Source organism: Elaeis guineensis, chromosome 7 (assembly GCF_000442705.2).
Source record: "Elaeis guineensis isolate ETL-2024a chromosome 7, EG11, whole genome shotgun sequence".
NCBI classification, from domain to species: Eukaryota; Viridiplantae; Streptophyta; class Magnoliopsida; order Arecales; family Arecaceae; genus Elaeis; species Elaeis guineensis.
The window spans coordinates 4447270-4519358 of NC_025999.2; the positions used below are offsets into that span (position 1 = coordinate 4447270).

At 39.6% G+C, this 72089-nt stretch overlaps 3 protein-coding genes across 4 annotated transcripts in view; all 3 read right to left on the minus strand.

Moving 5' to 3' along the window:
• LOC105049205 (ubiquitin carboxyl-terminal hydrolase 2) overlaps positions 1 to 9322 on the minus strand; it is a 14434-nt gene extending 5112 nt beyond the window's left edge. The window contains exons 1-3 of the mRNA XM_010928774.4: positions 9168 to 9322; positions 7948 to 7998; positions 705 to 751 (exon numbers count right to left, since the gene is read on the minus strand). Of these exons, the coding sequence (XP_010927076.1) occupies positions 705 to 751; positions 7948 to 7978 (78 nt within the window). The 5' untranslated portion in view covers positions 7979 to 7998; positions 9168 to 9322. The remainder of the gene's footprint in view (positions 1 to 704; positions 752 to 7947; positions 7999 to 9167) is intronic.
• Positions 9323 to 34326: 25004 nt separating this feature from the next.
• LOC105049206 (ruBisCO large subunit-binding protein subunit alpha) lies at positions 34327 to 41882 on the minus strand. 2 transcript variants are annotated; one of them, XM_010928775.4, is made up of 9 exons: positions 41728 to 41882; positions 41468 to 41642; positions 40103 to 40224; positions 39797 to 40004; positions 39561 to 39706; positions 39184 to 39490; positions 38490 to 38740; positions 38002 to 38202; positions 34327 to 34845 (listed from the first exon to the last, which is right to left on the minus strand). In XM_010928775.4, exons 1-9 carry the CDS (start codon positions 41782 to 41784, stop codon positions 34558 to 34560), a joined length of 1755 nt encoding a protein of 584 aa, XP_010927077.1. In that variant the 5' UTR covers positions 41785 to 41882; the 3' UTR covers positions 34327 to 34557. The 2 variants fall into 2 exon arrangements, with proteins under 2 accessions (XP_010927077.1, XP_010927079.1); XM_010928777.4 differs by having other exon boundaries at positions 34681 to 34886.
• Positions 41883 to 43639: 1757 nt separating this feature from the next.
• Positions 43640 to 58984, minus strand: LOC105049207 (glycine cleavage system H protein 2, mitochondrial). The gene is made up of 4 exons (XM_073260657.1): positions 58735 to 58984; positions 45201 to 45289; positions 44712 to 44882; positions 43640 to 44017 (listed from the first exon to the last, which is right to left on the minus strand). Exons 1-4 carry the CDS (start codon positions 58811 to 58813, stop codon positions 43889 to 43891), a joined length of 468 nt encoding a protein of 155 aa, XP_073116758.1. The 5' UTR covers positions 58814 to 58984; the 3' UTR covers positions 43640 to 43888.
• Between the last annotated feature and the right edge of the window lie 13105 nt (positions 58985 to 72089).

Below are 72089 nucleotides of genomic sequence, written 5' to 3' on the forward strand. Positions count from 1 at the left end.
TAGATCTGCCTAAATTTACATACATATGTATGTGTACATACATACATACACCTTTTTCCTTGAAGCACATGAGTATTAAATATATTTAGGTAAGCAGCTCCTTGAATGGAAGAAATTTTTCAATTTTTATTTGTTTAAGCATAATCATTCACACACCAGAATTGTTCACTGGCACGGCAACAAGCAAATCAAAGCAGTTAGTTTACAGCTGGTGCAAATTGATCACCCTGTTATAGCACCAGACATGTTTTAAAAAATTATAATGATGAATTGATGATGACTCTATTTGTTATCCAAATGAAGAAGGGCACAGAATACTCCATTTTATATCATGCAATAAAACCCATTTGTTTAGAGAATCCACCGGTCATTTTTAAAAACTTGCTGAAAATCCCAAAAATGTAGACCTGTATAAGACCAATAACAATTGCTAGGTTCCATGCATTGGGATTAATTACAAAGTTACCTGATAACCAAAATTATAACTGAAATGAACAACTTAGAGGGCAACATTACCATGATGCATGTAATAGAAAGCAGGATACTGTAAGATCACTAACAAAGATCAGTTTTCATGTTAATAGCTAAGTATAGACGTATAATATGACATTATCCAATTTAGCACTATCAGATGATAAAGCAGCAATTTTTTGAAATAATTTATAACAAAAGAATCTAACACAGAGGGCAGTAAATAAACTAACCTGAACACCTTTTACTTGCATCTGTTGGATCAGTTCAGTAAAAACACCTGGAAATGTAATGGACTTCTTAGTTAAAACAAAACGATAACTGAGATAGTATGCCACATGCTAACAAAGAGAGATTTCAAATTTGCAGCAATCTAATGGAGCATATCAAAATACATCCCACCATCATTTACTCTGTTACTTGAGTGACTGCAATTTTTTTTCCCCAAAAAACTCTCTCAGGAGAAGAACATAGTGATATTCCTATAGTGCCACATGCTCATCATAATACTCTCACAAAGATATATGATCTTTTCCATTAACTTGTGATGATGACGAGTGCAGATTTGGAAAAACAAACTAACAACTCCAATAGTTTTGCCAGTAAAAATAACTATGCAACAGTATGCTACGCAATAAACTTATCAATGCTCATTGGAAATGATGGTCAAGCTAAAGTCGAATTTGGAAAACAAGCAATTGCAGCTATGGATGCACATATGACATAACAGATTTACATCATAATACTTGAATTGTTTCTATAAGCAAACCATTCAAGTGAACAAACAACCTACAGCTAAAGAACTATAAAACCTCTATGATGTTAAATCGTTAATCCTATTAAAAGTTTCAGTATAATTTGAACCAAACATCTTAAGAAATTAAAGCATGAACAGAAGCAGGATCTATTCCATACTCTAAACCTCTTCCGTTTACAATCGGGTGCAAAGTTGATGACACTAATTATCCACCACCAGATAATGCAACCAGTGAAATCCAAAAAAACAGAGGCAAACAAAGAGAGATCCAGAAAAAGTATAACATCGTATGGCTTCAGTAGTTGTCTTCGCATGGTAGTTTGATCACCATAAGCCCCTGGACTATGCAGATGTTAATGAGACAACAATAAGGCCTCCAACATTGTGTGGTCCATATCTTGGGCTATAAAGAAGATCAAGATCCAGTCACATAAAAAGATATTTTCAGAGAAAGCATTGAGATTGATATAAGGTGCAATTGAGAAGACAAGAGATGAGTATATCAGAGGAAACACATGGTTTACTCTAACCAAGAACAAGGAGTGGAGAACTGAGATCACTTGGGCAAATGTAAAAATAGAAGCTTGAGATATGGATATGCTCAGCTTGGCATCAAAGGGCTAGGAAAGAAGCAGGGGTAACCAAAGATGATTAAAATATAATTCTGATAAAATACCAATAAAAGTTTTGTTGGTAGTGATTGCACCAAAAATGCATTCCATATGGGGCATTAGTTCATTTTCATTTCCACTAAAAATGCATTCCATATAGTTTATTTTGTTTCTATTATTTTTTGGATCCACGACCTGATAAACCTTTCCTCCAAAATTCTAGTTTGACAACTGATCCCAACTGACCTTGTCTAATTAATTAACACCATAACAATTTCAAATAACATAAACCATGAAAGCTCCTAGATATCAATAGTTGAGTTGTCTGTCACAAGAACAAAAGAGTACAAGCTTAAAAAAAGATCTTTGCTGTAGATCCATTTTGATAGAAATTTTGCTGGCCTGGCCACAGCTAGTATTTAAGCTTCAGATAATTACTTCTTCCTTCGCATTAGCAAGTTACTTATACCTTCTTATAACCTCCCAGCCCACTTCTTTTCATGCCCACCAAATTGCCTCTTGCAGAACTCTATCGTATAATTTTCCAAGTTAATAACATGTGGATCTCTCCAATCTTTCTGCATCTTACCTATCATATACATAAGTTGAGTATTTAACCTTACTAGGTCTTTTGCATCATTATTTACTAATTTAAATCTTCCAAACTCCCCAGAATACTTTACTTTCATCATATATATGACAAAGACTACTTGATCAAGTTCTGGATCTCACCATTCCAGCACCAATTTCTTAACATGTATACCTTTGTCTTTAGATCTCCATGAACTCTTCCAATCATCTAAAAGATATGTCATTTAATACCATGTCAAAACTGGCTCAATTCTGAAGTTCCTCCTGGAAGATTTTTTTCCCTCAAAGGATGCTGCATTGTTGCCAATGTCATTATAAGGCATGTTAACCTTTCATTTCTTTCCTTCAAGATTTGGCAAGCATATCCACTTACACTAAGTAACACTGTGCAGAATGACTGTTTATCGGCATCATCAATTATTCTTACATGTTGACCTTTTTTCTTTAATCTGTTTTCAAACATATTATATTTCAGGCAGGCTCTATCCATTCTTCAAAATATAACTACTTTCTCATTTATCTTCTCATAAAATACATTTTAATCTCCCCCTGTAAGCCAATTGCTGGAGCTTTATCCACAATGCTATCAAAACCTCTACTGTCTTTGTCTACTCCCTAAATGACCATAGAGTTGCAGCCTACAAATATCCTTTCTCCTTTTGGACTACCTTAAATTGCACCGTGCATCTCCTCCTTGAATTACTTCTTTATTCTTTCCTCCAATTGTACTCATGGTGCATGAGCATCGCATCAATAATTTCCACACCAAACAGCAATCAGCTATTAGTCAAATATCCTTGTCGCAACTATAGATTTTGTCCTTTTTGCATCTTTAACTAATTTCTCATATCATGCTTCTGGCCATATAAAGTTGTAACTATTACCAATATGGTTAAGATTTCCTCCTACCATTCGCTTTCTTATAAACATGCAAGTAATCTCCTTTTCACCATTTCATATCCAATCTTCAATCTAACTCCATATATTCCATCTTCTTCCACACACATAGTTATTCTACCCTCCCATGCTTCATTCCAATTGTAGTCTCTCTCCTCTTTGTCACTTCAAACAAGCATCATGACATAACATTGTTCCTCACGCATCCTAAACCCTTGCAGCACGTAATTTACTGGGTGCAGCTTATATGATCCTTCGCATCACATGTGTCCCAAGATAAGTAGTTGAACCACAACTTATGGGGGTACCCCCAAGCCAATCATACTGGTTTCACAACTCAATCAAATTAAATTGTTCCGCAATGCTTATAAGGAACTTCCAAACACCAACAAAAAAAATCATAATAGGATATGTTACGTAGTTTGAGGTTTTCTAGGATTCGTTGTCAACCTAACTTCCAGATTCACCTTTTACCTACACCAGGGATTGACAGTAATTATGATTGTGAACTTTCTAATATGTAACAAAAACACCAGCTACCATCTAATTAAGGCTGTATTGATACCCACTATTTTCTTGTAGGCATGTTTTTCAATATCACAACTCTTCTGATTGTAGATCTAATCAAGGCTATATTGATGTTTTCTTGTAGGCTATATTGATGTCTAGTTCGCTTCAGTATCTTTTATATTCCTACCTAATGCAATCCTACAGACATAGATTGCATGAGAAATCACAACTCTTATGATTGTACATCTATTTAGGTTGTTTGGGGTTAAAAAGAATGATTAAGATCGCAATGCTCTAAGTGTGTTATACAAGATTGTGTTGGATCAATCAACATGCATTGAGCAAATGGAATGCATGCACAATTGGGCTTCCCAACCCAACTCCCAATACAGCTTTAAGATAAGAAGCAAATGTACTTGATGAGAATTCAAAGAACAGATTACCTGGCTAATATGATCACAATAATTAACCTATATGATAGAATAATGAAGACCACAAATTTCAAGCTTAATCCAAACTGCTTAGGAGCAACTTTCAGAATCCTTCGCCAGACATTCAAGGTTTCACATCCATTCTAACTACAAGCTTTTCCAATTCACTTCTCACAATATGATAGAATAACAAAAGCCATGAATTTCAAACTTAAATCCAAACTTCTTGGGAATATCTTTCAGAATCCTTCACCAATAACTCATAGTTGCATCCAATCTAACTGCAAGCATTCCCAATCCACTTTTCATAACTCCCATCCATGCAATTTGAAATCCTTTCTATCCTGACAATGAAGCAAACTTGCACTTCCTTGCCAAAACATCTTTAGATCCACAAGTCATACCACCTTAGTGGGATTACAACTAAGTTCTCTAACCGGTGAATTCCCTGTACTTCCTTTAAAGAACTCATTCATTGCTCCACTTGTCCTAATTGCACAACAATCCATTCAACCTTATTTTCTCTCTACAATAAACTTAAAAGCCTGGATCTATTTTCTTTTGCAAATATATGAAAAATATAATATTATGGGCCAAGGTTGGCAAACACAGTATCGGAGTCTATGCCGGCCGGCCGGAGGTACGGATCAGTATAGGTCCGTACCGAACCGAACTGGCACAACCAACATAGAGGAGAAGAGAACCAGGACAAGGAAAAAAGAGAGAGGGAAGGGGGAGGGGAGGGAGGGGGAGGAAAAGAAAAAGAGAGAGGGGAAGCTGCAGGAGAGGCTGCTGGAGGGCCTCTGACTGACTGTCGTGGCCGTCGAGCAGTGCAATCGCGGCCTCTGACACCGCGAACGTGAAACAGGAGCGATCACTCCTGTTTCATGAAGTTTTTTTATAAAAACCCTGATTACAGTGAAGCCGGCAATGGGTGTGCTGGCTTCACTATTCATCTTTATTTAAAAAAAAGCCGACGAGTGAACTAGGACGGTTGCCCCTATTCCACAGTCGCAGCTCCACCAATGCATTTTTCACGATCCAATGGCCACGACGGCCATCCGGCAACCTCTCCGCCGGCTACGCCTCCCTCCGATACCATCACTCCCTCCTCTCTCTCTCTTTCTTGCTTGATTAAATGTCCTATCAGATGACGCCGAGTTGCGGCGGCTCTCCGACGGCCTCAACGGACCACTGCCGACCTCCAACGGCTACATCCCTTATCTGTCTCCCCTCTCTCTCTCTTCCTCTCTTTCCCTCTCCTTCCTCTGATGTGCCATTTTGCTCAGCCAAACCGTCCCAATTTGCCGTCGGGACGGCTCAGAACGCCTTGAACCATCAGATTCGAGATGATTCGGCGATCCTTGTTATGAGCTATTTTTCCATCTCACAAAGAGTTACCTTGGAGCTTAATGCAAGACATCATTTACACAACCCCCTCGAGGCAGAATCTTTACACTTCATCTACTTGATACTAATTCTGTAATATGTTTTTTCATCTATATAACTCTATAAATAGGATAATAAAAAATGATAACATTATAGGATCTATTAGCACAAATTAGATTTGACCATGGCAGCAATACATACATATCTGAACCTCATGACAAGACCAAGATTCGGCCTGTCTAGCTCAGAATCTTAACACTATTTGCTGACAGCAGAAAATTGAACCTCATGACTCAGTTTGACTTAACCTGATCACTCAGCATGACTATCAAAAAATTTGATCTTGACCTAACAAAGCATGAACCACGAGTATGTCAAAAGCCTGCACTCTCATGAGTACAAGTGGATCATACCCAAAACAGGGATCCTCCGAAATATAATATTTTGGTCAACTACACATAATGACTCTATTAATGTCATTAGTCCAAATGATGTGTCATGTATCCAATACAAACATAATGACATAAAGTGTAGTTGAGATAAGAGGAAATCAAAAAAGAAAAAAGAAAAAGTTCACCAAGAGATTAGTCCACTAGACTTAATCATTCAAGTGATCTAATGTAAGTCTAGCTTTTCTAGTTTAACAAGGTGATCTACAATTATATGCATCAAGCACAATTGCCTCTCGCTATATGTTTAATGTCTTGTTGATATTTACACTTTATACACTTTATAGTGGTGTTTACACTGTTAACAAAAAATATTAACAATTTTTGTTTTATGCAGCTGCCTTTGGAATTTAGGGCTACCATGAATAATTATACCCCTATAGTTTAAGTTGGTGAAATATATAATGAATAATCTAATGATTTTCTGATGGAGAAAAAAATAATGCATGTTTCACATTTGCCAATCTTTTTGTTGCTTCCAGTTATCCATGCCCTTACTGGATGGAGCCTGCAACATGCCTCACCTCCATCATTATACACGACAGACACCAAAGCAGGGGCTTCAACCAATCAAAGATAATACAATCACGCACTGAAAGTGCCATTTAGCAACCCCCCATTAAGTGAAACTCATTATGTTCAGAAGGTTGCCTCTATATAGATCAAAGATCAAGAACTGATAAGACAGTCAAAACTCTCTTCTTTTAAATCTGCCTGCCTTTTTTCAACTATGAAGAATGGCCATGCTTGACCTTTGTACAAGACCATTTTTGTTTCATAAACTTCTAACTTTTTGCTTGGATTTTGTTCCAGTACCGTCTTCCACAATAATAACATGTCAATAACAAGGATAAGATAATATTTGCATGTTTCCAGAAGAACTATACTAGAATTTGCTTGCTTATCAATGATCAAGCATCTCCCTAGTTTTCCAAATGTTACTGAAAAAACTCATAGATCAAACAAGAAATGGTCTCCCATCACCTAAGAACACTTTACCCTGACACATTATCTTTTATCATTCCCACAAGGAAGGAACACGTGTGATATCCATTGAAGTGCCACTACAAAAAATATAAGCTTAACAAGGATGCATTGGCCCCTACAGAAAAGAATGGATGATATTAATGGAAAGCCCATTGTGGAAATCAATAATCTGAATTCTGTTCAGATTCTAGCATGCCGAACTACAACAACAGTCTCACAATATCATGCCATTGTTAGAGTTCTTATAGATGCAAGGCATTAGGTGCTCATTTACATCTCTTGGAGTCAATGTTATCCGCTTTTCTGTCTCATCAGTTATTTAGATCCAGTCTTATATGGTGTTTAAGTGAACCTTGTTCATTAAATAGTTCTATCAGGTTCCATATGCAGGCCAATAAGATCAAAGAGCAAATCAGCAATGTAGAAGAAGGCATTCACAATGCACATCTTCTTTGAGGAGAATAACATGATTTCAACTAAAAAAAGCCTCATAGACGAACTGCATAAAGTTTTACGAAATCTGCATGTAGCAACAATTTCAATCCCAAAAAAAAAAAAAACACTTGTGCCGTTTCTTGTTTACATCAGATCAAACAAAATTGCCACACAACAAACAGGTCTCACTTTGGATTTCACATTTAGCATTTCAAATTTGCAATTTTCACATTTAGCATTGCAAACTTGCAATTGCTCACCATTAGGAAAAGATATGAAAAACAGGAACATTGCCGGAACAAAAAAAATATCTCCAAATCTTAGAAAGCATTGCTGCTTAAAATTCAAAGCTACAAAATAACAATAAGTTCAAAAATAAGCCATCCCTATCAAAAATAAAGTTGATCTATACAACTTACCAGGATCAGACTCAATAGTGCACCACGACATGCTGAGGAATCTCTTAAGTGCTGCAATCATGAATTGTGCTAAATTATAGATCATAAAATAAAATAACAACTAATGAATAGCAGACAAATTAAACTATGCTGCAGTTGAAAAGATAAATATAAAAGAAAAGTGACAAATTGCCAAAAGCACAGAAATTAATAACTGCAATGAAAAACCATGGTCACCCCACAATGAAATTAAAATGGATAAGCTAGCAAAATGATGAAACCAAATGATTTCAATAAGATGACTCACGCAACATTTTCCTTATCTACTACTCTTTTGGTAGCAAGGAGAGACTACGCCCTTCCAACTTCTAAGTATAACAGGAATATAAACACCCACTATAGTTGAATGCTTCGCCAAATTCTCAATAACAGAGGAAGACTCAAATCCCGTTCTCATTAGCTCTTAATGAAATTACATGACCAGTCAGCCAACCTGCTGATCAATCGATGGGGAAAATCAAGCGAAGACGAGGTTGGACAGGTAGAGAACCGCCAGCAAAACTTGCCACCAGCCCACCAGTTTGTTTTGTGCTTTAGCGTAAAAATCTACCTTTTCTATCAAATTCATTGATGCATTAGTAGATCCTTTTGAATTCCTTCAGCGACATATATTACTCGAGTTTAATCATGAGTTCCTACATTGCTTAACATTGGCATAGTAGAACAAGGACTAGGTTCGATCTTGTAAGTTTATTTTTAAAGAGTCATAGTAGAACTGCATGCTTTGAGAAAGCACATCAAGATACATTTTTTTGGAGAACTATTAAGCCTTCAACATCTTTCATGAGATCAGGAAACATGTTCAGTCTGTTTTGTAATCAATCCGGATCATTTTCCTCAGAAAATTCTTCTCTTTTTTCTCCAACCTTGGACTTGTAATATTTTTTTCGAAGAATTTATGCGCTAGCTGAATTAACACAATTGTTCGCGAAGTCTTTTTGGAAGAAAAAGTTTACTGCTTTCAATAAAGAGTGAGAACAAAACAAGGAACAACAAAACAAGGAACCGCAAGAAGTCGCGCGCAAACGCTAACTCGCCGGCCAACCGCGGCCGGCCAACCGTGGAAGCCGGCCACAGAGAGGCGAGGGAGAGAAAGGAAAGAAGAAAAAGAAAAAGAATCGAAGAAAGGGGAAGAAAAGAATTGGGCGGAAAAGGAGAATAGGAGGAGGGAGATCGCTTACCCGGAAGCCCTCGCCGTCCACCGGGTTGCGAGCGAAAAGGGAAGCAACGAAGACGCCTCTATCCGTGCCCTAGAGGAGACGAGTCCTCGGCTCCCTAACTTCCCTCTCTTTCTTCTGGTCTGACCCCAGCCCACGACATGAATGACGAGTGGATAACAACTACAGGGTCCATGCTTTCAGATTAACTACAGTAAACATTAACTAAAATAACAGGTTTGTTCACCCGAAATTTCCTGATTAGCCTCATCTAATGTATGATCAGGACCATTTTACTATTCCTACAAAAAAAAAAGAGAATTTTATTATGGTACTCCAAAAAAGTTTTTTAATTTTTTTAATTATTTTTTTTAACTATCAGATTTAGGATAGATAACGCTAATTTATCCCTCCACAATCAGTTTTAACCAGCCAAACACAATGCGGTAAATAAATCAAATTATGAAAATAACTTAAAAATAAAAAATTGATTGATGCGGTAAATAGTTAAAAATTTAAAAATATTTTTGAGAATTATTATTTTTGAAAACTGCTACTCCTACCTTCTTTTCTTTTCCTTTCTAATTTATTTTTCTCTTTAAACTCAGACTGCCACGGCCTCCTCTCCCCTCACAGTTTTGATAGCCACAGATCAAGCCCCAGCCCTCCTCTACCGCCTCAACTACCTCCCCAATCTTCGGCCAATGATCAAGTCCCGTACATCTTCGCTCCTTCATTTTCTCTTCAGAACACTATAGTCGCTTCTTTCTATTGCCTCCTTCTTGATCTCTTGCCAGCGATCAACCCCTATATCACACTCCACTTCCCCTTCATCGACCGGTGCAATCAAGCCTTGCCCGAACCTCTTCCTTTCTCCTTCGCCTCCAACTACCGTAGCCACTTCTCCCCTCGCCACCTTAACCACCTCCTATCAAAACTCATCCCTCCCCCACCGCCTTGATCGCACTGCTACGGCTGCAGCTGCCTCTCTTCTCCTATCTTGACTACCTCCTTCTCTAGATCTGACTGTCCTATCTTCTAGTTCCGATTCTGCTGGCCTGAAGCTCGATGAGTAGCTCAAGCAGAGGAGATGTGGGTGGAGGAAGAGGAGGGGATGACAACCGGCAATGAACGTGGGTAGAGAAGGAAGAGGTAGCATATGTTGGTAGGCCTGAGCGACAGAGAGGTGGGTGGAGGAGGGAGGAGGAAGAGGACGGCATGCAATGGCAAGGAGATGAGTGGCAAAGAGGTGGATGGAAGAGGGAGAGGGGGTGGTGTGCGGTGATGAGAACGTGAGCAGTGAACAGGTGGGTGGAGGAAGAAAAAGGAGTGGCATGTGGTGGCGAAGAGCTGAGCGGCGAAGAGGTAGGCAGAGGGGGGACGTTGTGCAGCGGCAGAAAGGTGAGCAACGGAGAGATGGGTAGAGAAGGAGGAAGAAAAGTATGGCATGTGACGGCGGGGAAGCAGACAGTGATGAGGAGAAATTACAAAGAAGAAGGATGATTAAAAATAATAAAATATTTTTTTAAAAAATAAAATATAATAAATGATGATGTATAAAATCTTAAATATTTTGTATAAAAAAATATTATAAAAGAGTATTATAACAAATGTCAGAAAAAATATTTAAAAAGCACCATAGCACTTCCAAGAATATTATTGTCAGTATACAATAATAAAAATTACAGACTTCTCTTCTTTAGAAAGAAACTTCAGTCCTCATGTCTTAAGAGCTCTGCAGCAGCAACTCTCTGTATTCTCTAAATCACTCATCATCTCCTTAGATTTCACCCAACAAAAGTGGTATCCGAGCAATATTTTGGCATCATCTGAGATATTTTTAATTACAAATAGAAGGCCAACAAATCCAACGAGAAGAAGATTGGTTTGTTGGTCGAAGAAAGTGCCGGCATTTCACACTCCATTCTTCCAAATTTTGGAGGAGGAAATTATTGTTAGGTTTTGAGGCCTCGAGATTCAGCCCACGTTGAGCTCACAACGAGGTTCGCGATGAAAAATGGAGTCCAACGAAATCGAGATCATCCAAAATGAAGCTCGGACGGAGAAGATACGGACTTTTGAAGATTGCACGTAAGTCGAGATGGCGGAGGATGGCTGGCGGAGCGGCGGCAGAGTGCGGCCCAGACAGGGCCAACACACGGGACATGCGGCCTAGGCATGCGGCCCAGGCAGACGCGCTGCCCAAGCAGGCACGCGGCCTAGCCCATGCACAGGCCCGTGCGCCGGGCCAGCCCAGGCCCAGGCGCCTTGCCTGGGCCCTGTACCCCGGTCTACCGTGGATCAGGCGGTCCATGGCAGACCACATGGATCGCGTGGGCCTTTCCCACACATTTTTCTCGGTCACGGCACTATTCCATAGACTGGAGCACGATCGGAGGGTGTGGGTTGATTTGGTTTTTGATCCAACGGTCCAGGTCCTTATATAAGTTGATTAAGGAGTCTTAAACCTAATCTAATTGGGTTTCTAGCCTTTAAAAAGGCCTGTGAGGCACAGAGAAAACTGTGGTCTGGTTTTGCCGCGGACACGCCGTACGAAACCGTACAGAACTCGAGAAGAGGGAGAGAACTGCACCGTTGAGAGAGAAAGAGCAAGAGGCTCTTGGACAGCGGATGTCGGTCACTTCAGGGGTTCAGGAGGATCTTCCAAGAGAGAGAGCTTTTATGAGGAAAACTTCCAATGAGAGAGAAATTGGATGTACGATGATTAAGAGTGAGATCTCCTCTTGTAAAATTTCTTTTTCATAGTAAAGTTTGCATGCCCCGTAGAGACGAGCCCTTTTGTGACTGATCCACGTATTTTGATTATTTTTATTTTATTTCTTTTTTCTTCCTGCTGCATCGTGCGGTACTGAAAAGATTCTGGGAGGTAGTGTCCTAGCCAGACATCCACCCAACAAGTGGTATCAGAGCAATATGGTACAAGGATATAGATTGCAGTGGTGGTGAGTAAGATTGAAGATGGAGAAGATAGGATCAATCAAGATGGAGATCAACAAATTTGATGGTAAAAGTAATTTCTCCTTATGGCAGGCAAGGGTGAAGGACGTGCTCATCCAACAGGGGTTGATCGATGCTCTCTTGTGCGATAAGAAGCTGACCACCATGGAGGTGTGGGATTAGAAACGACTACAGATGTAGGCAATGAGTACCATCTGCATGTACTTGACGGATGAGGTGGTGATTCATGTGCTGAGCAAGACTTCCCCGATGGTACTGTAGTCGAAGCTCAAGGAGTTGTACAGTCTCTCACCAACACTCTTTTCCTCTAGAGGCAGTTTTACCAGCTACGGATAGCTGAGGAACAGAGCGTGCAGGAGCATCTAAGTCACTTCCAGAAGATCCTCACTGACCTCCTCAGTATTGGTGAGAATGTTGAGAAGAAGTCCAGGTGCTGGTTTTGCTGGCATCGCTTTTTCCTTCGTACGAGTCCTTGGTGACTGCTCTTCTAGTGGAAAAGAACAGTATCAAGATGGACGAGGTCACCACGACGATACTCCAGAACGAGGTTCTCAGGAGGGAGAACCTGGCTTGGAGCTCAAGTGGCGGTAACTCAGCTTTGGTGGCTTCTAAAGGAGCAGGAGACGGTAGATGGAGCAACAGAAGATCGCGACGAGGGCGGTCTAAGTTCAGGAGGGACTTGAGCAAAATCAGATATTACTGATGTGAGGAGTTGGGGCATCTAGCTAGAGATTGTCTTCAACTCAAAAATCAGACGGTGACTGCTGTAGCGACGGCCAACAGCGATTCAAATGGAGATGTCCTAGAGATATCTGATAAGGTATTTACTTCTTTTCAGTAGTGGATATTAGATTCTACATGCCCCTATCATGTATGTTGCAGAGAGGAGCAGTTTAACTCTGAAGAATAATAAGGGTACTGTATATCTGTCGGATGGATCGAGCTGTGCGATCAGAGACATCGGGACGGTCAGCTAGAGGACACATGACGGTGCAGTGAGGAGATTGGGAGAGATTCGATACATATCCGATTTCAGACGGAATCTTATCTCACTTAGTAGACTGGATTCGAGAGGCTATAGGATGGTAGATGGTGGAGAAATCCTGAGGATGCTACACTGCGATAGGATTGTACTGGAGGGAAAGAAGGGGAGCAGAGGACAATATTACAGAAGCCAGATGGAGCTTAGAGCGAGATGGAGCTCCAGGAGGTGGATCGGGCATGAGACAAGAGACTCGGAAGGACGAGAGGCGACATCGCAAGGTGAGATTCCTATTACCGCAGGACGATGCCCCGAGCAGATCTCAGGTAAGAAGGAGCATAGCATATGATGGAGATGAGATCAAGCAGCTTGGCTCGACTCCCATGTTTGCCCATCCATGATCAGCAGACGATTACTCCAGAGCATGAGAGCGAGGAGATCCAAAAGCTCTCGAAGTTTGAAGGAGGCCGAATATCGAGTCGAGGTGAAGATTGTTAGGATTTGATGTCTCAAGATTCAACCTACATTAAGCCCACAACGAGGTTCATGATGAAAAATGAAGTCCAACGAGATCAAGATCACCCAAAATGGAGCTCAGACAGAGAAGATACGGATTTTTGAAGATTGCACGTAAGTGGAGGTGGCGGAGGACGATCGGCGGAGCGACAGCGGCACGACTGCAGGCGGTGGAGCACGGCCCAGGCGAGGCCAACGCGCGGGATGTGCAGCCGAGGTGCACAGCCCAGGCGGGCGTGCGGCCCAGCCCATGCGCGGGCTGGCTCAGGCCCAGGCGCCTTGCCTGGGCCCTATACTCCGATCCACCGTGGATCGAACGGTCCATGACGAACCGCGTGGGGGTTTCCCACGCGTTTCTTACGGTTCACGGTACTATTTCATGGACCATAGCGTGATCGAAGGGCGTTGATTGATCTGGTTCTTGATCCAATGGTCCAAGTCCTTTTATGGGTTGATTAAGGAGTCTTAAATCTAATCTAATTGGGTTTTTAGTCTTTAAAAGGGCTTGTGAGGCACAGAGGAAACTGTGGTCTGGTTTTGCCATGGACGTGCCATACGAAACCGTACTGAACCCGAAAAGAGAGAGAGAATCGCACCACTGAGAGAGAAGGAGCAGGAGGCTCTTGGACAGCGGACGCTGGTCACTTTAGAGGTTCATGGGGGTCTTCCAAGAGAGAGAGCTTTTGTGAGAAAAACTTCTAGTGAGAGAAAAATTGAGTGTACGAGGGTTGAAGATGAGATCTCCTCTTGTAAAATTTCTTTTTCATGGTGAAGTTTGCATGTCTCGTGGAGGCGAGCTATTTTGTGGTTAATTCATATATTTTAATTATTTTTATTTTATTATTTTTTTTTGCTGCATCGTGTGGTACTGAAAAGATCTTAGGAGGTGGTGTCCTGATCAGATATCCACCCAACAATTATGATTTCTAGAAAGTGAAGATGAGGACTCTGCTACTTCCAAAGGGACTTTGGAGCATTGTTGAGAAAGGTTATAATGATCTAACTGAAGAAAGAAAACTAAAAAATGCAAAGAAAGAAGAGCTTGAAGCAATTAGAATGAATGATGCCAAGACTCTCAAGAATTCAAAATGGAGTTTCATAAACCATTCTTCCAAGAATCATTGGTGTAGTCGCGGCAAAGGAGGCACGAGATATTTTGCAGCAAGAATTTCAAGATGATGGTAAGGCAATAACCTACAAACTTCAATCCCTTCGAAGAGAATTCAAAAATTTGAGTACGAAGGACTCAGAATCTATGAAGGATTATTTTCAAGAGTCACGGAGATAGTTAATCAAATGAAATCTTTTGGCGAAAGAATTTCTGATCAGAAGATAGTTGAGAAATTTTTGAGCAGCCTATTTGAAAAATATGATAATATTATTATATATTTGCTTTCAAAAAAGAAACCATTATATATTTGCTTATCCTGTGTTGATATCCCAAGCAGGATGAGCCAGGGTGATCACGATTGGTTTCTTTTGTTCCTTTGTTTGTGGTTGCCTTGCACATTATTTATGCGTGCCAGCTGACATCAGCATATACGCGACCTGGTAAACAAGTACACTAAAACCAGCCAATTATGTAGATTGCTTTCAGAGAGAATATGAAATATCTGGCAATCGCACACGTGCCGCCGGATGCGGTAAAGATCTTGAAGGGGATGAATGATAATAGCTACCGTCTAAAGCCAACCAGATCAAATAGGCTTTAGATATTCTCTGCTTTGTAGGTGTCATGGCGCCACGCTATCTCGGCTACGGTGTTCAGATCTCATCTTCAGAAATACTCTTCAAATCGGCTGCATCTCCGAAACGGGCTCCAAACGACAAACATTCTCGTACAACTTCGTCGGACTTTGTCTTTAAACTTTATCCTCGACCACACACTTGTCAATATCAAGAGCAAGAAGAGAATTCTGAAATTGTCTATCTCAATTGAGCTTCCAGACCATGTATTTATAGAGATAAAATACAAATATGAAAAATACAATCAGACTTATTTACAGAAATATTTATATCAAAAAATTAAGGCTGATAAAGAATATACAATCAAATTGATTTACCAGACTGATTTATAGGGATATTTACATCAAGCAATTAAGGGATATTCACATCAGAAAATCAAGGTGATAAAAAATATACAATCAGGCTAAGTTAGGAATATTATTCTACAGTCTAAAATCAGGCTAAGTTAAGATATTGACATTCTTGACACTCCCTCTCAAATTGATGGTGGTGAATTAACCAGCAACAATATGCTTGTACAAAATTGATGTCTGGAAGAAGAAAGAGCTTTGGTAAATATATCAGCAATTTGATCTTTCGATGATACATAGGGGAAATAAATTAAGTTTTCGATCATAAGCATCATAAATATAATGACAATTAATTTCAATATGCTTAGTCCGCTCATGAATAATTGGATTTTCAACAATTTTAATAGCATTTGTGTTGTCAGCATATAGAGGTGTAGATGCAGACTGTGAGAACTCAAGTTTAGTAAGTAACCCACGCAATCATTCAATTTCAAAATATATGGAAGACATTGCGTTGTACTCAGCTTCAATAGAAGATTTCGAAACCCTGTCTTCTTTCTTACACTTTTAAGAGATGAGACTTTGTCCCAAATAAATATACCAACCAGTTGTGGATTTATGAGTATTGAGGCAACCACCCCAATCAGCATAGCATAAGTAGTTAAAGTTAGTGATGACCCATAAAAGAAAAAATATCCACGTTCGAAGATACCTTTAAGATACCGAATAATGCTATAGTTGGCAACAAGATGAAGATGATGTGAAGAGGTCATAAATTGACTCACAATATTTACTGCATAAGAAATATCAGGCTGAGTAAAGGTGAGATAGATAAGACAGCCAACAAGTTGCCGATAGAGAGTAGGATTAGGGAGCAAATTGCCCTCATCACTATGAAGCTTTATATTAGCTTCCATAGGAGTATCCACTATAGATATATTTGTTGAGTTAGCAAGTTCAATGAGATCCTGCAAGTATTTATGCTGATTAATAAAGATAGTTCGAGTAGTCTGATGAAATTCTAAACCAAGAAAATAACTAAAATGTCCAAGATCTTTTATCTGAAATGAGTCTCATAAAATCTACCGTATATATTGAATACCACGAGAGTCATCTCTTGTGATTAATATATTATTGACATAAATAAGTAAAATAGTAATTCCATTTGCTGTTATTTGTAAAAATATGGAGGAATCAAACTTGCTTTATTAAAATCTAGCCTGCAGAATCATTCTTTGAAATTTAGTAAACTAAGCCTTAGGAGCTTGTTTGAGACCATAGAGAGATCGCTTCAACTTACAAACAGAATCAGATGCAGGAGCGGACAATCTTTTGGAAGATTTTATATACACTTCTTCTATTAAATCACCATTCAGAAATATATTCTTGACATCCATCTGGTAGATAGACCAACTATGGGAAGTTGCTAAGGCAATGGCAGTGCGAACTGATGTTATTTTTAAACTAAAGTGAATGTTTCATAATAATCAATACCATATTCTTGCCAATTTTTCAAAGCTACCAAGCAAGCTTTAAATCGATCTAAAGACCCATCAGGCTTGAGTTTCATGGTATACACCCATTTGCAATCAATTGGTGTAATGTTAGGTGGACAAGGAACAACATCTCATATATTGGTGGTAAGGCATTCAACTCTTCATCCATAGCCTGCTAGCAACAATCTTCTTTAACAGCTTGATTATAAGTAGTGAAAAATGAAATTGAGGACAAGATGGATAGAAAAGTTATTGATGAAAATAGGAAAGTATAATGAGCTGGAGGATGATGAATTTGGAATGATCGATGAAGAATAGGTTCCTAAGATTCCAAATGAGAAGTGAAAAGATAAGATGCTAGAATTAGATCCTGTGAAGTATTGGAGGGAGCAGAGGGCGGATTGATTGTAGGTGTTTTTTTCTTATAAACAAAACCTAGTTTAAAATGATTCAAGGATGATGAATCATCAAATAAATGCAATGCTGAAGCGAAGACATAGGGAGAAACAATTGAATAATTTTCATAAAAAAAATTGATTTTCATAAAAAATAACATTGTGAGAAATGCGAATGTGTTTGACCTGTGGATCATGATAACAAAAACCTTTTTGATTTATTGCATGGCCAAGAAAAATACAACATGCTAATTGAGATAAAAATTTATTACGTTCCAGAGGTAGAAGATAGATAAAACAAACACATCCAAAAGTATGCAGGATACTAAAATTTGGTTGTTTTTGAAATAACCGAATGTATGGACTTTTATTTGTAAGAATAAGAGAGATTTATCGATTAATTAAAAAAAATCATAGTTCTAATAGCTTCATCCCAAAAGATAGGAGGAACGAAAGCATCGAGCAAAAGGATACGAGTAACATAAAAAATATGGCAATGCTTTCATTCAGTCATGCCATTTTGTTGTGGGGTGTGAGAATATGATTTTTGAGATAAAATATATTTTTTTTAAAAAAAAATTGAAACTCATTAGACGTATATTCTCCTCCTAAATCAGAACACAAAACTTTGATTGGAGTTTCAAATTGATTTTCAATCATCGATATAAAAGTTTTGAAAATTACAAAAATTTTTGACTTTTGGTGTAGTAAATAAACCCAAGTGACTATAGTCGTCAACAAATATAACAAAATATTTATATCTTGAACTTGAAATCATGGGAGCACTCCAAACATCAGAATGTACTAGTGCAAATGCATAAGTGGAGTCTAAGTACTATTTTAAAAAGAAAGACTTTTATTTTTATCAAGACAACAACTAGAATAAAAACACTCTTTTGGAGGAGTAACTTTATTGCCAAGAAATCCAGAATTAAATATCATGGATAGTTTATTAAAAATTAGATGTCCTAATTTTGTATGCCATAATGTCCATAATTTATTAGGATCATCTTTAGAAGAAGAAGAAAATATAGTATTATTATGAGATGCTTGAGTCAAAGTAAAGAGTCATCCATCTTTACGCCCTCTCCTGATCACCTTTCTAGTTCTCAGGTCCTGTATCAAACAACTAGTGGGTGAAAATGAGATTTTACAATTATTCTCTATAAGTTGATCAATAGAGATTAAATTAGTGGACAATTTTTGGGGACAAGAAATACATCATTGAGATTCAAAAATGTTGAATGAATATTACTAATTTTAGTAATATCTAGACTGGAACCATCTGCAATATCAACTTTAGAGAGATCATCATAAGAAGATAGAGTATAAAAATTAGTGGATGAGGGAGCCATATGGTTAGATGCAGTAGAATCAATATACCAAGATTTATTAGAATAGGTTATACCTGAATTTCATATAGTAGACAAGACTGACTGAATTATCTGTTGGATTGATTCAGCAGTAATTGAGAAGGCAGCTATTACAGAAGATTGATTGTCAGCAGACACTAGATTAGATGAAGAACCTCCAGAATCACTAATGTTGGTATGGAATACTCTGACATCTTTGTTTTGGGATCTTCGACAATATTCAGTGATAATATGCCCATCTTTTTTAAATAGCTACAGACCTTCTTCTTACAGTCATTGATAATATGTCCAAATTTCTTGCATGAGAAACACTGAATATTTTAAAAGTTACATGATTTAGATATACTACGAGCGATAAAGACAACAACAATCTCTTTTTGATGCTTATGATTAGCATGAGAAAGAATTCATTGTTTCTCTCACAAAACTATCTGAAAATAATTTTTTAGATGAGGCATCGATTTTTGATTTATCAAACTGGCACGTACTGTCTCAAATTCAAGTCTAAGCTTCATGAGAAACTGATCTCACATATTATTTTTCTATAGTTCACGGACAATACAAAGAGCTGTCGGTGAGAGTTTCTCATATATAATAGAGTTATATTCAAGCTATAGATTCATAAATTCAAAATAACATTTTTAGACTATTTTGGTGCTTTAAGTATATCCATTATTTTTCATGGCAAGATTGCATCTCCGTGCGTCATTGTCTTGACAATATATATTTTTCGATGAATTTTATAGCTTATGATTTATACATTATTTTTTTTATTGTTTTAGTGCATCAATGTCTGAATCTTTTAACTTTGATTCAGTGCCATCCATATATCCCCATAATTCTTGCCCTATAATAAAGCATCTCAAAATAAATTTTCATAATGAGTAATTTTTTTATTAAAATAGATAGGAATAATTACTGCTTTACTTTGTATATCCGATATAATCAATATATGAAATAATAAAGCAGATGCACAAAATCACGTCCTAAATATTATAGTGAAAATAAGAGAACTGATCTGTCCGAAATATAAGGAGCTGGATTACACAAACCAAAATAAAGACAAACTTAGAATAAGTAAGAAAAACCTTGCCGAAAGATTGAATCTAACCCAAAAGATCAAAAAAATTCTAAGAGAGAGCTAAGACTGTTGCCGTGCTGAATCTAATTAAGCAAACCAAAATTAGTTTCATAGCCAAAAAATGAACAGACTGAATTGCCCCAAAAAATTAAGGTACTGAATTAACTACTTCTAACACAGAACCAGAACAAGCTCTACAATCAAGAAGAGCACAAGATGTTCCTCTTCTTTTTTTTTACCACCACCAAAATTGCTCTGGTACCATATCAATATCAAGAGCACAAAGGAAATTATAGAATTGCTTGTCTTAATTGAGTTTCTAGGCCATATATTTATAGAAATAAAATATAAATATAAAAAATACAATCAGGCTAATTTACGGGGATATTTATATCAAAAAATCAAAATTGATAGGAATATATAATCAAGTTGATTTAGAGGGCTAATTTATAAGGATATTTAAATCAAGCAATCAAGGGATATTTATATCAAAAAATTTAGATTGATAAGAAATATATAATCAGATTGATTTAAAAATATTATTCTATAATCTAAAATCAAAAAAATTGAATTTTCTTAATATCCTTGATGGAGGACATCAACACGTTATCACTAACCCAGTGATCAGATAGTACTGATGACACAGCTAATGACTAAAGCTGACACCTCATCAAGACCACCATAGAGAGCTAGGAGGAATGATCTTGTCAACTCCTATCTGACCTCTTGACTCAGACGCCTACCGACCATAAGGTCGGGATCTTGCCAACCACCCAGGATAACTTCTCACATCCAATGTCAATGAGAACATATCTGGGCCAAGAACTCGGATGCACACCAATCTCAAGTCACCGACTAATTCAACCACATGAACCACCACTAAGAATCTTCTAGCGGACTATCAGAATATGGCCACTATCCATGCCTAACTACCTCTGATTTGTAGGTTAGTGGGTAGATTTTCTATCCTACTAGTCTAACAGATCGTGGCTTGGCACAATGGCTTATGGGGTTCAGACGTAACGACTTACATCTCTTCTATAAAAGTAGATAACTTGGGAGCCCTCGAGGTATGCACACATAATGCAGCACTTAGCTCATACTCTCCCTCCTCTAATCTTCTCAAACTCCAACTGACTTAAGCATCGAAAGATCTCCTATCGAAAAACTCCAGCGAGTGTGGACTTCTTTTTGTAGATCCATCTCGATGTCTTCGTGCTTAGACTTTCCTCACCTTTTGCTACATTAGCATCCTTCGGAGCCTTGATGCAACAGTGAGTAAATGCTTATTAGAGTCCATTTGATTGAGGGTAACCTTTTTTTTGATGAAAATGAAAGTAGTTCAAAACTACCACCAGATTTTTATTTATAAGAAAACCATTTACAAAAGTAGAACAAAGAAGAACAGAGTTGTTAGAATAAAGAAAAGATTATCAAAAGATGAAAGATTGTCACAAAGTAGATGGATAAAATGTGTCTTCCCCATAAGATACTGTCATTCCTTTCTCTTCAGATAACACAGCAAATGGCATTCAAATAGATCCTTTCCAAATCAGAACCCGTCCATGCCAGCAGTCGATTTATCCCAAGAAAGGAGCTAAGCATGTCAATTTATTCCACAGCAAAACATGATCATCAATCTTCTTTGGGGAGAGGCATTTTCATCTTCTAAAGTTCATGAGGATTTTAAGAAGAGTAGAGAAAATAGAAAAAGATCTGTTCAGAAATATTCTACAGTTATGCTCTCTCCAAATCTCATTATAAACAGCTACTAGCAATTGATCCCCGATTGAATGCACTAGGCATTGTTTGTTTCTAAGTCTCCATTTTGTCCAAAGATGTCATAGACTAGATGGCCTTCCCTTCAATTTGAGTTGAGTTTTGATAGAGAATTAGATACTCCAAAAGAATGAACATCTAATGAATAGATGATTGACAGTTTCAGGAGAGTTACCACATAGAGCACATCTCATATTCCCTTGCCAACCTTTTTCGACTAAGACATCCCCAATGTGAAGCTTGTTGCATGGTGCTAACCACAAACAAAAAAGTCTTCTCCAAAATAGTGGCTTTTCAAATATTTTTATGAAAAAAACATCGAGTACTACCATTGTTTAAGAAAGAGTAGAAGGAATCCATAAAAAAAAATCCTGAAGATTATAATTTCCAACATGGCATATTAGTATGATTAGAGGGCCTAACCAAAGAAAGAAAATCATAAAGATCAGTGAGGTGTGCTATCTCATCTCTAATCAAAGGACCTCTTAGATTAATCCTTTAAGAAAGAAAATACTCTCCCTTCTCTAATTTTCTCAAACTCCAATTGACTTAAGCATCGAAAGATCTCCTATCGAAAAATTCCAGCAAGTGTGGACTTCTTTTTGTAGGTCCATCTCGATATCTTCGTGCTTAGACTTCCCTCACCTTTTGCCACATTAGCATCCTTCGGAGCCTTGATGCAACAGTGAGTAAATGCTTATTAGAGTCCATTTGATTGAGGGTAACTTTTTTTTTTATGAAAATGGAAGTAGTTTAAAACTACCACCAGATTTTTATTTATAAGAAAACCATTTACAAAAGCAGAACAAAGAAGAACAGAGTTGTTAGAATAAAGAAAAGATTATCGAAAGATGAAAGGTTGTCACAAAGTAGATGGATAAAATGTGTCTTCTCCTTAGGATCCTCTCATTAGAAAAAGATCTGTTCAGAAATATTCTAGAGTTACGCTCTCTCCAAATCCCATTATAAACAGCTACTAGCAATTGATCCCCGATTGAATGCACTAGGCATTGTTTGTTTCTAAGTCTCCATTTTGTCCAAAGATGTCATAGACTAGATGGCCATCCCTTCAATTTGAGTTGAGTTTTGATAGAGAACTAGATACTCCAAAAGAATGAACATCTAATGAATAGATGATTGACAGTTTCAGGAGAGTTACCACATAGAGCACATCTCACATTCCCTTGCCAACCTTTTTCGACTAAGACATCCCCAATGTGAAGCTTGTTGCATGGTGCTAACCACAAACAAAAAAGTCTTCTCCAAAATAGTGGCTTTTCAAATATTTTTATGAAAAAGATATCGAGTACCACCATTGTTTAAGAAAGAGTAAAAGGAATCCACTAAAAAAGATCCCGAAGATTGTAATTTCCAACATGGCATATTAGTCTGATCAGAGGGCCTAACCAAAGAAAGAAAATCATAAAGATCAATGAGGTATGCTCTCTCATCTCTAATCAAAGGACCTCTTAGATTAATCCTTTAAGAAAGAAAATACTTGCTCCATAACAAGCTAATTGCAACTTGCTTCTTTACCACTTTGCCATATAAATCAACAAATAGAGAGCTAAGAGATAAAGACTCAATCCAAGCATCCATCCAAAATCGTATGTTTCAGTCGGTACCTACTTGAATGAGAGACAGTTCCAAAAGGTGATATTTTGTTTGCAAACATCCTTCCTAGTGGGTGACAATCTTGAAAGAAATTTTTTAGTTCTCATGCCAAATTTGTGTCTCCTATAATGTACTCCTCTAACTAGTGAGAACCACGGATTGTCAAAACCCCTAAGAAACTTCCATGCCTACTTGGTAAGTAAGGAGAAATACATTTGTTTTAAGTTCTTAATTCCCAAACCTCCTTACTCTTTTGATTTGCGAACTTGATTTCAAATAACCAACAATGAAACCCACTCACGATATCATTGTCTTTCCACAAGAAGGCTCTCTTAATCTTGTCAATCTTATTAATGACCCATTTAGGTAATTCGAAGATGGACATATAATAGGAAGGCAAAGCAGACAGCACAGAATTGACAAGAGTTAATCTATCCTCCCAAGAAAGTAACTTGCCATTCCAAGAAGCCAATCTTGCATTAAATTTTTCAATCAAAAGCATCCACGAGCGCTTCGGCAATCTTCTATCACAAATAGGAAGATAGAGATATTTAAAGGAAAAAGAGCCAGCAAAGCAATTCATCCAATCAGCAAACATAGAGGTCTCCACATCATCCATATTAAGACCCATCAAAGAGCTTTTGTGAAAGTTAATCTTAAGTTCCGAGGTCTCTTCAAAAGCAAGCAAGATAACCTTGGTGGCTAAGATGTTCTTTTTTTTTCCATATAAAATAGTAAAGTATCATCTACAAAATAAAGATTAGTTAGACTTTTGAACTCCTTCTGGTTTCTAATTCCTTCTATAAATCTGAGAGAACTTGCTTGTTTGAAGAGCCTAGCAAGTACATCCACCATCAAAATAAATAAAAAAGAGGATCGAGGGTCATCTTGCCTCAAATATTGCCTAGACTTAATCCATTTGCTTGGTAGACCATTTACAAGGAGAGCCACCAAAGCCAAAGATAAAAGATTTTGAATCTAAGAGACCCAATTGGGAAAGCCTCTGGCCAACAACACATCCAAAATAAAATCCAAATTAATATTATCAAAAGCCTTCTCAAAGTCAAATTTACACGGTATGCCCTTGAAGCCTGATCTTGTGCAAAAGTGAATAATTTCATGAATACAAAGAAAATTTTTAATAATAACTCTACCTTTGACAAAAACGGACTGAGAGTGATCAATAAAATCAGAGAGAAAATAAGCAAGCCGCCTTGCAAGGACCTTGAATATAATTTTATAAAGGAAATTAAGAAGACTAATTGGATGAAGATCACACACCGAGAGCAAACCTTCTTTCTTTGGCACAAGTAAAATGTAAGCAAAAAGTACCATTCTGAAACTCTTCCATCATGATCATGATGTCATCTTTGATGTAATCCCAAAATTTTTGGAAGAAATAAAAGACAAAACCATCTGGACCCAATGCTTTCAAACCACTAAATGAGAAGACTGCATTTCTTATCTCATCGAGAGTGCAATCCTGAACAAGCTCAAGTAAGGATGGATGACTATGACCAAACAACATATTCCAATCCATTGAGATCTTAAGTTTGTGGGCATTGGAGAACAGATTCTTAAAGAACAAATACAATTTTATTTCGATTTTCACTTGAGAGAAATAAACCAATCCACCATCAGTACGAGCTATTATCATGTTATTTCTTTTTCTTCTAGATGCAATGTCATGGAAGAATGAAGTGTTCTTATCCCCCTTAAGCAACCAAGTTAACTTCGACCTTTACTTCCAATACAATTCCTCTTTGAGATAGAGATCCTCAAGCGACATTTATAGAATCCTCCTTGATTCCAACTCCAGAGGCAAAAAATCACAATTCTTCTCCTTATCCAGGATATCTAAATTATGAAGCAATTTGCTTTTCAACTCCTTGTTAAAAGAACTCTTGACTAATGACCATTTTTTAAAAGCTACCCTAAGTCTTCTCAGATAGTCCACCCATGCAGCAGTAGAATTAGCACGACCTCTTATGGGTCTCTAGTTATTAATGACCACATCCAAATCATCTTCTCCTTAAGCCACCAGCTCTCAAAATGAAACAATCTTGGCACCTTAAAGTTGACCTCGCTCTCTAAGAAAATAGGAACATGATCCAAAATAAAACTTGAGAGGGCTCTTTGAATGGAGGATAGAAATAAATCATCCCACTCTAAATAAAGCAAAAACCTATCAAGCCTTGCCACTGAGGGATGGTCTTGCATGTTGCTCCAAGTGTAATTTCTCTCCTTCAACTCCAAATCAATAAAATTAAGAGAGGAAATGAAGTCCATGAAATCAATACATTCTTTCCAGCTTTGAGAATTGCCTCTTCCGTCAGAATCATACTTAGTAATGTTGAAGTCACCTCCTAGAAGCCAAGGACCAGGAAGATTAGAGTGCACACTTGCAATTTCATTAAAGAAATCTTCTTTGTGAGCCCGATCATTAGAACCATACACTGATGTAAGAGAGATAACCTTATTTAGAGAGCAATAGTGCAGCAAAACTGACAAGAAGAACTTTTTTCAATAGATGTTTTGAGATCAGATAAATAGGAATTCCATCCTTTCAGAATCCCTCCAACTGACCCCCAACGCATCTAGATTGGCCCAATAATCAAGTATACTGCTGCTTAAGGAAGAGAAAAAATCATGGAAAGGATTGGCCACTTTGGATTCTTGAATAAGAATGACATCACAAGGATAAGAAATGATGAGATCCTTAATTGCTCTTCGCTTTATCACATCCCCTATACTTCTAACATTCTATGAGATAATAATCATAGCAACAAATCGACTCATAATAGCTCAATAAGCAACTTGCAACTATGACCAGTCAATGAAGGAATAAGAAATCATCCAAAATCCATTGATCAACTAGCACATAGCAAGCATGCGCCAACAACAAGCGGAAACACAAGTGCTAAACCAGCTAGAGATCAGACATAAGAGAAGGGATACATATAAATGACATAGAGTAAACTCTATCCCAACTAAAAATAAAAAAGATAAAGGATCATGACTAAACTGAAGATATTGCAATAGCTTTCCCTTTCTCTACCTCTTGAAAAGTGTCAACGACATCCTTTGCAATCTCTTTAGAAAAAGTGAATCCACAAGCTCTACCCCGATCTAGAAGCAGGCACTGAGGAAGGGAAGAGATTGGGAGATGAGGATCCAAGAAAGCTTTTGGCATCTTAGAGACTCTGTTATTCCTTCTTGCAGGGATCAATTTCGTAGTAGCTTCCTTCATAGCATCCATAGCTTTTGATCTTGAAGATTTTCAGAGTAGATCAAAGGGAGGGAGAGAGGACATGGTCGGAAGCATGAGGGCTTCAGACTCTGTTTTAAAAGGAGCCATGTCCACAAGGTCACAAGTGTGGATAGCATCCAAAGAGAGAGAGGGCTCCGCAGGTGGAGCATCAAGTGGCACATCCAAAGGAGAAGTGGGGTCCATCAAAGATGCCATGGGCTCCACATCATCCCCAGCTTTCTTAGAGTTTTCTTCATCATCCCTAGCTTTAGAAGAAGACTTAGTCAATAAAGAAATGAATGCTGACCAACCCCAACTGCCTCCGACTCCTTATAAAGATGAAAAAGATCATTAATAGATTTAAACGGGCCAATACTTTTTCAATAGGGGAGGAGGCACATCAGAGGAGATTCTTAAAGGGTCAACCAGTGGAGGAGAATGCCAATTAATGAGATCATCCAAAAATGGAAGGTTAGCAGGGACCTCGAGCCCAGTGTTCGACGTAATAGTAGCAAACAAATCTGAAAAAAAAATAAAAATAAACTGGCTGGCCTTCCTTTGATTAGACCCAGTTCACTCGGTTCAATACCATATGAGTTGGCCAACACACAACTCGCTGGCAAGAGAGCCGTTCGTGACACCAGGCAGCCACTCATCCCTATCGCTCTAGAAATCTCCTTATCAGCCGACAAGCCAGCAGTAGGAGGAAAAAGATCTTCAAGGAACAGAGGAACAAAGGGCTCTCCACCGACCTCTCTACCAAGGCTAGAGCTCTCGATACCACCACCTTGCTAATAGAAGCCAGAGCCCTACCCCGAGGTGCAAGTTTGATGGACAGGGTGAGGTGGTCGCTATCCAGCAATAGCAGCCGATGAAGATGGCCTTTCAAAGGATGGCCAGTCATCCTCTCAATCCAATCTCGGACAAATATCCAAGTATAATAAATGGTTAGAGATAGCACACCAGATAGATACCTGAATATGATAGGTGGCATCATCCAAGGTCACCTGAATAAAGGATGGAATGTCTTCAATTTTTTCACAAAAGGCAGAGATCTAGAAAATAAAAAGATCCCCACTCACAAGAGTTCTGGTGGACACCTCCATTTGGGCAAATCCAAAGATAAATCATCGAGTAGTTTCGGAGTCCCAAGCATGCAGAGGAATGCCATAAAGATCAAGCTCCACCCTGAAACAAAGCAAAGAGGGAGAAGCATCAATCCAATAAGACCAAGGATTGATTGCAAAAGAAAAGAAAAAATATTTCTTAGTCCCTCTTCTGGAGGCTTGCAGCAAACTAGATCTAGAAAGGAAGGCAACTAGAAAGAGGTTAGAGCCCAAGACAATAGGATCCCATTCAGATCTAGGAATGAATCCTTGTAGAGCCTAGGCAATTTGAGGAGGGTTGGGTGATCGAAAATCAACCCGAACAGAGATCACTCGGACCACCCCAATAGAAGCCAAAGTTTCAAATCGACAACGGTGACCGTCATCAATGGGGGTAAAGACTGTAATGGACTCAGATTAGCTAGCAAAGGAAAGAACAATAGTGCAATCCATCCTAGACCTATCTGTTCTGCACCTCTCCACTGAATGGCCAACTCCTTTACACCAGAAACAAATCAAAGGGTTGCGGCAATCTTTTTTGAAATGGCCAACGCTCCGCATCTGAAGCACATATTGGCTTTGAAGCATTGAAGACCCCTGCGTGACCCCAAGATAGACGAGATCGGTTCATCAGCTTCTTAAAGATAGGGAGGTTGGCGAAGGAGTTAAATGCTGAGAATTACATGCGTAGAGCTAAAACTCCCACTCCGATGGTTGGGTGGAGTAACTCCCTTGAAAAGATCGCTCCAAAATTTATAAGGAGTAGGCTGACAATAGGCAGAGGAAGTTGGCTACAAAAGGCCCTTTCCGAGTAGACCCTTATCAGAGCTCGCCGCTCTATTATCCAACAGCACAGTATTAGCTCTAGTAAGCACAGGAGGCAGAGAGGACCAAAACCCTCGATTTCCAGTAGAGCCATCTGCTTTTCAATGATCATCTCCTCTCGCCGCCATCCTATCTCCACTCACCTATAGTTAAGGATAACTTCCATTTTTATAATGAGTAGAAACATCATAAAAAAACCAGTAGTTAAGGATTGATTGGGGGTAATCTAATATGAAAAAATGAATCCTATATCAAATTATCATATCTAATATATATATATATATATATATATGAAGATTGCTGCCTCCATTTGACATGTGGATAAGGGGGTTTCGTGACACGCGGGTAAGAAGTTTCAATTCTAAGATCAGTTTCTTAGGGAGATCAAATGATTTCTTAAACACAGACTTGATACTGCGGAGTCTTTTTTTCCATTACGTTTTAGACCTGGATGCATCTTGAACCAGTGAGTTAGCTTAGCATAACCATCTCTAATATATATATATATATGAAGATTTTTGCCTCCATTTGACATGTGGATAAGGGGGTTTCGTGACACGCGGGTAAAAAGTTTCAATTCTAAGATCAGTTTCCTAGGGAGATCAAATGATTTCTTAAATACAGACTTGATACTGCGGAGTCTTTTTTCCCATCACACTTTAGACCTGGATGCATCTTGAACCAGTGAGTTAGCTTAGCATAACCATCTCTAATATATATATATATATATATGAAGATTTCTGCCTCCATTTGATATGTGGATAAGGGGGTTTCGTGACACGCAGGTAAGAAGTTTTAATTCTAAGATCAGTTTTCTAAGAAGATCAAATGATTTCTTAAACACAGATTTGATACTGCAGAGTCTATTTTTCCATCACGCTTTAGACCTGGATGTATCTTGAACCAGTGAGTTAGCTTAGCATAACCATCTCTAAAAAGTCTTAGATATTCCACTATTAAACTTGATTCAGATGCACCATCCTCATTAAACAACAGATTTACAGAAATCACATGAATGCTTAGATGGTGGGCCCCAAGGAATATAGCTTACTAACACTTATTTTGACTTGGCAGATATTTTGACTTGGCAGAAGGGAAGAGATGTCATGGTGAAACTATGGTGGGACCTGGTTGGCAATCAATGAATGCCGTGGGTCTCTTAGTATGAAATCAAAGGCACAAGTTGAGACTTTGCTGGAATTTGGCCTGACGACCATACAAGATTTTCATTTTAAACTTAATAAGACTTGAAAACAGTTTTATTTTCATAAATATCCCTATCTGTTTTCTAATTTTTCAGCATTCTTTTAATTAGATATTAAATTAAACTTAATAAGGCTTTGACCTCCTCAAAGAATTATGGTACATGGTAGGTATTTGAATTCTTCATACATGTGCTTTATATCAACCGTGGACATGAAATATTTTCAAATTGAGGCCAAATGTAACATTGATCTTATTAGCAAATCATTTAAGACCCCTTTAATGGATATAAAAATACTATTAAAATAATCTAATCTAATATATATATTAAAATGGAGACTTCTGCATTGGCAGAGCCTCCGTTTGACAAGTGTATCTATCCCAGCCTTCTCTTTGATGCGGATGCCAATGGCACGGCGGAAAGTTTGGATGGCGGCCTCGATCTTGAACATCTCGAGGGAGGAGAGCTCGAAGCTAGAAACAGTGACGAAGGGGGTCTTTTGGTCAGGGGACTTAGTGAGGTCCATGGTAATGATGATCTTGTCGATACTGGCTGGTTGGCGAAGAGGATGTTGCGGTTGGCGATCTTACCCTTACTGATGAGCTGGAGGAGAGAGAGCAAGCTCCGGAGGCGAAGAATAAAATAGAGAAGAACGAATGCTAATACAGAAAGATGGCAAGAATTTTAGGAGGAGTTAGACAGCAAAAGGCTTATGGAAAATGCTAAATTTAAAAAAAAATAAAATAATTTATAATCCATACTATACATAAAATATTTTTTTATTTTAATTATTTTTAAAATACATATAGAATAGATAATGATAAAATAATAAAATAAAATATTTTTTCAAGAAAAAATCGCATCTCGTGTATGGCACAGGGTCATAAGCTAGTTTGGTACGAAAAATAAAAGGAAGAAATGATAAAAAAATTGATGTGCCTTATATTTATTTTTGAAGAGAGAAGGTAAAATAAATACTATAAAAGGATTGGTATTTGATAAAATTTCGAGTGATAGTAATTCATACTTGACAAAAATATCTCAATAAAGCTGTATATGTAATCATTAAATTTTTTTAGATATCTTTCCAAATTCATTCAATAAAAAATTTTTATAAAAAAATTAAGATGAAGATAGTATTATGCAAATGGCTATGCGATTATAGTCATTATATAATAATTAATTAAAAATAATAATACTATCCTAGTATTAAAAAAAAATTATATTGAAGAGCATATTTATAAATTTGGTCATATTCTTGTATATGATTATCTCCAACCAGATGTAATAATATTCTTTCAATATCATTTTCGGAGTGATCTTTCAATGAGCCAAACATAGTAAAAATTATTTTTCTCTATAATTATTTTTTTAAATAAATAATTTTAAAAAATCATTAGATTATCCCATAATTTGACATGTCCCAATCAAATAAATGAGTAAATTACATCGTAGAAATTACATAGTCCTAATCAATATTTTGAAAATATACGTTCTATTGTTTAACTTCTACTATAGCCCTTTACTATTATATTGTTGTTAAAGATCATACAGTGCACCTACTCAAGAAGAAGTGAGCTAGAAGCTATTTTATTTATCTTATTCAAAAAGCATGAAAACATAAATTAATTTAGAGCCATCATGCATGCAAAAATTAATCCTATGTTCTTCAGACTAATGCGTATGGAAGAACCATTTGCGCTGCATGCGCATGATCTAGCACTTTCAGGCTGACACAGCTGCTGTGCAGATAGGGAGGTCCTTCTCCATGTAGGGTGCCGTCCGAAAGATGGGATTTCTATCATTGAGGTGGTAGCCTAGTTGGAACGGATCGTTGATTAAATGAAGAATTTTTCGGATGCCTAGATGTGGGTGCATGAGGTGGTTTCTGATCCTTCAGATATTTTGGTGGGGCTGAGGTGATATACTCACCTGATCCACTTGAATATGGTAGGGAGGCCACCACCACCTTACAACAAAAACGTCTAACCTTATCATTTTGAATATAACATATAGTAGCTGGTTATCATGTACTATTCTATCATTGGTCATATCTCTTTATTGGTTTTCATATTCATCGAGAATAAAGGTTAGGGAATGCATTCTATTCCTCTACTATTAATAATCATTCACTATAATGTAGAGATGCTGAGTGGTAATTTTGTGTTCAAAATAAAAAATATAAAGGCAGTGTTTGGCTACTAGGCAAGAAACTGAATATGAAATAAATCGAGAAGACCGACAGTTAGAGAGAGAGAGAGAGAGAACAGATATTGAACTAATAATATGGCCAGAGATGAGGAAGAGCTCAATATCGAGTGGAAAGATAGTCAAAGTAGCGGCAAATGAAAAAAGAGTAGGAACCGACATCAAATGGAGATAAGAGATAACTCGATATCAAATGGAGAGATATTCAGTGAGGCCTGAGGAACCGACATGGCCGAAGACAACTAGTCTGAAGGTGAGATCGAACAAAAGAAAAGGGGCGAGGAGGAGCAGGATGAAAACCTATTTTTAGAAAAAGTAGAAGTACAAATTTTGCACTTCCAATTTTTCCAAAAATAATAGTGATTACTTAAAAAAATAAAAACATGATACCTAAATATATTTTCTGCATTGGATTCTATATTTCTACTTTTCTAGAAAAAAAGAGAAAAATAGCATCAATTCTTACTACAGTTTGCCTTTACAAAAAAGTATCTTATATCCGCAACCAAACAGCACTTGAGAGTTTGGTCCAAAGGTGATAGAAAATTAAGCTCGAGCAGGCTTAATTTTGTAGTTAATTGGGTGGAATTTGAACTAGAGTTCGAACGGATTGATATTTGACTCAGTTTTCTTTTTTTCAATGCACTTGCTATCAACCATGGTTCTACATGCCATTGTTGTTTGCTTTCGGAAATATTGTTCTAATTTCTGATTTTTCTCCGCATTTTTGTGCTTGTAATCCCTACTTTAGCAATCAGCGCTTCATTCCATCTTCTCTTCACATATTGCCGGGCTTAGGAATTCTGTAACTCTTTTGCAGCGATTTCCCCAAAATCCTCCGTTATGTCTTTTTAAGTAATAGACTTATCTGACTCATGAAGTGTTTGGCACTTGGTACAGCAAAATATTTTGGTGCCAGTGGTGACACAACATCATCTCCCATCTGACCCAATGTTCCTTGTTGTTCTGTTCCAAAAAACTACTTTTCTCCACAATGGTTACTTCTGTAGTATTAATCAAACACAGAATGGTGGAAGACATTTCCTTTGGAAATGCTACTAATTTTCTTAGATTCTACATTTTATTTTATTCTTTTTTTACTGACTTCATTTAGATAGAAAAGCATGCACTTCATTGATTTCTAGTTGGTTGAGTACATGCAGACAGATACTCAGATTTGATTGAATCAGATCTGTTTGTAGTTCAAGTCACAGGTGAACCTGCACCAGAGAATTCAGTTTCTGGATTAGAAATATTTGGCCAGTCTTCTATGATTCGTTCTTCGTCATTGGCTTGCAACTTAATCCAGCATTGGGAGATAAGACCAACTACAGTGCCTTTGTTTGCTGCATTGGATTAGACTTTTTACGTTTTAGCCTTTGTAATGGAATGGTGATGATGAATGAATTTGTCATGCTTTCCTTTCAATGCAAACACACTGCTCTCAGAAATCTTTTGCCAACCAAGGGATTTCTTGAGAACAAGCCACATAGCCTTCATCATGATTTGAGGTTTCCAGTAATTTCTGCTGTGGATTTCAATTTGTGCCTCTTCTATACATTCTACACTCTGGTTTTCATAGAAAGTTGAACAGGCTGCCCAACTTGTTGGTTGTACGTTGGTGGTCTGATTAAAATGACATGCAGTTTAAAAATCTAATGCACTCGTTGATGCAGAATTTTAATCTAATGAAAGATTTTCATTACTTTTGATGTAAGTTTTGTTGTTGAAGCTACCGTAGAAAGTCAGGAACAAAAATCTGCTCGAACTTCGCCAAAATCAAAGCAACATAAATTCTTGACTCAAATATCTCATTCATGACTTTCATATCCTAGATCAAATTTGATGAGCTCATATGCAATAAATTTATTCCATTGCATGCTAAATTTAAGACATTACAAACCGACTAAAGAGATGTGAACGATCAGCACAATGTAAGTTGAGGACGGACATATGCAGATAACTGCCTATTTTGCTTTGCAAATTACTACAACAATTAAGCACTTACTGTAAGTCTAACAAGAAAAAATAGGTATTGCAACACAAACAAATTCTGGCATTGTTACAAACATTGTATGTGAAAAATGAGAGAGAATACTGCCTTTTACACAAAGAAGACGAGATTTCTCGGACCTTCAAACACCTGTTCTGTCATTACTGCTCAAAAACACTGTTAAAAGCTCTCTAAAACTTGTTGTTAGTTATATGTACAAAATAAAAGCCCTTAGAGTTGCCTGATCTTTTCCTAGGAGGTCATGACACATTTCTGATGAAGAATGCCTCCAGGCAGAGAAAATACTAGGTTATGACCAGCAGTAAACAGGTGGCATCCTCAGAGAGCCATATCTTCAGAAAAGAACACCTGTTAGAAGTCGAAGTTGACGACACTCTCAGAAGCAACTTTTATCAGTACAGGCAAATGTTCCAACCTCCGGCATTATGTCATCCTTCAGGGAATCAATAAACAGAGCAGCAAGCATTTCCAGTCTGGCTTCAACATATCTGACAAACTCTGCTTTCTGCTGGTTCAATGGCTATCTTCTGAGTTCTCATCCGTATATCCCCTAAAGCTATGGAGTAATTCCAGGAACCAAAGGCACGACAGGCTTTGGCTTCTTTATTTTATCTACCATGACTGCTTGGGTCATTAGAACTATCCCAGCTATAGAAGCTGCATTCTGGAGCGCACACCTTGAAACTTTGCATGGATCTACGACACCAGATTTGAGAAGGTCTTCAAACTCATTGGTCATTGCATTATAGCCAATCTGCCAGGCACAAGAGAGAAGCTTTTCCACAATGACTGAACCATCAACTCCTGCATTGCTGGCTATTGATGAGGCTGGTACAAGGAGTGCCTAAAGGTCCAGAAAGCCCTTAAGTTACAATGCACATTCATCTGGAAGAACTACAACCTCAATGTCACATACCAGATTCAGTGGTTACTAGTATTTCTAGGAACATATTGCAAGCCTTAGTGAGATATAATTTCAACAGTGACAGTAAATAAAACTTTCAAAGCATATGATGACTGAAACAGTATAACATGGTTTACCTATAACAGTGATGCTAACTAGCAGTTCTCATTATAAGTAATAAATGACTACTCAAGCCGAATTTTTTACCATACAATCCTTTGATGCGCATTTATGTGTCTTCTGTGTCAATCAATGTTGATGATAAGAAGATACCATAAGGTCAAATGGAAACGTTAATTATTAGATGGCATCAAAGAACATTCAGTCAGTTGAGCTATTAGCCAGAAAAGATAGACTTGGTATGGAAAAGAAATGGAGGGGCAAAATGGCCAGGTATGTCAGAATCTCCTCTCAAGATATGTGGGATCATCATTTCAATTTCAATTTCAAGATTTTTATCTTTGCAAAGAGGCCAACATTGCTGACAGGTTCGCAAAGAGAGGCAACCAGACAAGCATCGGCAGCTGTGGCTAAGATTTCATGCAAGAACTCATGGAATTAACTCACATGGACCTCACAACAATTTGTATTGTGCATGTAAATGAGATTCAATCTAAGTCTTTTTGGGGAAAAAAGAACAAGAAAGATGCATTACTGGACCACAGTTTAGGTGAATTTGCCTAGTTAATATTATATAATAAAGTGCAAGAAGGTTGAATCCCTGGTGGTTTTAATCCTATTATATATGATCCAGATCACAATAGATTAAAGCATAAACCAATTTATGTTTTGTAATAGAATATATTAAACACATGTCAGTAAAGGAATACAGCCCCCAAGATGATGAACTATTGATGGCAAGAAATTGGTTTTATGTGAAAGAAGATAACATGGAATTCTGTATATGCATGTACATATATATGCCTATCTCTCTAATAGTAATTTACATGAAGGGCTAGATTTTCAAAATCTTAGGGTCCGTTTGGTTGGGGTCTGTCCGATTGTGGGGTAATCTAATGATAACTAGAAATCATTTATCTAAAAAAATGATTACAGAGGAAAATAATTTTTATAATGTTTGGTTGGTAGAAAAATTACCTCGGAAAATGATATTACAAAAAGATCACTATATTTGGTTGGAGATAACACTACATAGGAATATGATAGAATTTACAAATATGCCCATTAACATAAAATAATTTTTTAATATTCTCATCTCCAATTAATTTTTATATAATGACTATAATCACCACCACCTATTGGCAATATTTTTGTCAAGTATGGATTACCATTACTCAGAAATTTATCAAATACCAACCCCTCAATGGTATTTGTTTTACCTTCTCTCTCTAGAAAAATCAATTTTTTTTACCATCTCTCTCTTCCATTTTTCACACCAAATATGATAATCTGATATGAGATATATTTTCCCACACCAAATTAATCCCAACCAAATGGACATCTTAGTTTTTTCATAAAATCTAAAAGAGTTGACATGTTTCTCACTTATACAATTTTGTTTAATCTTGCAATTTTAGTTTGAATTCGAGATCCACCAAGGTGTCAGAATGCATTTCACTGATTCGATGAAATGTCTGGTATATTTCATCGGGGTATCATCCCATCATTCCCATAAGTTTCTTACACATACTTCCCACTGCGATTCACGATCGTTCCAAGTTTAGCACCATGCAAATTAAATGGAGCCTGGACAGGCACCAAGAACAGCACTCGATACCCATAACCAAAGCAGTCTATATTGTAAACTAAAAAAAGAGAGGCATCCCTAACTCCTTTTCTAAGCTAATGTGCTAGAGTGAACAGTACAGTTGCAGACCTGGCTACTCAAACACAACTAGAAACAAGAGTTGACACTCATTGGCCAAGTTGACTTGTCTCGAATTCTTTGGAAATGTGAAAGAGGTGAGCGAATTTACCATTACTAGATGCCAATTGCATAAAATAGTATCTTACAGCAAAGTTACGCCAAAGTGGCACTCAAAAAGTAGGACATAAACACTATAGATGAAGGTGGAGGCTTTTTTGTTGGAGTAATAACTTAGAAGTTGTGCATTGAATATCAAGTATCTTTAACTATCATAAACATTGCCATGGCCCACCAAGTCTGAGTATTTACCCGATGATATAAAAGTTAAAAGCTTCAGATGATCTTGTCCATGTAACAAACTCCAATACTAAGGAAATTACTTCCGAAGGAAATCAAAATCTCGGTGTTGGATATTGAGGGTTATCAGATTAATGCAATTCCTAGTTCTGATTATCTCAGACCACTCAAATTCAATGTGAAATAACAAGCAACACATACAAAACATAATGAGGATTATCTTATTTGACAAATATATCAATATAACCATTTTAATATAGAAAAAAAAACAGGGCATGGCCACAGCCCTACTGTCTTCACATTCACACACATGCCAGTTACATGGAAGGAGGCCGGTTTCTCGGAGTCATTGGACATTGTAATGGACATGCATGCAGATGAGAAAGCTTGGGATTGATTATCACATGTGGCACTGTAATGTTCTTGTAAAGTGCACTTTTATAACATCATAGCTAGGTTTCTGATACATAGTTTAAACATGAAAATAAATCATCTTAATCTAGTTTTGACCTGCCATATGTGTGACTTATCAGCATGTATTTAAGTGGACTACTGTGTCATCCATATTTGTGCAGCACTGCTATGGCAACAATGGTTCGTATCAGGAACCAAACAAACACACACTAAATGCTGCAAAATCATAATTCTTAACTAATACATGCCTCAAGTTCCAGATGGGAAAAGAAATATTAGTGATGTGCTCCACATCATGTATAGGATCACAATTTAATGTTCCAAATATGAGGTCCAACAAGGTCAATGTTTTCCAAAAAACACATGCAATCACTCCCATGCTACATAATACTATTTTTAGGCTATACTGTATTCTTTATGTGTAGGCTATACTGTGTTCTTTATGTGTAAAAAAATCTAAGCAGAAAAAAACAGTAATAGGTACACTTTTGGAGGCACTTTTCTTAAGAATTGAGTAAAATGACATAATGTATGTGACAATTAAGAAGAAACTAGACCTTTCCAACTATGTCAGCACCAATCTTCTCTTCCGGGTCATCAATCAGATGCACTATGGTGGGAATATGCTTTGATAACTGGACCAATGTCGCCCCTCCACCTGGTGCTATACCCTCATCTATGGCAGCAGAAGTCGCGTTCTTCGCATCCTCGATTCTAAGTTTCCTGTCCTCAAGTTCCGCCTCAGTGGGTGCCCCTACCTATGTATCATTTGCACCTTCAGAATCCAGAGCAATGCCCTAACAAGTATCTCAATAGTTTGACTTTTACATGATGCGGCAGATAAATAAACAAATACATATATAAGTAATAATGAGATAACAGTATTGCATTGAAGTTCTTCACCCAGTTTCAAGCACCTGTAGTAGATATTCAGAAAATTGAGATGGCAGCAAACTGATATATTCCAGCACAAACATGTGCTATAGACAATTAAGTTCTCTGAATTATGCAAGTAGTTTGAGGTAGAGAGAAGAAAACAGCAGACCTTGATCACAGCTACACCACTTGAGAGTTTTGCTATCCTCTCAGAAAGCTTCCTTGCTAGGTAGGAACTATCTGTTTCAGTCAAATCTTTCTTTATTTGTAAAATTCTTGCCTGAATCTCAGCTCTCATAGATGGGTCAGCAACAATGGTTGTTGAGTTACTTGTTATAGTTATCTTCTGAGCAACACCTAGCTGGTCTGAAGTTACACCTCTAAGCATCAAGCCCAAGTCACTAGAAACAAAATCAGCACCTGTGTTTTCCGCAAAGTGTAAGCACAAGTAAAATCTGAAGTTCAGATTAGTTACCAAGCAACTTGTATACCAAAAATTAAGACAGTTACTCATAAATGCATGAGGTGAACAAGCATCAAAATTTACAACACCATGGGACCAGCAGCATGACAAACATCAAGCAGCGAGCTTTGGAACTCAATGAAACAAGCAAGCTGCAGTTTGTAGCATAAAACTACTGTTCCAAGAAGTAAATGCTTTTAAACACCGTATAAATCATGCATTTTGATTGCTGCACAAGTTCCAGATCAATCTCTTAGCAGACTAGGCATGTGCACAAATTCTTAAAATGAAAAATTCTATTTCCTTTAGATCTTAGGCTTAATGATAGTCTGCCACCAGAAAAAAAAGCGGAAAATACTCCAGGAAAGTAGTTACATAGCAAAAGTGCATGAAGGTTCACCTGTCATAAGAGCAATATCTTGCAGATGAGCTTTCTTTGCTTCCCCAAACCCTGGACACTTGACAGCTGCGACATTTAATATTCCTCTCAGCTTGTTAAGGACCAATGTTGCCAGCACCTCACTTGAGATATCCTCAGCAATAATTAATAGAGGAACACTCAGTTGAGTGGTCTTTTCTAACAGAGGGATGATGTCTTTAACATTTGTCACCTTTTGATCAGTTACTAGAACTTTAGCATTCTGAAACTCCACAATTGATTTATCCTGATTTGTGATGAAGTGCGGTGACATGTAGCCTTTGTCTATCTGAAAAAATCATAAATAGCCATAATGATAAAAAAAATTAAAAGAAATTATAAAGATTCATTTCGATTACCTTCATTCCTTCCTGAACCTCAATAACAGTATCAAAAGATGATGATGATTCAATTGTGATCACTCCATCAGGACCAATCTGATCTATAGCCTCAGAGATAAGACTCCCAATAAAATCATCGTTGCCAGCAGAGATTGCAGCTACAGCTGGACAAAAAATAAATAAATAAATAAAGTTAACAGTTTCATGAATTTGTGGTTCTTTCCTAGAAATCCATTAACAAAAGAAAAGACAACCTTTTATATCCTCCTTCCCGCTTATAGGACTGCATTTGCTCCTCAAGATTTTGATCAGTTCACAAACAGCTTTATCAATACCCTTTTTTAGAGAAACTGGGTTAGCCCCAGAAGCCACAGCCAACAATCCTAACTTGATCATTTCTCGAGCCAAAACAATTGCCGTGGTGCTCCCATCACCAGCAGAGTCATTTGTCTTGCATGCTACCTGTTCCATAAAATCCAGTAGACAGAAGCAGCAACTTAGAAAAATTTTACATGGAAAAAGCTATCTATATGCCGAGCAAAACATGCTGGATGAATAACCTCTTGAATTAGCATTGCCCCAGCATTTTCAATTGCATCTGAAAGTTCAATAGCCCGAGCAATTGTAACCCCATCATTAATTACTTTGGGCACTCCTGGTTCATCAAGGACAACATTACGCCCTGCATGGATAGCCTTGAAGATAGTTAGACAGATTGAACAATAATGATGTCAAAAAAGGACTATGTACTTTTTCAAAACAAATGAACTTTTATAAGCCATAGTACTAACATATGACCATCTAAAAGTAACCAAGGCCCATGGCCAATTACATGATGAACAAGCTGACAGTTTCAATTATGACAACTACCAGACTTTTCATCAGTTTTTCACCCCACTGAACTTCATAACCAATGAAACATGATAATTTTTCAAAACATTCATCTCAGATGAAGTTGATGGAATAAGTGATAGTTATTGGAGTGTACAAAGAGGGCTGACAGTTACCAATGTAAAACATTCATCCATACATGGAAGACAGCAGGACTCATTTCTTTTTTTAAAAAAAAAAAGAAAGAAAAAATTTTGCCGGCCTGGAAGAAAACAAAGTCTGTATCTAGAACTTACAATCCCATTTCTAGAATTCATTTTCCACCAATGAAAGGGAGATTCTGGAATAGTTGGCTTATCTAGGAACTACATGACTCGCCTACGATGATCTACTTGATGACTTTGTACACAACCAAAAGACAAAATATTTTGTACGGAAAGAAAGACAAAAGAAAGTTATGATCTGGTTTATGATGTAATGAACAGCACACAAGTAACATAACCAATTGACAATACTCAAAGGTATGTTCCCTGAGTCTTGAATGAACATCAATTCACTCTCTCCATCTGTAAAAAGGATATAGCAAAATGAGATTGGAGCGTTAACATAGACCTCATATGCTTGCATAAAAGGAATGACCCAAATTGTATCATGTTACTACCTCACATTGCGATCTAAAGGTCAGTAATTTAGGGACTTTTTTGATTATTGAAGAAGAGAGTAGCAGAAGAGAAATCCAAATACCTTTACATACCCCCCCCCCACCTCTTCACCCAAAAAAAAAAAAAAATTTCTTATATTGGAATGTGGACATAAATACATAATACTCTGATTATTTTCAGGTTTAATGCCACCCTACTTCTATGATGGAAAGACTTGCAACAGCGATAGGGTTAGGGAGAGTTGGTAGCCTTAAAAAGTACATGCTCTCAAGAACTTGAATTCTACGAGCAGGGACAAAAATTTTTGCTACCAGGAAAATGTTGAATGATAACTAAAAGTTACATTAAACAAGATTAAGAGGATATTCGTCAATAGACAATAGCACTTGAATAGATTAACAGCAACAAGAAAAGAATCCAACGTTGTCATACCTTTGGGTCCCAAGGTCACGGCGACAGCGTTGGCGAGCTTATCTATACCAGTTTGTAACGTTTTTCTGCAATCGTTGCCAAAAGATATCCTCTTTGGACCTGCTCTCACTCGAAAACTCCTCCCCAAACATAGATTTCTCGATGGTATTGGAACCCTCTTAGACTCCCAACGGCTCTGCGAAGAAAACCATAGAATTTGTTCAGAGAGAGAGAAGAAACGTTAAGAGAAGGAGAGGACGAAGAGAAAGAGGAGTACTGACGGTGGAAGAGAGGCCTTGGGGCGAGAAGATGAGTGAGGAGGAAGAGGAGAGAGACATCTGAGAAGCGCCGGAGGGTTTAGAGAGGCTTTTGGGTTTTGGGAGGAAAAGATGGGGTTTTTACCAGGGGGTTTTCTATTAAAGACCTTTGCATTAATCAGTTGGTTATGGGTGTTAAATTTATTCATTATATTAATTCATAAAATCATGTTTTATTCTAAATAGAAACTACGAATTTTCTATTTTATATGATGACCATCGTCATTGAAACATTGCTTTATTTCAAGAAAAATCCAAGCGGAGATCGGAAGGGGCAAAAAATGGTTATTACTGGGGAATGTCTCACTTTCTTAATAATGTTATGTTATGGTGCCTGTTTAGTTCATTTTGGTCATTTCCAAGTTCATAATTTATTGTTAGCTTTTTTTTTTCTTTTGTTTTTCGAAGAATCAGGTACATTTGGTAGGAGATGATAATCTAGTTAAATATCAAGATTTATTATTTTGATTCACAATAAGCTTATCAAAATATGGTTCCAAGTTTATTAGGATTGCATGATAGAAATAATATAGAAATATTTTAGAAGATTTGTAAAGAATAAACAAATAGAAATTAGCAAAATGAATTAACTTTGATCAAAATTTATAATCTACTCATCTTGTCGTACTGGATTACTATGTTTTGTGCGGTTTTATGTCAAACTAATCAGCAATTTGCTCGTATGTCATGAGTGAAAAAAGTGGATTTCCATTTTAACTAGTGTTTAAGACATCCAAGGTACAAGTTTTGAAAACTCCCGGACATACAAGTGGATGCCAAGAAACTTTGGCCCTAGGAGACAAGTTTTTCTTTGGCCTAAAGCAAACTTTATAGCAATGCAAATTTATGTGAAGAAAACCAACCAAAGAAAATGGGAGGCTGCATAATGGATTTTTTTTCAGGATGGTTAAATATGTTACCATGAGCTTTTAAATGATTTTTTAGCCACCCTTGTTGCCATTTGACATTTCTGCTCAACATGAGTTCGAAGAGCTAGAGAGGAATTTATTTCTGCCCTTTATGCCAATGATTTTGAGTATTTAGAGATCAGCTTAGCATCAAATTTTATTTGGATTCCTAATCATATATGCTCGATATCTCTAGATGGCTGGAAAGGGCTGAAGAGGAGGTTGTGATACCAGTCATGAGATTTTTGGACACTGATGGTCACCTGAGGAGTTCAGCTTTCTCAAAAAGCACAGGGACCGAGATCTTGATAGCCTCCGCTTCATGTCTCAAGTAGAAGAGCAAGGCCTCCAGATAGGTCAATGCCATCTAGGTGCTGGATATCATTCTCCATCCATGAAACATTACCACATCATCAAAGTGTGCGGCTGTTCTCTTAAGTTTTGATTAGCCAATTCGGGTCTAATTTTGTAATAACCTATTAGAGAATTGAGTTTCAAATTTGGAACATTTTGGGTTTAACTTTTTTCTAAAAACCAGATTCTGTACACTGGCAGGCCTAGGTAGATATGTCTGTGTGTTTATATGAGTATTTCCATGCCTTTGTTTCACTTCTCAGTATTACACCAAGTTTGGGAGCACCCAAGTCCATGAAAAGCCTCCCCAGCCACTAACGTATATTACTCAACTTGGACGTGAATTACGTCATACCGGCAACCTGCTGCCAATCCTCACCCAGCCGATCACCACCATGAAGGCTTCAATGCATTGGTATTTTTCTTAGATATTAGACATGATGAGCTGATTAAAGGCCAAACCATCAAAAATCCAAGGCCCCTTACCAAAGCAGGTCAAGGGTCACCCCACCATAAGCAATAGGTAAACTCCAACTGCAAAAGCTCCAAAACCCTCATTAATAAAACAATGATAAGGACTAGACCAAGAAATCTTCACAATTCACAGCCAATAGTTTTGCATGAAAGATCCTGTTGAAAAGGAATTCGTATTTAAAGGCACCATTAAAAGCAAACGAGTGCAATAGCAATTTACTAAGCTCAAAGGAAAAAAGGATAGAAAGTTTGAGGGTGATTATTCCATACATCAAAGGATCACCACTAGAGCCTGCTAGCACGATGGAGCAATCAGCTTTTGTGAAGCATGAAATGGAGCATTGGTAAAATTCAAACTGCGAATTTTGGTTAGACAAGCTAGAAATGCCTCAATGTTTGGCATCTTCTTCCTCACAGAATTTTGTGTATTGATCAGAGTCCATTAATGAGTTCAACTCGCCTTCATCGCTCATTTTGACCTTTATAATCCATCCATCTTTATATGGGCTTGCATTAACCTGATCCAACAAAAAAGTTATCAAATTATCCTTTAAATATTTTTACTCTTCAACCACAAAAGTCGTAACTGGAACTAGATACAGGTCTATATGAGATATTAGACACATATGCACTTCTTTTCATCATGGCAATGCCACCTTCCACGTTCAAACCCAGCGCATCACCCATGCAACTGGAAGACCCAAAGTCCTGTTGGCCCATAAAACTGCACTCATGGTAAAATAAGCAAGCTTCCAAACACAGGCACCAGCGCAGGCAGCATAAAATCTCCAGAATGCAAATATCGTCGGACAAAGGCCACTAAAACTACTAAGATATATTTGCTTTTCCAGGGAAAAAAACTCAAGAATTCACCAGGCTCCAAAGAGCGAAGGCTTTCAATGGAAAGAACTCAATTTTGTGGGGCCAACAGAAAGCAAAAGAAAATGTAAGCAGCATCTGTGGAGACTTGAATGTCTCTTTTTTTTTTTTTTTTGGTAGAAAATACTTGAATGTCTTTAAAAATGCAGAAATAATTTTAACTTGACCATAAGAATAATATAGAAAAAGATCTTAGAATATATCTTTAAGAAAAATGTCTAAATTTTGAATTAAGGCTACTTTTGCCATGGATGTTGTCAGAAATATATTGTGAAAACTAAGAGAGGAGGCCATCTATTTCATTAATAGAAGAGGCTTTCAGTTAGTACATACCAATCCAGGAGAGTTATTTAGCTCAGAATTAACTTCAACTACTTCTCCAGACACAGGAGAATTGATGTCACTAGTTGCCTTGACACTTTCAACTGCCCCAAAATTCTTTCCCTGTGTCACGTTGGAACCAACTTCAGGCAATTCCACATACACGACATCACCTAAGTGGTCCTGAAAACAAATAACATCATTGAGTTTAGTAGAATAACGAATGAAGCAAAACACTTAACAAAAACTTAAAAATAAAGAAAAATTAGGCAACTAGCAGCAAAGTTTGATGGTTCTATAGCACAGGTGAGATCACTGCACTATTGAAATGACTATGGAAAATATTCCTATACCATAGCTAAATGTGGCAATTTGGCCTTTACCGTGAAGAGATAAAATTCAATAACTGAAAATATTGGCTGATTGTCACTATGTTGCTCGAATAATAAGAATTAAGAAAAAGCACTGTGCCAGAACAACAAAGCTGGTCAAGTATAAAACCTGAGCATGATCTGTTATTCCAACCATTGCAGATGTGCCATCAACCTTAATCCATTCATGTGTGTCAGCATATTTCAAATCCTTCACAACTGCAATTGAATAAAAAACAAATTTAGTATAGGATTGGTTCTGTAACTTTTAAAGCAAGTGCAGCTGTGCAATAAATACTAAATTGTAATTGTCTCTTAACCTTTGCATAATATGTCCATCCAGTACTTGGATTTACAATGCATGTACAGTTAGAATAAATGATAAACATATAATTAAGATATTTTTACCATCCCCCACCCACTTCAAACAGCACAACAAACCATGCAACCGTACTTTGTCTAGTAACTACTAGAAATTCATGATCTGATGGGCCTTCCTAAGAGATCTGTGAGCTATTAGCATACAAATTGTAAAGGGAAACAGAGTTAAAGTGAAGCATTCAAGTTATCATTATACAGTGGAAGGAGTGGTGAGCAAGTCCTGACAGGAAGAGTGCTTGAGAGCCAAAATCCTCTACAGAGTAAACAGTAATGTGATGTACTGACAAACAATTGAATTTGTTCTTCCAGCTGATAAGGAACAAACTAGAATAAGTGCATACATTGGTACCGGAATATCTGTCAATAAACCTTTCAACGCAGTCAACATCTAAGGTCTCCCTAATGTAAATTCATGCACTGGCAATGAACGTTCATAGCTCTCATGATAAATTCTTACGCTATGATATATGTGTGACATAAGGTCTAAAGATAACCAGGGAGATGAGAAACTCACTAGGTAACAACAAGGGGGAGGATCTACAGTAAAAAATAAATAAATAAAGATTTTCAAGGCATGTTTCGGTCATATTTTCCATTAACTACAAATATCTTAGTATAATAAAGCAGGTTTGTTCTCAACGTGACAAAGGCCGACAAAGTGTTGTATCATTGAACAGTAGAAGATTTTTAAATCTTGACAATCGCATGAGCTTATTATGGATCAATTGCCTGGTTAACTCCCATATGCAAAATGAGAACTTGTACCATTATGCTAAAAGAAACATATCATAGTAAAGCATAAGTATGGAAACTTCCTACAGCTTCAATATCATGAAAGGTTCAATGCTGATACTTGCTATATAATTCTTAACTTTGGTTTCTTATGAAGGAAAATATTAAATGAGATATGGACTAAGCTAAGGACGAGCAGCTCATTCACAGCATGTTTTTTTCATGGTACATAATTGTTTCCACAAATAATGTTAATTTGCATTACAAAGTTCAAGGATCTTACACTCTTACCTTTTCAAATACTTGTAACATCTAAAAGGTATTAATGCTCTACCTACCAAAAAAAATTTCAACTTGGCTGCACATCTCAAACTGGGTTCATTTTCCATTTAATATGATTTTTAAATTTGTATTAGATTCAGCTGGTTGGCTGTCTGAAAAGTTACATTTTGCCTGCTATATTTACCAGCATGTTGCATGCAAAAGAATTTACCATTCAAAGTGGCTACGCTGCATACTCGCATTTCTGCTTTTCTGATCTAGCTCTATGAATGACCAATCGACAAGTTGATCACCTGAATTCTGACATATTTCTGTGAATTCTTCAATTTCAATCCAAAAATAGAAGTTTCTGAGTGAACCTGATTTTACTGAAAAGTTTTGCTTCCGATGAAATAAATTCTACTTGTCTTTAGAAGTTTAAATTTCCTAAAAGAAATGGACAGTTCACAATGTCTCATAATGTTTCCACACAAACAATTAGCTTCTTCCACCTCCACCTCCCCCACAAGCCCAAAAAATAAAAAGCTTGGGGTAGCACAGAATGAAGCTCAGACATTTCAGTGCAGTACATGTCCATTTCCAACTTCAGGTATGATTCATTGTATCACAATTGGTTTCCTAATCCTGATATATCTTTGGTGACAGAAGTTTATACCCTAATTTTTCCCAGATTCATTGTATTTGCTGTGCTTACGAACTCTGGGTGAAGGTGTGACTTGCGCCTCTCTCTTCTTCTACCAACCATTCTAAGATTATAGGACCAGAGAAAAACTTTCAATATCCGATTTTGTTGCTGCACTTTTTACTGTTCCCTAACATAACATCTATTCAAAAGGATTCTCAAAAGAAAGTAGAACCAATCATGAGATCACTTCCCAATTCTTTTAAACCTCCATTGCCATGAAATTCTTAATTAGTAACAGCGACCAAAAGAAACCTTTCCCTTCCCCGGCTCATCCCCACTACCACACACACCCATTGAATAAATTATACACCGATAAACATTGCACAAGGAAACAATTTTTCCTGTTAGCTGGAATTAAGAACCATCATCGTAAATGTTGCGGCCAATCCCCTCGTCGCCTGGTCGCCGGGAACGAGCGCCTGCAAAAGAAAGTCCACGCTGACCGGAGGCGGCTCCGGCGGGGACCCTCCGACGGTCAAGTCAGAGAGGAGACCAGGCAACAGTGAAAATGAAGACAGAGAGCTCAATCGAGAGAGAGAAAGAGAGGGAGCAAGCCTGAGAGTTTTCCGGAAGGACCCCTAGCACTGTTGCCTTCCCCGATATATATAGTGGAGCGTGGTATGGCGCCGTCATTAATGGCGCAGACAATTGAAGAATTGTCAATTCACTGTAGACTGTCAGAGTTACCGTGAAGGTGTCACATCGTCGTGGAGCTGTCAAATCGCTAGGGTTGACCCATGCCTTAGGTGGGATAATGCCCCTAGGCGGCAGTGCCGCATGCTGTTGTCAGGACTGGCAGTCTCTGGCAGTAGTACGGCGATTGGAGGAGTCGACCGGCCTTGGGTCGGTGACCAGCTGAGGGGCGTCAGGTGGAGATTCGGACCCTCCGACGGTCAGTCGGGCACATCGTGGGAGTCGGGTATCGGACCCCCTGGTACAGTCGGTCGGGAGAGCCAGAAGGGTCCGTCCGACCGACATATCTTCGGTCGGTCGACAGTCGGTCGGTCGGCCGTTCGGTCGGTCGGTCGGTCCGACCGACATATCTTCGGTCGGTCGGTTGGTCGGGTATGCCCGATTATAAGTCGGCATGAGCAGGGTCGGTCGGTATTCCCCAACAGTTGCCTCCCTCCACTCCTGAGTCGGACGGCGCGCTGGCCGATGTCTTCGTTTGGGCAGTAGCGTCGGGCGAAAAGGAGTGGATCCACTGTGTGTCAAGCTCCGACCGTACCGCGGGTTGATATGATGTCAGGCGTCTCATGAATGCCGGGAGATTCGCTGGCGTCAGATATCCAGTCGGTGCCAGACGTCTCGTCGGTGTCAGACGTCCTGTCGGTGTCAGACGTCCTGACGGTGCCAGACGTTTCGTCCCATCGGGAAGGGAAACCGCCGTTCCCGTCGTCCCTTCGGGGATACGAAACGTCACGGCCTCTGTGCCACGTGGCACGTGGTCATTGGGACGGATCCCTTGGAGCGGATTGAGATGACGTGGCTCAATCTGAGGATGGGTGCGTCGAACCGTCGGGCCAACGGACGGCCCGGATGACGCCACGTGGCGAGATCTGGGGACTTCTCGTTGGTCGCGCCTTCATCTCGACCGTCGGGGGTACTATATATACAGGGTCGCCCATATTCAGTTTTTACCCCCCCGTTACTTTGCTGTCGAGACTCTGCCCACGTAATCCCTCATTCCAGGTACTCTTCTTCGCTTCCCTTCTCCTTAGGAGTTCCATCTTCTTCTTCTATAGGCCATCATCACCTTTTCCACCTCCTCCTTCATTTCCTGTCATTTTTCTCAGTCCATGGCCAGAACGTCTCCACGAGGTGGTCGGTCGGGAGAGCCGACGGACGACACTCGGTCGACCCCGGAGGTGGAGGTCTCTTCACTTTCGGGGCCGAACGTCGATCAGCTCCGGGAGCAATATTGCATCCCGGAGTAGTTTCGGCTCTTCGCCCCTGGTGCCAATGGTCGAGTCAACAGCCCGCCTGAGGGCCAGGTGGCCTTCTATGTGGAGGACCTCCGGGCCAGCCTTCGTTTCTCGATCCCGGAGTTTGTCCGAAACATTCTCGACTATTACGGGCCGTGCCCGGCACAACTCGCGTCGAACTCAGTTCGACTAATAGTCAGCTTTGCTCTTCTGTGTCGGCTTTTGCCGACTGACCCTCGAATCTCCCTCTTTCGAGCCTTATTCGTCCTCCGACCCCACCCTAAAGCCCGAGGGTGGTGGTACTTCAATCCTCGGAAGGGGCTTTCCTTCATCACTGGTCTTCCGTCGTCCATCCACGGATGGAAGAACCAGTTCTTCTTTGCGTCGTCTTCCACCTCTTGGGGGTTCCCCGTCCGTTGGGGAAATCCCCGAACCGAACCGAACGAGAACAGTCGGATGGAAGCCGAAGATCGGGAAGACTTCCACCGGCTAAAAGATATCTCGATGCCGAAGCAGAGGGAGCTCGTCACCGAGCAGGCCCTGTATGACGCCGGCCTCAGCCCGGTCCCTCGCTTAGGTTTGTTTTTCGTTTTTCTTCCCCTTTTTCTTCTTTTCGTTTTTCCTTCATGGCCCTGACCGTTCGTCGTTGTTTGCAGATATGCCGCCGAGATCACGACTAACGGCGGCCGACGTACGCCAGTACGCCGTTCGAAAGAGGCCGGCGCAAGGGGCCGGGCCGTCGCAGCCTCCCAAGAGGCCCCACGCAGCCCCACCGGGCAGATCGACCGGGTCGGGGGCGGACCCCGTCATCGCACTGTCGGCTCCGACAGTGCTCATCGAAGTCCCGTCCGAGAGACCGTCGGGCGAGGGCGGCGCTTCGCCCGAAAGAAGGGCGGCTGAGTCGGTCGATGGAGCGCCGGCCGCCCGGCCGGCAGAGGAGGATCGGGAGGAGGCTCACGAACCCGAGCAACCAGCGCCCGCTGCCGCCGCGCCGTCGGTCGAGACTCGGTAGGGCTCAAGCCTGCCGTCCATCTCTGACGTCAGGGCCTGGGCGCCCGACCGAGAGAAGGCCCCCATGGCATCGGGCGACGAAGGACGATCGGCCGGCGGAGGGTCGACCGACTTCCCACTCCCCGAAGGTGCGTCGGGCCTGGCCAACCACGACTTGGCCAGGAGACTATGCCAGGCGCTCCTTCCTGCCGACATCGAGGCGATGAAAAACCAGCGTGTCTCCGACATGCTGTCTTCGTTCTATCCGATGATGATCCGAGTGAGTTTCTCTCTTCTTTGCCTTCAATGTAGTTTCCGTAAGCTCGGTCTCCTGACGGTCGGTTTTGTTTTGTGCAGCTGGTTTACAACATATCCGAGCTAGAAGTCGAATACCGGAAGTTCGGCGACATGCGCGCGGCTTGGAGAGACAAGATCGCGGCCGCTGAAGCCGACAAGGTCACCCTGGTCGACCAGCTGCAACAGTCGGTCGATCGGGAGGGCCGACTTGAGGGGGAGGTCTCCCGACTTACGGAGGAGGTCTCCCGACTTAAGGGCACCTTGGCGACGTCGGAGTCGGAGCTACAGTCGACCCGAGACGACGCAAAGAAGAAGTCCCGGACCGTCCGTCGGCTTCGGCACGAGCGGGACAGCTTCGCCAAGGAGCTGGAGGCCGACCGCGAGCAGCTCCGAGTAAGTCTCGAAAATCTTGCTAAGGCCGAGGAAGGCCTATCCGTCGCCCAGGCCGACGCGGACATCGCGAGGGCAGAAGCGGAGTCGGCGAAGGAGGCCATGGGTCGGGCCGTCGAAGACTTCCGTGACTCGGAAGAGTACCGAGAAGAGCTTCTGGAGAGCGGCTTCCTTTCGTACCGGGTCGGGTACGAGGATGCTCGAGAAGCCGTTCGAAGCCTGTACCCGAAGCTTGATCTTAGCAGCATAGTTCTGCCGGAGTCGGAGGCCCCAGCTGCGGAGGAGACAGTCGACCCAACGTCGGAGGGCATCACCACCGGGGCGGAAGCCGAAGAAGACGCAGAGCAAGCCACCGAAGATCAAGCGGCCCCGACTGCCGAAGCCATAGCGGGTTCGCCGACCGTCCCCGACCGTCACCTAGTAGAGGAGGCCGACTCCGAAGATTAGTCGATTTTTGTTTTTGCTTTTGCTCCGGCTTGTATTCGGACTTTGGCCTGGCTTTGTAGGCTTATTCTGATCTTCAATGAAATCAAAGTTAAAGTTTTTTGGACTTGAACCTTTTTCCCTCTGCATGTCTTTCTTTTTTTTATGTGTTGTGGAACGCATCGCTAACCCATATAGATTAGTTAGGACGTTCGGTAATTCGCGCCGCCACGAAGGTAGAACAAGTCCCGACTTTAGATCGGCCTTTCGATGGTCGAGGGCCTAAGTCGGGCATCCTTTGCCCGACTGTGAGTCGGGCGTGCTCGTTGTGTCGAAAGCCGACCGACCGCCGGATGAGACTGGTCCGTCGGGTCTCTTCCGACGCGTTCAGTCGGATGTCGCCTGGTGCGTTTAGTCGGGAAAACGATGATAAGTCGGATCCCAATACCCTTGTGTCGGGTATTTACACTGCGCCACATGATACACGGTGGTAAGCCGAATATCTTCCGACCGGCCGTAGCTCGGTCGGTGAGTCGTGAACGTGACAGTGGTTGCTTCGTGTGATAGACGGTGGTAAGCCGAATATCCTTCGACCGGCCGTAGTTCGGTCGGTAAGTCGCGACGGCGGTCGTGCAGGCATTTCGCCTTTCTTTGGTCGGGGCTTAATCGGCAAATTAGCCGATCGTTTGGCCCCAAAGTTCGACCGTAGAAGGAGCGTCAACTCCCGTTGCCGTGGGCGGTTCGGCCCTTGTGAGTGCCTGATACATTGTCGGCGGTCGGGCCGTCGGTCCCACGTGGATATTAAGTCCGAGTCGAGACGTCGGGTCTCGTCCTTTCTGGCGAGTGCCGATCATCAGTCAAAGAGTTAAGACTCCGAATTTTGGAACTGGATTTGCATTCCGAATGAACAGGTACAAAGTTCATTGGTGATACAACTTCAGGTTGTCAGCGTTCCAGGTCCGGGGAATCGGTTTCCCTTCCAGAGTTTCCAATCGGTAAGCTCTCGGTCCGTAGGCGTCGGCTACCTTGTAGGGTCCCTCCCAGTTCGGAGACAATTTTCCCTGATCCGAGGGCTTCGAGACCTCCGCCTTTCTCAAGACCAGGTCTCCAGGTCGAAAGAGCTTTGGCTTTACCCTGGCGTTGTAATATCGGGCCACCTTTTGTCGGTAAGAAGCCATACGAAGTTGTGCCTCGCGTCGGAGCTCGGGCAAGAGGTCCAAGTCGGCCCTCCGACACTCGGAGTTCTCCGGCTCACGGTATTGCTCGACCCTAGTTGATGGCAATCCGATCTCCAGCGGGATCATGACTTCCGTTCCATAGGCCAAGCTGAAAGGTGATTCTCCGATCGGGATATGGGGTGTCGTCCGGTACGCCCACAGGACGGAGTTCAGCTCTTCGACCCAGAGGCTCTTGGCTTCATTCAGTCGGGTTTTGAACCCATGCAATATGGTCCGGTTGGTCACCTCGACCTCGCCGTTAGACTGTGGATGCCCGACCAAGGTTAGTCGGTGTGTGATCTGAAATCTCACGCAGAAGTCTCTAAAGTCCTGGTTATCGAACTGTCGCCCATTGTCGGTGATGATGGTGTTTGGCAGTCCGAACCGAAAGATGATGGATTTCTGTACGAAGTCCTCCATCTTCCGCTCAGTGATTTGTGCTAAGAGTTCGGCCTCCACCCATTTAGTAAAGTAGTCGATCGCGACGACGATGAATTTCCGTTGTCCGGATGCCGGAGGGAAAGGTCCGAGTATGTCGATTCCCCACTGGGCGAAGGGCCACAGGACGATGACCGGAGCGAGCTGGCTGGCGGGTCGGTGTTGTATGTTGGCATACTTCTGGCATGGTTCGCACCTCCGAACCAATTCAGCAGCGTCCTTCTTCATAGTGGGCCAGTAGTAGCCCTGTCGCAGGACTTTGTAAACCAAGAACTTGCCCCCAAGTGATCGCCACAGATCCCTTCATGCACTTCTTGAGGGCAAAGTCCGCGTCGGTCGGCCCCAGACACTTCAGCAAGGGAAGAGAGAATGACCTTTTATACAGTCGGCCGTCGATCATTACGTACTGAGAAGCCGCCCACCGGAGTCATTTGGCCTCCGCAGGATCTTCGAGGGTGGATCCGTCGATCAGGTACTGAGCGATCGGGTCCATCCAGCTCGGCTCCGCCGCCAATTGCAGCACCTCTTCGATCTGGTCGACGCTCGGCCGTTCAAGATTTTCCACGAACGTCCGGCCCAAGGCGCAGTAGTCGGACGTCGCGAGCCTGGAGAGCGCGTCGGCTCGAGCATTTTCCGCTCTGGGGATGTGGGAGATCTCGAAGTATTCGAAGGGCGCCACGAGATCTTTTACTTTTTGGTGGTATTTGGCTATGGTCGGATCTCGTGTTTCGAACTCGCCTTTGATCTATCCAACGATCAGTTGAGAGTCGGAGAAGACTTTGAGTCGGTCTATCCCGAGCTCCAGTGCTAATTTCAAACCCGCGACGAGCGCCTCGTACTCGGCCTGATTGTTGGAGGCCTTGAAGTCGAATCGGAGGGCGTGCTCAGTGACCACCCCCTCCGAGTTGGTGAGCAGGAAACCGGCCCCGCTCCCTTGAGCGTTGGAAACCCCGTCGATGTGCAATACCCAGGCCGAATCGGGGTCACAGTCGGAGGTCCCGACCTCCATGGGGCTCCCCTCCCCCGACGGTAGGTCGGTCGTCGGGCATTCGGCGATGAAGTCGGCCAGAACCTGAGCTTTGAGGGCAGGTCGTGGCCGGTACTGGATGTCAAATTCGCTCAGCCTTACAACCCATTTCGCCAGCCGTCCTGATGTGTCAGGGCGGTGCAAGATGGCTCTCAGGGGCTGGTCGGTGAGGACCACGATGGCGTGTGCCTGGAAGTACGGACGGAGTCGCTGTGCCGAAATGACTAGAGCGAAAATTATTTTCTCTGCTTTCGAGTACCGAGTCTCAGCTTCGTGGAGCACCTTGCTGACGTAATATATCGGTTGGTGAACCCGGTTCTCGTTCTCTCGGACGAGCACCGAACTAACCGCCTCCGGAGACGTAGCCAGGTAAAGGTACAGGACCTCCCCGACCTCCGGTCTCACTAGGAGTGGCGGAGAGGCCAGGTACCTCTTCAGTTCCTCGAAGGCTTGCCTGCACTCGTCCGGCCAAGAAAACTGCTTGGCTTGTCGCAAGGTCTTGAAGAACGGGAGGCATCTCTCAACCGACCGAGAAATGAATCGGCTGAGCGCGATGATCCTTCCGTTGAGCTGCTGCACCTTCTTCTTGGTGTCCGGGTGTCGCATGTCGATGATGGCCCTGATCTTCTCGGAATTAGCCTCAATTCTCCGCTGTGAGACGAGGAATCCTAGGAACTTCCCCGAGGTCACCCCGAAGGCGCACTTGATCGGGTTCAGCTTCATCCGATGTCATCGTAGAGTGCGGAAGGTTTCTTCGAGATCTCGGACATGATCCGAAATTTGAGCACTCTTTACCAGCATGTCGTCGACGTACACTTCCATGTTGCGCCCGATCTGATCTTTAAAGACCTTGTTGACCAGCCGTTGGTAGGTGGCGCCTGCGTTTTTCAGTCCGAACGGCATTACTCTGTAGCAGTAGAGGCCCTTGGCGGTCACGAAGGCGGTGTGTTCCTCGTCTTCGGACGCCATCCGGATCTGGTTGTACCCTGCAAAGGCGTTCATAAAGCTGAACAGTCGATAGCCGGACGTCGCATCCACTAGCTGGTCGATCTTTGGTAGCGGAAACTATCCTTCGGACAGGCCCGATTCAAATCGGTGTAGTCGATGCAGATCCTCCACTTCTCGTTGGCTTTTTTCACCATCACGACGTTGGCGAGCCAATCGGGATAAGTGGTTTCCCTGATGGAGCCTGCCTCGAGCAGCTTATCCACCTCCTCATCGATGGCCTTCTGTCTTTCTGGAGCGAAAGATCTTTTCTTCTGCCTCACCGGCCTCATTGACGGGTCGTCGTTGAGTCGATGGGTCATCGTCTCCGGAGGAATTCCCGGCATATCCACCGCCGACCAAGCGAATACGTCGGTATTTGCCTTCAGTAGCTCTGCCAAATGTTGCCGCTCGGGGTTGGATAATTGAGACCCGACCCACACCTTTTGGTCGGGGTTCCCTGCTATCGCGATGGGAACGAGCCGTTCGGCCGGCTCGCCCCGCTCTTCTTCCTCCCGTTGGTCCAGCTTATCGGCCGTCGGGGGGCCTTTCGATTCGTCGCTTTGAGCGGAGATCTGAAAGCATCGACGGGCGAGGTGTTGATCTCCGCGCATCTCTCCGACTCCGTTTTTGGTCGGAAACCGGACCAAGAGATGGTACGTCGAGACAACCGCCTTGAGGGCGTTTAGTCCGAGTCTTCCAAGTATGGCGTTGTAGGCCGAAGGCACCTGGACGACCGCAAAAGTCAAATGGACTGTACTTTGTCGTGGTTCGGTACCGACCGTCACGGGCAGAGTGACTTCTCCTTCCGTTGTGACTGCGTCTCCGACGAAGCCTACCAGGGCGTAGAGACTCTCTTGAGTCGGTCTGTCGATAGTCGCATCCGGAAGAAGGTCGAGTAAAACAAAATGTTCGTCGAACTTCCATTATCTATAAAAAATTTTTTACATCATAGTTTGCTATTATTGCCGAGACAACAACAGCGTTGTCGTGGGGGTTTGGATGCCCCGAACATCTTCCTCCGTAAAGGTAATTACATCGTCCGAGCGCGGCCTCTTCGTCGGCTTCCCTCCAGCAGACGTCCCGGGCCAAGTCGTTTGGAAATCATATTGATGACCCCAGCCGTCGGCTGATTAGTCGTCGCTTCCTCAGTCGGTTGGGGTCGTCGGTCGGCGACTGATTGAGTCGGCGGATTCCTCCGAAATTTATCAAGATATCTCAGCGGATGAGAGCTTCGTTCTCATCCTTAAGCTGGATGCATTGCTCGGTATTGTGGCCGTGGCCCCGGTGGAACCGGCAATACTTCCGTCGGTCGAGGCCCTTTGCCTTCAGAGGCGGAGGCCGTCGCAGGTACTCTTCCCCTTCGATTTCCATCAAAATCTGCGTACGAGCAGAGAGGGGAGTGTAGGAATCGTACCTGGGACGTGTCGGCCTTGGGCTCCGCCGGCGGGGCGACCTCTGATCCCGTCGCGGGGGTGAGACCCGACCGTCGGTCGGTGGCCTCTAGGCGCAGCGGGGTCCCGACCCTTCCTCCGCTTCTCCTTCGGGCCCATAGGCTCGGCCAGACGTCGGTCGGAAGCTCCCTCGTCCCACGCCGCATGTACTTGTACGCGCGCTCCAGCAACTCAGCGTACGTTCGGGGGAGGGTTTTGTCTAGGAGTAAGTGAATCGGGATGCCCTCAGCCCCCGTTTCATGGTCGAGATGGCCATGTCTTCGTTGAGGTCCCGGACCTCAATGTGGCCGCGTTGAACCGCGTCACGAAGCGTCGGAGCGTCTCGTTTTCTCCCTGTTTAAGGGAGAAAAGACTGTCCGACGTTCGCGGCGGCTTCCGGCTGGTGCTGAAGTGGGCCACGAAGGAGTGCTCAACTGTCCGAAGGAGTGGATACTCCCCGATCGAAGACCGGAGTACCAGGCTCTGGCAGCTTTACGTAGCGTGGCGGGGAAGCCGATGCAAAGAAGAGCGTCAGTTGCCCCTTAGATCGTCATGAAAGCTTTGTAGCTCTCCAGGTGGTCGACGGGGTCGGTGGAGCCGTCGTAAGCTCCACGTGCGGCATCTTGAACCGACTGGGGATCGATTCGTCGAGGATGAGTCGGGAGAGAGGTTGGGCGGTCTGGAAGTCAACGTCGTTCGAGGACTTCTGCCCGTCCATCTGCAACTGGACAAGCCGACGGTCGATCTCGTCGAACCTGCGTTCGTAGTCGTCGATCCGTCGGTGCTGGGAACCCCAAGAGTAGAGTCTCCGAAAGTCCAAGAGAGAGGCGGACGGCATTTGCGGTCGCTTCTCCTTCCTCGCTCGTTCTAGCTGGGAGGGAGAATACCGTCGGGGCCGATGGGTGTCGCCCACGCCGCCCCTCCTCTCCATGGGAGCGCTGTAGCAGGTGCTCCTGCGGAGGCGACGAAGATCGATGCGGGCGTCGGCGGCTGCTCCTGGAGGGCATCGACGTGCCGCCGGTTGCCCGGCCGGTGATGGCGGCAGCTGGACCGGCTGTTGCTGGAGGCTTTTGACCGCGTCCGTCAGCACGGTCATCTGCCGCATGATTGCCGCAATTTGCGCCTCCATGGTCACCGCGGGGTGTGGAGAACTGGTTCCGCCGCGGGGGTGGAGGAGAGGCTTCTTCCCGGTGGGAAGAATACCTCGCCGAGCCGGTGACCCTCGATCGCTGAGCTCTTGTCTTCGTCATCTCGAATTCCGTGGGACAAAGTACCGTTACGCTGCCTGCGTTGCCCCCCTACCTGGCGCGCCAATCTGTTGCGGCCAATCCCCTCGTCGCCTGGTGCCGGGAACGAGCGCCTGCAAAAAAAAGTCCACGCTGACCGAAGGCGGCTCCGGCGGGACCCTCCGACGGTCAAGTCAGAGAGGAGACTAGGCAACAGTGAAAATGAAGACAGAGAGCTCAATCGAGAGAGAGAAAGAGAGGGAGCATACCTGAGAGTTTTCCGGAATGACCCCTAGCACTGTTGCCTTCCCCGATATATATAGTGGAGCGTGGTATGGCGCCGTCATTAATGGCGCAGATAATTGAAGAATTGTCAATTCACTGTAGACTGTCAGAGTTGCCGTGAAGGTATCACATCGCCGTGGGGCTGTCAAATCGCTAGAGTTGACCCATGCCTTAGATGGGATAATGCCCCTAGCGGCAGTACCGCATGCTATTGTCAGGACTGCAGTCTCTGACAGTAGTACAGCGATTGGAGGAGTCGACCGGCCTTGGGTCGGTGACCAGCTGAGGGCGTCGGGTGGAGATTCGGACCTTCCGACGGTCAATCGGCACGTCGTGGGAGTCGGGTATCGGACCCCTATGCAGTCGGTCGGGAGAGCCGGAAGGTCCGTCCGACCGACATATCTTCGGTCGGTCGACAGTCGGTCGGTCGGCGTCGGTCGGCCGACCGACATATCTTCGGCCGATCGACAGTCGGATCGGGTCGGATATGTCCGATTATAAGTCGACATGACAGGGATCGGTCGGTATTCCCCAACAGTAAAAACACTACGTATGGAGCCCTTAAACTAACTTACGTTAATCTACAACAACAAAAAAAAAAAAATCCCACCAAACTAAATACAAAAAAAATCCCACCAAACTAAATCATAAACCAAAAAGATTAGGAATTTGCCAGAGAAAAACAACAGAAAGATAGAGACAGGTCTAATTCATCATAGATCCACAATAACAGACAATGTAAAACCAAAAAACCAAGTACATCCCATTAAGAAAAATCCAAACTTTAGCTTAGGAACCAACGGATCTTTCTATTTCACGCACTCATGACCGAGATCTAAGAAAGAACAGGACCACCCATTAGTCCATAAACCTCCAAGCAAAAAGCCAAAGGAGGAACGCAAGGGGCTAACGAGCGAACACAGATCAAAAGAGGGCAGCAGAGATTTACCACTGGCAAAACCCCTCGGGAAGGTGGAGATCCTAAGGTACGAGGCGGCTCTCGAAGCCCACAGCAATCTCGCCGCCATGATCTCCGAAAGCTGATACCCTTCTCACGGCTATTGGAGCCAATTCCCTCTACTGAGAATATAAACGGTGAATAAGGAGATCCGGTCCTCCTCCTTATGTGGTACCTACGGATACGATATACATGCACCAAATATCGGATGATATAAACCTATATATCCGAATATATCGGCCGATATCGTAGGAGAAGTGGAGGGGCTTTGGCGGCGGAAGGGGGCGAGAGAAGCCGCGATTGGCTTGGAGGGAGCACTAGTGCACAACCGAGATGGACGGTAGATAATTTCGCCCGCGATCGCCAAAGTAAGGCGGTGATGGTTTACCTAGTTTCACCAGGTGATGCTATACTGCGCTCCGTGGCTAGCAGGGGAATTCGCCGTTTGGAGGTGACAGGAGAACGGAAACCAACGAACGACCAAACCCACCAACCCAAACAAAAACAAAAAAGAGTTGGTGGAGATCCCGCATGAAACATACCCGTGAGAGTCCTTTACATCAATGTTGTCCTTGTGATGTCTCACCACAAACATCTGTTCTAAATCAGATGCTTTGGGTTGAAGTAGCAAATTATCCTATATAACTAGTATTATAGCATATTTTATATGATTAATATTAATATCTTTAAGATAATATCTATATTAAGAGTAATATGATTATTGTTGTATATTATACTATTTAATGCACATGATAAAAATTATTATTATTTAGCAAAATTTTAGACTATACTATTGCTATTTTAAATACTATATTTACATAAAATAATAGTATCAAGATATTATTTTATAATAATATATTACTCTATTATAATTTTACATAATGACATAATATTATGATATTAATGTAAAAGTTTATTATAGTGAATATGAAACATTAAATCTTATTTTGGAGATATTTAAAATTTTTAGTACATTAATATTATTATATTAGTAATATTTTATATTAATATGATCTGCTACTAATAATATGACTAAACATTTAACAAATGTATATAATCTATTTTTTATAATATTAAATAATAATAATAATATCTTATATTGATTGTTGCTGCTTGGAATTGATCTGATTGAACTACAAAAGAGCTCGAATGATCTGCTGAGTGCTGAACAAGTCAGAGGGTTGACAAGAGATCACGATATACTTCTGAAGTGATAATGTGATGGATATCGTGCTTAGATGATAATAACTCCATATTATCACTTTAGAAGTAAAGATTGTGCTATGACCTTCACACCAACACTGAATTCGATCTAAACGAAAAAATAAAGAAGTCTCTTACTAATAGGATCCTCCAATGCCTAAATCAAGTAGACTCTTAGTGAACAGTAGAGATGCTATGAGAGCAGCAAAGTGACAGCACAAAAATATGAGGATTCAAAAGCATTTATCTAAAACATCCTTTCGAAGTGGTTTATATAGTTGAGCGTCGACCCCTATTGTTAAGGAATTTGGGGGTACAAGTCAACCATTTTTGGTTGTCAATCATACATCCTGGAAGTATTGTACATCCCTAACGTCTCAAGCATTTTCAGTCATGCATCACGCTCTACACATTTCATCCTTGTGATTATAAAAATTGCTCACGATCATAGTCATGGTATTGCCAGCTGAGGGAGAGAATTTGAATTCTCCACATGCACCTAAGTCAACCACATGGTGGATTTTGATTGATTGGTTAGATACTTCGTAACAAGTTCTGGTTGATCGATTTGCCACGTTAGCTATAGTCAATTCTGAGCCACATCATTGATAATACTAAATATAATGTAGTAATTATTATGTTATAAAATTTTAATATTATAATATAAAATCAAAACCGCTAATATGCTTGTGTTCAAGTCAAAGAAACATGGTAGATGCATTCTAATTGTTGTTCATTAACCAACACCCCAGTATCTCCTATGCTTTTTTTTTTTGGTAATATCTCTTATGCTTATTGATAGAAATTTAAAGGATGAATTGCTTTTAATCTATAAACATTTGTTCTTGTTTATTTCATATACATGATAAAATGAATTTGATGGGCTTTCTCATCGTCATGCTCAAAACAAGCTATTCTTGTTTATTTCACATGCATGATAAATGATCTTGATGGGCTTTCTCATCATCATACTCAAAACAATCTATAAACATTTCGAATTGTTGAAATTAAACCTAGCATTTTGACAAATCAAACATCTCCAATTAGACATGCATGTGAGTATGTTTAAAGTTTTACGATTCTTAAGGAACTCTAACATGGCTAGCATGCTTGATCAAGAACGAACTTGGCATTATAGAAGGATGGAGAAGATTTTTCTGCTTGAATGGCGGATTTTGAGGTCGCATGGAAATATGCGTGCGAGCTTCGGGGAGATAACATCACATCACACTGGAAATGTCCACATTTGGGAAACGAGTGCCTCAATCACCTGATTCCCTTTGCAAGAAAGACATTGGATATTAAACAAAGATTCTCTGTGGGGAAAGGATTCCACTTGAAATATGGAATCTTTGTGTTGCTCCAGTTGCCCAGGAAGGACATCAGCTGCTACAGGCTGTGCACCAAACAGCAAATTCAGCTTATCACAGAAAGCAATTATTTAACTGTGGACCAAGCGATCTTAGCATCTAAATTGCATGGTTAGTTGGAACATGGAAAAGCCGTTGATTCAAATCTAATTGATCCAAGTAACAAATAGGATGGGCCGAGATTGGGTCTTCAATGAGGATTGGTCTGATTTCTATCAAATCGGGCTTCATTTTAAAACTTGTTCTTCAAAAAATCTACACAAATTTATCCATCCATGGACAGAAAGAAAATTAATCTTCACTGGAAAAAAGCCATTCAAGAAATGCATCTAGATCCAAGTCTCCATAAAAGTCTTTTACTTTGACTAGGGTATGAATCTCCTATGGTGCAGCTATGGATGACATGCATAATAGGATAGATGGTCGTGCACGAACACGGCCGTGTGATGCACACTACACATATTGTTTGATGGATGCTATCCATGGATGCACACACTACAAAGGATTTGCGCTTCTTCGACTAATTAGATTTTCTGCTGGCTTATGATTTGTTCCTTGAGCTTTTATATTTATTATTTCCATAAATCTACTTTATGATTGAACCTGGCTCCCATTTGATTGCACATGTTTGATTAGTTACTAATCTATTTTTGCAGGTGCATGCACGAACAATATCAATTGGCAAAGTCCAGGAGTCTTAATCCAACTAGAAATGCTATCGGAGAGCCTTGATCCAACAAGAAATATTGTGGAGAGTTCGGATCTGACTGGCGATGTTGCTGCATGCAAAATCCAACCCCGAATAAGATTGCTACTTGATTGGAAGAAATTATTGATTAGAACGATTCTACCACATGTATTTGGATCATTCAATAACAAACTAGTATATCATCTAAAAAAGTGAACTTTTTTTCATTGAAAACTATAAAAATTATTAACTTATCAATCATAGTTAACAATGAAACTTTTTTATATATAAAATTTTTAATCAAGCTTGAATAAATATATAGCTTTTTTTTCAATAGATAATATGTTGATTTGTCATTTTAATAAATATTTTTTTTTAATTGGATCATTGCGGGAATCCTAATTGACGTGGACTAGTTCTTGGGAGATTTTGCTCGGCTAAAACAGCTATAGAGTCCTGATCCAACCAGAAAATACTGTAGAGAGTCTTCATCCACCTGAAAATTATACAGAGCTCATAATGATCATTCTGACACCAAACTTGATGGAATAGAATTTATGGCCAAAGTTGAAAAGAATTTTTTCTTTACAAATCTTAACTAATAAGGAAAAACGATAGAATCTGACAACGAAGTTGAAAGAATCAGATATGGGCTCTAAGTTTCAAAGTTTTTTTTATATATATTTTTAAAATTTTAATTTAATAAGGGGAAAAAAGAGAGAGGAAAGAATAGGTCTTGTTAATTTGATGCAGGTAAGAGATCCTTTAGGATTCCTCATCCAACGGAGATAAAAATAGCACAATAAAAAGCACAAAATAGAAGAAAATCAAACTGAAAATAAGAAAGAAAAGAACTAGAAAATCAAACCAAAAGCAAGAACTTTAAAACTAGAAGCTATAACTAAAGTTAAAGAGATAACTTGTACCCCTTACACCTTCCCTTCCTGTTGGATCTTTATCCTCGTACCTCAAGTCCTCATACGGTCTTTACAGAACCTTGATCACTTACCCAAGTCTTCTTCTGAGCCCTAGCCTCACATTATAGGTTCTAGGACGAACTCACACAACACAAGAAAATTGAGAAAATCTTAAAAGAAGATTTTTTTTTTTTGTAAATTTCTGTGGTTAATTGCATCTGATTGTATCGAGGAGATATTTATAGGAGAAATCTTCTAAAATCAATACATTTTCTTAATTTCATTTAAATATAAATTTATGAAAAATAAAGAAAATGAAGAAAATATAAACTAAACAGTAAAATAGTTTCTAACTTATTTGGGACTTCATATGATTTGAGTCAATCTAGTATGATTTGTTGTTCATTTTGATTATGTTTCCTTACATATGCATTTGGAGGTAAACTTTTACTTGTCCTAGAAATGAGTTATTAGTCTCCAAGACTAGTTTTGACTGGTCAAACCAAGTTGGTTAAATATTGTGCTTTATAAATTACATCTGTTACAAATCAAATAGATCAAACCAAATTATAAGGGTCGACCCATGGATAAGTATAGGTTGAAGAGTCTAATCCCAAGTTTTTTTAATTCTCAATACATCAAAAAAATCAAAGAAAAATAAATTAAAAATTAAATTAAAAAGCTTATAAAAATTAAAAAAAAATATAAACTTTCATTAAAAGTATTACCGTCAAGAATCAATCTAGCTCAGACCGATGAGTTGGAGCTGATGATAAGAGACTAGATGATGATTCAACAACTCTATAAGTTGGTTAGAAATCTGGGAATAGTTGGAGAGCATCAAATCCATATCTAGACCTTCGAAAGCATCTTGAAATGCTAGAATTGGAGAAAGTTCACTTACCAGGGGCTTGTTGGAAAATATATCCTAAAGCCAATCGTTTGGATGATTGAGCTCATTTTGTAATGTGTATATAAATTATTTATCAATGAATAAAAATTATTTTAGCATCATTCATCACAAAGTTACATATTTCTTACTAGAACTCTTGTGTTGTGATGAAATCTTTAGAACTATAAAGTATTCGATAAAGGAAGATTTATTATATAGTTCTTAAACATATTCGCAACTAAATGATATATCATTAAAGAACGATGATGTTTATTGAGTGAAGGTCATTGTGTGTCATATAGATTAGTTATCTTCTTAATCAAAGAGTGTGGAGATACTGATATTGTATACAGGTGAGATGTAAGAGTACATTATCACTGAACAAGTGACTCATCTGCTGAGCGCTTTGCTATCAAGAGCAACTCGCAAAATATATAGACATAAGTGTCCTTCAGATATGAGATTACCATAATAACTTGTATGCAACTTATTGTGCTTTGATGCCGGACTATCTGCATTTCTAATATAGTGACAGAAAGCTACTAGGTACAGTCAAGTACTTGCGAAGTCTACGTGTGGATTAAGATGGAATTGATCTATCCAAATTATAGGAGCTGATGCATCATTATATTTTAATTTAGTAAAATCTTGATCAGGATAATCATGTGATGGATTTGAAAGGTTGGAATATAATGTGGATGATCCTTCAGGTTGACAGTTTAACTCTAGATCGAACTAGAACATTCAAAGTCAATGGGATGAATTATGCGATAACCAAATGTATAGATTCTTAAATATTATCTTTCAAATATTCGACCTATGCAGATATCGAAAATCATTGCTAGATGATAACTTCGATTAGTACAAAAAATGATTCCTATGCTACCGGCTTAATGTTTGAATTTATAGAGTTACACACAAAGTCAAGCGATGTAGGAAAGAATTGATCTAAGTCTATATGTTCAATTTGAAAGTACATAATTTAATTAAATAAATAGATTAACTTGATTGAGAATTAAGTTATGGGTCATACAGAATTAAACAGTTGACTATATCTAGCTAGCACTAGACATTAGGTTCAGGTTCAATTTTGGAGATGAATAAAATTTGATCTATGATTCAAGGAGTCTATGAGAGATTAGATTTAAGACTAATTAATTTTATATTATATTTAATTTAATTAAACTTAATTAGATTGAAAATCTAAATTATATTTGGTTCTAGATCCTAAACAGTTTAGAATTGATAGCCTTTTTGAAATTGATTCGAATCAGATTCGAATTGACCCATATTTGGATTAAATTCTTAGAGTCCATTTTTACTGAGACTCTCTCTTCTCATGGCCGATCAAGAGGTGGTGGGTACTACATGGTGCTGCCTCATACTTGGGTGTAGGTGTTGGTGCATTAGGGTGCTTAGTTAAGCGTCAATCCTTTCTTCTTTAGGACTCCTTTGATAAGTTATGGACTAATTCAAAGCCTGTTTGAATTAGTAATCCTATTCTTATGGGTCATAGAGAATCATCTATAAAGAGAGAGAACCTCTAACTATTATAGCATAACAATTAGATTGTGTGCTAAGGTGAGAAAGAGAGAGAAGAGGCGTGTGTGGCATGTGGAGGCTCTTTGGGCATCCTCTCTTACTGGTGTGAGGCATCACATTAAAGGTTCTCTCTCCTTTCTTGTTGCTTTGTGAAGGTGCATCAATCTAAGGCTTCATCTTATTTTTCTGCGAAGCCTGACGTGCGTGCGAAGTAGAGGATTTGTACATTCAAACCTTTGCGAGACTTTGAATTCAGAATCCTTTGAAGATTTGATCCCTATTTCGCTATGAATCAGATAAAAGATAAAATCTTTGTTAGATTATTATAAAAAAATTTTAAATGTTCCTGACGATCCGTTCCTGAAACGGCCTATTTTCTTCAATCTGGTATCAGAGTCAGGCTTTGATATATAGATATATAACTGATTTTTTTTAGTTAATTTACATATGGTATGTAATTAAAATTTTATATTAGATATTAAGTCTAATTTAGATCTATTTAAATAAAATTTATGATCTGCTTTTAATTAGATTTCATAAGCCTAATCAATGGTTGGTTAGGATTTGTTATAAATCTGTTATAATAGAATTTTTATTATTACAGATTTTTGTTGGAATAACAATCTCTTTAAAATTTATTTTAAATTAATTTTAATAAATTTTTTATTATTATTTCAGGATAGAAGTTAGACTTATTTTAGATCAGAATTGAATTTATTTTGATAGAGTTTCAGATCTAATTTCTATCAAAAATCTACACAACGTCGAAACAGATCCAACCAAAAATTTAATCTTTATGTGTTCATATGTGTATCTAATTAATTCTCTATATGATTTTAGATCTAAATTTAATATTTTATATTCTGTATAAATTAAGTTTCAGATTTGATATGATGTATATGATGCATTAAATCTGATTAGATTAGATGAGAAACATACTTGATATGATCAAAGTCATGTTCATACATGCTTTGTTTTGACAAATTACATGTAAATGTGATTTTATTTGAAATTAGATTTCAGATCTTAGTAGCCTAGTACTCGGATTGATGAGATCATCAAACCATCCGGTCATAAGAGGAAGAAGGGATTCATGTCCTTTTCTTATTCATTCGATGAGTTTTCTTATGACGTGTAGAGATGTCATTATAATCCAGTATCATGAAGAAAAAGTGAATAAATTTTTATAAATTATTTTGATTATAAATAAGTTTAGATTAAATCTAAAGTGATTTATGACTCATTACAATAAGATATAAAATTATTTTAAAATCTAAATAGCATGTTACATAAGATATAATTTGTAGTGATTTAAAAGTTATCATGATATATGTGATGTATATATGAAGTTTAGATAATACTTATGAATGTTTAATTGTGAAACATTGATATTAAAATTAGTTTTTATGATATGAAACATATGGTATGCTTCACTTGAAATCCTAGTAGAATAATTCTACAAACTGAAATACATGTTTCACATACTTAATTTAGAATTAAGTTTCAAAACGATCTAGATTTAAGAACTGAAGAATTTTAAGACACCACATAAATCCATGGGCAATGGTTTCGCATGAATCAAATCTTTTAATGGGTTAGACCTAGGTTTAGAGATATATATGGATTAAATAAGAAATTAGTTAAATCTAATCAAGAGTTGAATTAGATTATGTCAGAATTTTCTAGATCAACCTCAATAATTGAAGCTTGATCAAGTCCATATTTTTGACCTTATTAAATGGACCATGATCATGGCTCAATGGTTGAGTCCAAATCTTTTGATAGATCAAATCGAAACTAATTAACCAATTGGTGTTCAAAATAAGTTTGACAGTTTTGATCGATGGTTATTAATTAGGAGCTACTCACCTAGATGGCGTCTATGATGAGTTAATGACATATCCTTCCCATCGATCTCACTTATCTGACCAACATGGTAGATTATATTTTAATTAGATCACTAATTGATTCAAGTTAATCATACCATTAAAGTAAATCAGTATAACTGATTTAGGTGTCTTTAAATCAGCTTGTATAAAGTCCTCTTCATGACTTGATGAAGTTAGTGGGAGGATTTACGACTTACAGATCAATTTTTTCTCTTATTCTCAAATCATTAAATCAAATCATTTAAATTATTAGATCTTTAAAATAATACAGTTATTAGGATAACTAATTTATAGCCCCCATTAAGGTGCATGATAATAAGTTTAATATTCTAAATAGGTATTGGAGGCACCACACGTCTGGTGTCTATTGGGTATTGAAATTATCATTCATCATATGATTATCTTGTTGTGCCCTTCAGATCAATACTCAGATTGATTGAGCCACACTCGGGCCTAGACATTTATTTATTGAATGTGCTTGGTGTAGTCATGTTAATAGTTGGACCTAACTAGAATTTTTAGTGGATGTGTCACACGCCTGCTAAACAGACACCTAGGGCAAAACTAATTGCTAAAAGTTATTTAGAGAAATAATTGATTATGAATCTATCCATGGATGTACTAGGATTGACCGAGCCACACTCGGATCCCAATACAGTTTGTGTAGATTCTAGTACCCACTAAAAAATTAATGTAATTCTTCAAATTGAAGGTAGAGGCTATCAATTCGTATAAGATAGTGGAAGAATCTTTAGACTAAAGTTCATATCTTTAGAATTAAAATAATTCATATACTAATAGGTTTATATTTTTTCTTTTCAGCTATGGCCAACACACTATCGTTCCGTTTGCTGTTAGACAGAGACAAGCTTATCAGATCCAACTTCGATAGCTGGTATCGGAAGTTGAAGATCGTCTTGGAGCATGAGAGGATCCTGTATGTGCTTACAGATCCACCACTTGAAGAACCTACTACCAATGCATTCCATGCTATGAGAGACTTATTTAAAGTGGCTCAATGACCGACGATGGTGTAGTGCATTATAAGGGCAGCAATGAACAACGAACTTAACCATAAGTTCGAGGATGCACAATCAAAAGATATGATTCAAATATTGAATGAGTCTTTTGACACCCCTGAAGATGTAGAAGACATAAAATCTCATGCACTGTGTTCAATACCCATATGCGAGAGGGGGTATCAGTCACTTATCATGTATTGTACATGATCGAGTAGATTGAACGCTTAAGCAAATTTGACTTTCTATTACATGAATAGTTGGGCAAAGATGCTTTTTTGATCTCGCTATCAAAATTTTATTTATCCTTCTTGAGTCATTATAGAATGACGAAGTTTGCAGTGAACTACCATGGTTTGCTAGGATTGTTGTAGATATTTGAGAAGGACCATTAGCTCTTGAAGGAGCCAGTGTATGTAGTGGGAGGTTCATCTACAGGCCAACGATCCTCTATGAGAGAAAATAAGAAGAAGGTGCAAAAAAATTGTGCCGCTGATCCCAAATCAAAGCAGAGCAAAAAATCAAAAGTTAACAAGAGTCAGACAGGATATTTCTTTTGCAAGAAGCTGGATCATTGAAAAAAAAATTGTCCGGCATATATAGCTTTCCTTAACCCTAACAGATCAAAAAATAAGAGAAATAAGCAATCAGTTATTTCGCAAGATACTTATATGATAACTCCTTGTAATTTTCTTTTTGTGATACTACTATCTGGGTATTGAAAACTAAAGTCTGATTAATATTTATAATTCATTGCAGGGACTGCAAGTCAGTAGAAAATTTAGAGAAGATGAGCGATTCTTGAATATTGAAGATGGAAGCCTTGATCCAGTTCTAGCTTTAAGAACTATGCAACTTATTTTGAGTCTAATAGTATCATGTTAGATGAGTGCAATTATTGTCCTTCCTTTTTGATGAATGTCATCTCTGTAGGCCTTTTGGTCAAACTTGATTTTAAATTTTTAATAAAAGATGATTTTTATGATATTATTGTGAATGATACTACAATTATGCATGGACAATTAAAACATAGTATATATATATTATCACAATCTGTTGGTGTAATGTATACCTCGAACAAATATCCTAGGATAGATAATGTCAGTGATTCTTATATTTGGCATTGTAGGCTAGGTCATGTGAATAAGAACAGAATAGACAGATTAATCAAGGAGGGTATCCTTGAAATTAATGATTGTAAATCATTTCCAATCTATGAATCATGTCTATTTGGTAAGTGACCAAATCACCTTTTAAAAAAAAAGTGAATGAGCCAGTAATGTTTTAGATCTAATACATAGTGATGTATGTAGATCTATGAATATAGCTGTCAGAGGAGGATACTATTACTTTATTATATTTACAGATGATCTATCGAGGTATGGGTATGTCTATCTTATAAAGCACAAATCCAAATCATTTGAAATGTTCAAATGATTTCATAGTGAAGTAGAAAAATAGACTGAAAAGAGTATTAAAACTCTTCTATCAGACCGAAGAGGTGAATACCTCACCAGTGATTTTTTAACATATCTAGAAGAGAATGGGATTCTCTTTTAGTAGATTCTTCTTGGAACACCATAACATAATGGGATGTCTGAAAGGAGGAATCAATTCCTGTTAGACATAGTTCGATCCATAATGGGATTTCTAATCTACCAATCTCTTTTTGAAGATACGCTTTTGAAACAGCATACTATATTCTTAATAAAGTTTCGAGCAAGTCTGTCGATAAAACTCTATTTAAGATATGAACAAGACATAGGTTGGTACTCTCATACCTTCAGATTTGAAGGTGTCTAGCTTATGTCAAGTATTTAAAGATAGATAAGCTTAGATCAAAATCTGATAAATGCTTGTCCGTAGGGTACCTAAAGAAAATTAAAGGTACTACTTCTATCTTGCTTAAGAATAAAAGGTGTTCGTCAGCAATAGGATAATCTTTTTAAAAATAGAGTTTTTTAGAGAAAGAACTAATGCCAGCAAAATTGAACTTGATGAAGTTCATGAGGTAGAAGAACGAACATATAGAACTGAACTTGATTGGAGAATCGAATTCGAAGTCTGTAGAGGCACCATTAAGGAGATCCAGTAGAATACCGTATCAATCAGATAGATACTATAGTTTTTTATCTGAGATGGTGATCTTTTTGAACTAGATGAGAATGATGAGGATTCAATCACCTATATGGAAGCCATGCAAAAGTCCAACTTTCATAAGTGCTTGAGACATGAAATCCGAAATGGAGTCCAAGGAGATCAATAGTGTATGGATACTAGTTGATCCATCTAAAGGGATAAAATTCATAGGGTGCAAGTAAATTTTCAAAAGAAAAAGAGGAGCGGACAGAAAGGTACAAACCAATAAAGTCTGTCTAGTTGTCAAGGGTTACCATCAATGTTATGGTATAGACTATGACGAGACGTTCTCACCAATGGTAATGCTCAAGTCCATCCAGATTATGCTTACAATAGCAGCATACTTAAATTATGAGATCGGACAAATGCATATCAAAATTGCTTTCCTTAATGAGGAGCTGAAAGAATAGGTGTATATGATACAACATGAAGGATTCATATCCACAGGCGAATCTAAGGTGTGCAAACTAAATAGGTCTATCTATGGACTGAAGCAGGCATCTAAGAGTTGGAACATGCGTTTTGATAAGGTGATCAAAATGTATGACTTCGTTAGGAATAGAAAAGAGCCTTGCGTCTAAAAATGAGCTAATGATTCTGTAGTCATCTTTTTTGTACTATATGTAGATGACATACTGTTAATAGAAAATGACTCCCAGCTTTGCAGACTGTAAAGCTATGTCTCTCATCACAATTCTCCATGAAAGATTTAGGAGAACCATCCTACATGTTAGGGATGAAGATCTATAGAGATAGATCTAGAAGATTACTTAGATTGTCTCAATCCATGTACATCGACATCGTGTTGAGATGGTTCAACATGAAGAATTTTAAAAAAGACTATCTTTCGATAAACCATGGGATTACTCTCTCCAAGAAGAATTGTTCGACAAATCTTCAGGATAAAGAGCATATGAGTATGATCTCAGCAGTGGGGTCTATCATGTATGTCATGATGTGTACGAGATCAGATGTGGCCTATTCACTAGATGTAGTGAGGAGGTATCAATCTGATTCGGATGAAAATCATTGGAAGGTTGTGAAGACAATTCTTAAGTATTTAAAAAATATTAAGGACCAATGACTTATCTATGAGGATACTGATTTGAAACTTATGGGATATACTGATTTCAGTTTCAATCAGATCATGATGACAGCAGAAGTATATCAGACTACGTATTTATCTTAAATGGAGGAGCAATTTGCTGAAAGAGTTCCAAGCAATATACTATGATCGATTCTATATGCGAAGTAGAATACATTGCTACATTTGATACTGCAGAGAAGACGGTGTGATTGTAGAAGTTCATCATCGAGCTTGGAGTTATACCCTCTATAGATGGCTCTATTATGCTATACTATGACAGCACTAGAGTTATAGTTCAAACGAAAGAACCAAAGTTACATCAACGTACCAAGCATATTTTGCATTGCTATCACCTTGTATGTGAGATCATGGATCGAGATGATGTCGAGCTTCAGAAGATCGATGGAAAGGAGAACATAGCCGATCCTTCACTAAAGCTCTCAGGATTAAAGAGTTCGATGATCATAAGTGAAAGATGGATACAAGATACTGTCTTGATTGACTTTAGTTCAAGTGAGAGTTATTGTAAAATGTATCCTAAAATCAATTGTTTGGACGATTGAGCTCATTTTGTAATATATATATGAATTATTTATCAAT

What these genes read in the sequence shown, in the direction of transcription:
- LOC105049206 (XM_010928775.4), bottom strand. Translation starts at nt 41,784, where the DNA reads ATGTCTCTCTCCTCTTCCTCCTCACTCATCTTCTCGCCCCAAGGCCTC. An exon ending in CCCAAGGCCTCTCTTCCACC is followed by an intron (nt 41,643 to 41,727) that starts GTCAGTACTCCT and finishes TTTTCTTCGCAG; the next exon opens with AGCCGTTGGGAGTCTAAGAG. An exon ending in GGGCAATGCTAATTCAAGAG is followed by an intron (nt 40,005 to 40,102) that starts GTTATTCATCCA and finishes TTTATGGAACAG; the next exon opens with GTAGCATGCAAGACAAATGA.
- LOC105049207 (XM_073260657.1), bottom strand. Translation starts at nt 58,813, where the DNA reads ATGGCGGCGAGATTGCTGTGGGCTTCGAGAGCCGCCTCGTACCTTAGG. An exon ending in GAATAACAGATCATGCTCAG is followed by an intron (nt 44,883 to 45,200) that starts GTTTTATACTTG and finishes ATTTGTTTTCAG; the next exon opens with GACCACTTAGGTGATGTCGT. An exon ending in TAAATAACTCTCCTGGATTG is followed by an intron (nt 44,018 to 44,711) that starts GTATGTACTAAC and finishes TTGTTGGATCAG; the next exon opens with GTTAATGCAAGCCCATATAA.